This window comes from Mercenaria mercenaria, chromosome 10, assembly GCF_021730395.1.
Source record: "Mercenaria mercenaria strain notata chromosome 10, MADL_Memer_1, whole genome shotgun sequence".
NCBI classification, from domain to species: Eukaryota; Metazoa; Mollusca; class Bivalvia; order Venerida; family Veneridae; genus Mercenaria; species Mercenaria mercenaria.
In genome coordinates, this window is record NC_069370.1 from 53,335,175 (window position 1) to 53,396,122 (window position 60,948).

A 60,948-nucleotide genomic window follows, 5' to 3' on the forward strand; every position below is an offset into this window, starting at 1 on the left:
TGATGCATCCCGAGACATAGTCCTGCTTCGAATGTGAGTTATGGCCAGCTTATGTTTGTAACCTACACAAACGTCGCGAAAAAAGAGATAAAGCCAATATAGGAACCCCGTAGTTCGCGTCACGTGGGGTAACTAGACAAGACACAACATAACTGTTGGTTTTAAAATGTTATTTGTTTCTGTAAATTACACGACGCCACTTATTTGTAAAATAACAACATATATAGATCTTACGAGAGAAAATGACTAAGAACAATACATTACAGTCATCTTAAATGATGCAGACTGTATCAACTTTCACAGCAATTATGGAAATATCAAAGTTAAAGAGGCTTTTATTGACGTACTTCAGTATACAACGCATTATAACTAAGTTGCATTTACACATGGGCCATATTAAAAGAGCTGATAATGTTTGAAGTTCTCCCTAGAGCCTTAACAGCGACACAAGAATAACAGAGAACGTCAATAATGTATATAAGAGGTATAAATCAAACTCAACAAGCGAAACGTTTAGTTCCAAGTTATCGTAATAGAGGTCTTGTAATCGATAAATAGAGAATAATAGGTTAGTGCCGTAGATGAGAAAGTTTATCTGGCGAGGTGGAGGAGGTTATCGGGTGAGCCGAAGGCGAACCTGATAACGTTCGGAACCGAGCCAGATAAACTTTCTCCATCTTAGGCACTAACCTATTATTCTATTTATCTTGTCATTACTTCATTTTCCGATATCTGGCAATTTATTTTACAAAAATAAGTGTGGGACAACCGCTTTAATGACGTCATATTCGTAATGACGTCACTTATATAATGACGTGATTACCGACAAAATCGCAATAACTTCTTCGTTTTTGAATAAAAACTCATTATTTGACCACTCATTTTCTTAGTTCGGACATTTCCAACACAATGATGATGGTTTCGTTGCAAAATTTCTTATGACAACAATATCGATCATAAGGTCACATGATCAACTGACCGTATATCACTGGTCACATGATCAACTGACGGTATATCAAGAAAGATATACGGCACCCTGATATCGGGTCGAAAATACTGCAAGTGACAGGATAATAACAAAATAATATACTCTTTCTCATATAATAGAAAGGAAAATTCTTTCAAAAACAAAACATTTAGCTTTCCCTCATATCTTTCATACATTTATGATATATGTTTTATATCGACAGAAATTATGTCTTAAATAGATGTAAGGTTATCTACCTTTTCAACTCAGCTTTCATTTTAATACTAAGCTCATACAAAATGAACAGTAAGCATTATTGCAGCATTATATCAGGAAACTACGAAAGACCTACGAAAGACCCGTGGTGACATTTCAACTTCATTATTTCATGCTTACGCATATTTGTTTGAACGATAACATGTCAAAACATCATCGACATATAATGAACAATCTTTCCCTGTTAACAAACATTTCACTTTTTTTACAGATATTTGAAGACGACTTTTAAATCTAAGTCGTCATGGCCATACATAATATCATATTGCCATGTTGTATCATATTAAGCTTTTCCTAATTCGATAAGGACAGAAAAAATAGGTCTGTTTTTGACAAATGCATATCGAATGAATTTTCAGTTGCACAGATGATCAGTTGTACTACTTTGTTTGCGAAATCCACTTTGAATATTTGTAATTAGGTTGTTGATATAAATTATTCTAGTACGTTCTAGTGTTTTACATAAAATAGTTAGGGCAATCGGACTGCAATTACTGGAGTTCGTGTTATATTTCCCGGGTTTTGGTACGGGAATAACTATAGCTTCTCTCCAGGAATCTGGAAAATTTATTGTTGTTAATTTCAAAAAAGAAATCTACTGATTCTTGTGCAAGTCTTTCAAAACGTTGATAATGCATCTTGTCTGAACCAGATGCAGTATCATGACATGTCCCAAGAGAGTCAAGAACGGTTCTGAGAGCAAAAACGGTTTATGATGATTTTCTTTATTATTTTGAATAAATTTAAAGGCTTATTGTCTTTAGCTGATTTTACATTCTAGATAAAGATTATACTTGTTTAACGAAAAGGCTTTTGGAGAAAATGTCATTAAAATTGTTTCCAATATCATCTTGTTGGGGCAATGGACTGATCTAATTTAAATAAATGACGAAAGTTTATGTTTCCCTATACCACTTATTTGATAAGTCATATTTCAAACGTTTTTAACCGATGAACTGGAATTAAGTTTAGAAAAGTATGATTGCGAAAACATTTATTTCGCTTGTTCTACATGCTTTTTTTCTCTCAAAATGTTAATATATTATAAATTTTCTTTTATCAGTCGTATGTTTATCAAATAATCGGAACCTTTGAATGGTTTGTTGCCTGATTTATCAGAGTTACGAGTTCAGATACGCAGGAATTGAACCGGAAATGGGTCTTCTTGTAATTTATCGTCAAATTTACCACGTTTCATTGTTCAGATGGTTGGATATTTATCCACTCGGGCTAGCGCCCTCGAGGTTCAATTGTAGACATATTCCGCTTAAATGATTTTCAGTGGAGTTTTGGCCCTTGATTTATCGCAATTTACAGTGTTTATACTACTTGCTGTATACCATTAGGTTGAATTTCACGGAACCTCACGAGTAATTAGTGTGAAGCGTAGTTGTGCGTATCATCTGCATGTTCCAGTTTAATGATTCTCAGAGAAGTCATGACCATTGATTTGTCAAAGTCTATGACGTCATGAAGTGCTGCCTCATCACTGGACCAAACTTCACCGGAGTAATCAATGCCAAGCCTATATGTTATGGTTCACTGACTTCCCCCTATAGTCATGGCCCATGATTTGTGGCATTTTACAATGTCTGCGTGTTAAGTGGTGCGAGTCATACGTTTTCCGTGATGTTAAGCAATCTCTAGATGCATTTAAATTCAATCTGAGTATTAGATTATTTTGGTAAAACAACAAAGTTCCCGCTAAGATTGTGATATGAAATTTCGAAAAACGAAAAATAATTCATCGGCCTCTATCAGTTTGTTTTTCGCAATTCGTTTTGAAATGAACATAAACACATGACGTCATTACAAATAAGCTCCGTGGTTGTTGCCTTTTATACACCGCAACAGAAGGAAATATTTAACATAATACGCTTATCATGACATCAGACACTGGCGTTTGGTAAGGTTTGTCTGTTGCCTTCTATACACCGCCACAGTGATTATTAACTTATTTCAAGGCAGTTATAAATGTTTAATACACCCGTTTCTCCATATTAGCTAAATGCCGACAGTTAACAACTTTTCGTTTGTTACTTAGGCCTGGAAGTAAGAATTATCTGAATTCGATTGATTTTTGCAAAAATGGATTAGTCCGAGAGAAATTCTTGATTTGCGGTGGCCTAATGGATAAGGCACCAGCCCCGCAATCGAGAGGTCGAAGGTTCGAGCCCTGTCAGAGGCGGGACTTGTTACTGAAGAGAGACCGGTTGGTGAGCCGCCAGCTAGTTAATTAATAGTTACGATTGCCCACCTGCCTGGTGCCTGGCATTAAAAATTAGGAATCGGGAAGTAATGCTCAATGTTTGTAGGTGTCTCAAAAGCCAACTTTGCTGGCCATTTCAGTAGGGGTACTTTATACGTCTACTTATGATAATACTTAAACTGTTTTACAAAAGCTTTCGATTACATAATCAGTTTCCATGGGGGTGTGTAATTTTTCTTGACAACATCTTGTATCTATGAAACAAAAACTGATACCATTCAAACCCAAAAGCTGTACACTTTTTTGCTATCTTTTAGATAGTCTAAATACTTTCACATGGATTTATGACCAGATGTAAAAGTAATTTTGAATAATATATATTATGTTAATTTTTGTGTGTCATGTTCCAATAAAACAGGCATACAAAGTGATACTGGGCAGGGGTTTCAGCCGAGTTGCATAGACATGCAATGTTATTGATTTGCTGTTCTTTTTTGATTCAAATTAATGAATATTTAAATCTCGTATAACCATTTATCCTGTAAATGGATAACTTTAACATGACTTATAGCAAACTATTTGGTGAACAAACTTACTTACTGACAAATCTTTAAAAGGCGGTAAATGTCCTATGGTATGATTAATTAATTTTATATCACAGACAATTGCTTTTGGATATTACGCTCTCAGAATCAGTCCTTCTCTTCTTATTATTCGAGTAACAAGCGGACATATTTTGCAATGATGGTATGTTATATGTTTTTTATCTATCTCACAGGTTCCTCCGGAACAGAATAAGCGACCAGTTGTTGTACGTTAATCAAATAAGTTCACGACTGACTTTGCAAAATACGAGCCGCATTCTGAGTATAATCAGTGTTTCCAACTGTATATAGCCCGGCCACTACGTATTGGGCGTTCATAATAGTTGTCTTTTCAGTACGATATATTCTCTAGTACGTTTTAGTGGAAATAAAATATCACGTGAAATCATTCTTACAATGATATAATTGTAGCCTGATCTTCACACGGGTTTGTGGTGCATCTTAAGGCTGATAGAAAACCATTGAACAAATTGAATGCCAGACTGAGCTTCCAGAATATCTTTGCGCGTACACATTCAAAATTAAACCATACATATCTAAGGATATTGCCGACAGATGTAACTGTAATGCAATTTAAATTACCACAAAAGAGTTTTTCTTGAATCAACCCTTTTTTACACCCGAGTTTTAATGGTTTCATTCATTCACAGAATATACTATATTTTATGCTAGATATATATCATGCCATAAGCATAAATACTGTCATTAGTCTAAGTGATGTCTCGTTCAGTGAGAAAATATTAACTAAGTAATGAATAGCCGCAGCATTTAAAACCAAGTTGCTGTATAACTCAGTTTTCAATACACATGTGTATATTTCCAGCGCATTTGTTATTAATATGAATCAATACGTGCAATGTATAATTATGTTTACTACAACTTAACCCTAAACGAGATTTCATCAAAGCATATCGTGCTAACAGTTTGAGGTTAAACGTTTGAACCTCATTGTTAAATCTTTCTTACACTTAATTTCTTTAAATCAATATGACTAAAGATTCTTTTCAACAAATAGAGACAATCTATGACAAGATCAGTCTTTAAATACCGTTTGGTAGTCGTTATATGTATACATGCGCTTGGAGCCAGTGTTGTTGTTATATTAGGACCTTTTGAAAACATGGCTCCCATTCAATATTTCTGTATAATAGAGTGTAATAGAGTTCCGCTTTAGATTATGCCTGGGGGCATAGGGATTGTTGAACATTTCATTACCTCTCATGATACCGATTATGCATACTATGCTCCCATAACATCTTCTGATAGATGTTGTTCGGCGACGCCGTCTAAATTCGTTTTCGTTACCTATGCCACGTGACTTCAGTTTGCAAATCAAACTACTTGATAATGCATTATAGATAATTTATGAAAATGGAAGATTTATGCAACACTCTGCCTGATTGGACGAGAGTGTCAATTTCTTTCACTCTGTTGATTGTGCTACGCTGAGTGAAATGTAGACAAAGCGTTTATCCTAAACGACGCTGTTCACAGTCTTAAAGCTAACTTTGGCTCAGTATATTTAGCAAGAATATTGATATATCTCAAAATGAAAAGTAAGTTTAATAAATATGATGAAAACCTGTTCAAATACCAACATATATCAAATTAAGGGAAGAGCTGAATACGGTCTGCGTATCACATGAATAAGGGTGTGATAAGAGTCTTTTATGTAGAGAAGTGTTTTTTAAAAGATTTTCCTTGTTACAATTGTCGTCTTTATATGAAAAGGTGTCTTGCTTTTGTGACTTATTCAGACTGCATATTAAAATGAGTACTTGTTTGCTTTGATATATTTGTTATAAATTATTTAACTGATTTATTATATATGAATAGTTTTCTTTAGTATGGTATGCAAATATTGAACTCAGTTGAAATCTGTTTCATTATATATATGCTATATAATGACTGAATCTCATTACATTGAAATGTAGGTACGCTGCATACAGTTTATCAATGTGATATGACTACGGTCAAGCTTTGCTTATGAAACAGAAATATTGAAATAATTACAATTGTATGATTTGTTTGACCTTCACTTTTTTATAGGTGTGACGTCATTGTCCAAAGATTCATGAATAGCGAATATGCATTTGTTAAAGCGGGATCAGTTGGCCCATTTTAGAAATAAATAAAAATAATAAATAAAACAATCCTTTAATTGATTTTTTCTCATGTATTCTAATCAAACTTGATTTGTAGCATCTTTATTAGGCCCGCAGCCAACTTTGTTCAGCTGGGACATTTGACCCCTTTTAGGGGCTGCTAGAGCTAAAACTAGAAATGCCTTTATACAGCGTCTCATGAACAGCTTGGTGGATATTTGTCATACTTGGTCTGGAGCATCATTATAAGGTCCTCTTCCAAATCTATTTATATAAGAACTTCGGTCCTATTAGGGACCACTATAGCTAAAAGTAGATATGCCTTTCTTCGCATTAACCATTAAAATGTAATGGATTTTTATCAAACTCGATGTGTAACAATATCGTAAGGTCTCCTGCTATTTTCTTATAAATGGGGATAGTGACCAATTTAGCTAAAAATATAAACACGTTTAATGACCTCTTCTCATGAACCGCTTCATGAATCTTCATCAAACTACTGCTGTAATTATTCATCTAAGGATAAACGAAACAAAAATTGCAACCCTACGAAACCTTTGCGAAAAATTAAAAGAGAACCATTTAAATTGTTAAAGTGCGATGTTTAGTTTTGCAATTTGAAAAATGTTAGATGAAAGATGAATGTTAGATGAAAAAATCATAAACTTCTTTCCTTATTACAATTCGCCGACCATCATTTTTAAAGATATTTCTTGTTCAATATGAGCCTAAGATACCGGAAAGGTTGCTGAAATGAACATTGTTTTTCAACAGACCAAATTCCTGGATACCTTTCTAATCATTTTTGCGTTATACATACTAGAATTATTTGATCAAGTCAATCTTGAATTAGGATAATACTAGAGGAAAGGTTGATATGTAATTTGAGTTTCAATTTCAATTTTATTCAGGTTATAAGAGCATAAGAATATAATATCATATTAAAAATATCACACATCACATAAACATATACGTATTCAATATAAAAGACAATTATTCTAAGAATATGATACAAATGTATTAATAACTAATCATATGCAAATTTGATCTTATAGCCTGGGATGGCCCATTAAAGTAAACTTAATCACTTATTTCCAATGGGGTCCCTAAAATTATATATCCTGTAAAAATAGACAAACGCATAAAAATGAATTGTTATTATATAATAAGTAAGTAAATCGTCTTTTATATTCTCGTACGATGAATGGGAAAAAAGCAATCAGTAAAAATTCTAAACAAATAATGAATCTACAAACTAAAACTGAAACTGTATCTATAGACCTATACATATAAATATCTCTAAAAATTTACACTATATAATACCATTTTGTCTCTGCCTCGAACATTTATGCAGATGTTTCTTTATTTCTTGTTTGAAACAGTTTTTATATTCTATCTTTTTTATAGAATCAGGCAGATTATTCCAGTCATGTATAACGTTAAAAAAGAATGTACTATCTACAAAATTATGATTTTTTGGAATCATAAAATTTAGTTGGCTGAATCTTGTTTTGATATGTAAAGATGACACCCTCTGAAAGTTATGATTGAGATATTCTGGGGATTTGCCATGGAATATATTGAAAACATGATTTAGACGGAGTTGTCGGACCCTATCCTCAACTCTTAACATATTGACCATCTCAAGAGTATCACAAGTCACCGATGACCTTGGTGGCAAATTGAGAATAAACCGAACGACCTTATTTTGAGTAACCTGCAACCTATGTTGTAATGCCTTTGAAAGTCCCGAATACCAAGATGAACATGAATAGTCGAAATGACATTGAATCAGAGCATTAACCAGTGTTTTCTTAGTTTGAATGCTGAAATTGTTACAATGACGATATAATAACTTCACTCGACCATTGATCTTGTTCCAGATTGAACTATAACTATTTGATCATCAGAGAGAGACTGGTCAAGTACCACACCCAGATATTTGACACTGTTTTGAGAAGGAATAACACGACCTTTGCAGACTACCTGAACGAATTGGCCTTTTTAGTTTTTTAACTGATCCAAATAAGATACATTCTGTTTTGCCCAAGTGCAAAGATGCTTATTGTCAACAAGCCACGTCGAACAATTTTCCAGGGACCTTACCAAGTTTATCCGATTAAAACTTGGATCTTTATGTGAAAACAATATGATACTGTCTCTGCATACAAGATGAGCTTGCAGTCAGATTCAACACAAGAAGACATATCGTTGACATAGCATAAAACAACAGGGGCCAAGTATACTCCCCTGAGGCACACCACAAGTAACCTTTGCTGGAGCTGATTGAACCTTATTGATGTTGACCAACTGAGACCTATCAGTAAGATACGAACGAAACCATTCAATAGATTAAACTCCCATGTGTTTAAGTTTATCACATAGGATCCCATGATCCACAGTATCAAAAGCTTTTTGGAGATCCAGCATAACCATTCCAGCGTACAGTCCTTTTGCATTGTTTTCCTTAATATGATCCTGCAAATGAATGAGACAAGTATCCTTTTGCATTGTTTTCCTTAATATGATCCTGCAAATGAATGAGACAAGTATCCGTCGAGTATGATGACCTGAAACCTGATTGAAACTGATAGAGTAAGGAATGTTGACCTAAGTACTCAGAAAACGTTTAATACGTTAAATAAAACAGGTAAATTGGAAATTGCTTCCTTTTTATTTACATCTCCGTCAATGTAATTATGTTTCTCGGACGGAAATTTACGATAAGAGAGACAATTGTGATTTAAGTATTGTAAATTTACCTCAATTAACTGAGAATGAATTAACTGAGGATGTACTCCGGGCAATATCTTCTTTGATGAATATTTCTCATGGCAACATCTTCTTTGATGAATATTTCTCATGACGCTATCATTAAAATTACATTTTACTTATTTTTACATAATTCATAGATTACCTTCAGATTTGGTAGTAATCTCAAGAAACTTTTGCAACAAATTCTATCAAGACCTGCGTTTTATGGGGAGGTTTTTCAGACTTTCAAAGACTTTATCTCAGGAAAATTTTTCATTCTTTTCATCGAAAATGTAATGATCCGAATGTTGCGTTTGGTTCTCAACTCTTACACAGTTCGACTCTATTCTCTTCTGTTTGATCTTGCGGAACAGGTGAAAATGATAAACAGTTAATTAGAATTAGATGTTTTGATATGTGTCTACTAGCCCGTATTTTCACCTGAAAGTTCTGTCTCCAGCAAAGAAAATGAGCACATGCGTATATAATTCCCGGGACTTGCTTTTATTTAAGAGGAGCTTTTTGTGCTTTGCATGCCATATGTTTGTTGTTATTGCATAAGAAACGGATTCGCATGATTGGAGTAACTTTACATAGACGGTCTTTAGCTGAACATGGTGGGGATCAAGAGCTCTGACCAGTCCAGGGCGGTACCGCAGTGAGTTCTTCACTTGTCTGTTATGTCTTTGTTGTCTATGTATTTTACTTTGTCTATGTATTACGAGGGCTGTTCAAAAATAGCGTAGACTTTTGCTGTCAAATGTTGCATATTGTGTAAATAATAATGTGACATATATCGTTGTTATTCGGAATCTTTCTGTAATTTGGTCATACATTTTTTGTAACATTTTTGCAGATAGGCGAAGCTCGTCGAACGTTTTTATTACCATAGCTACGCATAACGGGCGCAGTCGCTTTTTGATCTGTATGATTTGAATTCGATCGCTTATGTTCGCACCAGTAATATACTTGTTTGCCCAAAAATACCCCAAAGTGCAGCAACACGTCAGGGCGACATGCATCTAGAGTATGGCGTCATTCCGATGTAAGGAGGCGGAGGAAAACAACGTTTAAACAAAGTGAGTGTTACTGTTTATAATGCATGTAATGTCGTCATCGACTCGCACGGATACTAAGACAATTGTTTAGTTATGGAGAATTTTGGCGAACAGCAACTGAAATTCATAAACTAATGAAGCAGTTGCCACAACAATGTTCAGTCATCTGTGTCTTTATCTTCAAGTGGTACAAACGATTCTCAAATGGTACAGAATTGCTTAAAGACAGCGAAGATGGGGGGGACGGAGAAAACTGCGAATGGATATTAATGCCAATGACGTACATTTATCTCACAACCTGAGGAACCAAGTAAAATACACATGAGGCGTTCCATGACAAAACCTGTATTAGTGACATGATATAGATTTTGCATAGTAAGTAATTTAAAATACTGGAAACTCGTTGATTTTTCTTATGTTCATGCAGAAACTAGAAACAAGTATATTGTAATTCAGTTATGTAAGGGAAATCTATGGTGGCTGATTTCTGCCATCTCGTTCTGGCGTGTTGGCGCGTTTGCAGGGCGCCAGAACGCCGCCAGGACGACAATTATACGCGCCAAGACGACAAACAAGGCATTTGTCGTTCTGGCGGGGGCGCCAACACGCTAAATTGGGAAGTTGTCGTCCTGGCGTTCTGGTGTCTTAGCGCGTTTGCAGGGCGCCAAGTCGCCAACACGCCTGGACGACAATTATACGCGTCAAGACGACAAAATCCATATTTGTCGTTTTGGCGCGTTCACTTGTCGTCTTGGCGTGTTGGCGCGTTGGCGGGGGTTAGGGTTATACCAGATTCTACCATATTTTAAAAATAAACGTTATTTGTGTTGTCATGGCAACGGAAATTCCAAAGCACCCATGCATCATGAAAATATAGAGGTGTGTAGATAAAAGACCTGTGATGAAACCAAAAATATACGGTTAAGTTATTTTTCAGTAAAATCATTTTAAACTGTTCCTAAATATTCAAATGTATGATGTTTAGTAAGTGATATACAAAATTTATTGCATTAATGACTTGACAAATACACGTTATGCCCGGCGACGTCATATTGCTTTCATGACGTTCTTAACGTCACGTCTGAAAATGCCCTATGTGACTTACTTAAAACCATTGTAACTTTTGAAATGGAGAAGATAATTACTTCAAATTTTCAGACTTGAAAGTTAATGTTCTTTATGAATATATTGTTATCTTAATTTTAATTTTTTGTCACTAATACAGGTTTTCTCTTAAGATATCCTAAGATGCTAGAGGGAAAACGATATCTTGCGAATTATTGGTAAATCGCTCAAATTATCATTTATTTAATGCTACTAGACCACACATATGTATCTGCATTCAACGACATGCGTGGTGTTATTATGTTTGTATAATTTATGAAGGTTTCCACTTTAATATTCTTTATACATAAGTAAGGAAGTAAGTAAGTAAATATATTTTATTATAGTGACATGTGTTAAGTGTTTCACGAACATATTAATAATAATCAATTAAACACAACATCCGGCCGAATAGACCTATAAGTCATCTAGTATACAAATATTAACAACATTATATCATATGCAATTATATCATATAAAAATTTAAATCTGCTCTAGTTTATACATCAATTTATAAATATAAGTCAAGAGGTGTATTTCATACAGTTTGAATGAGAACAAGTATTTTGTCAATGGTTATACATTAAATTTCTTCTTGATAAAAAAGGCATTCACAAGATATTTAACTACTTTTCTTGGAAAATTATTAATAATATATTTCAGATGAAACGACTGTGCAGCCCGTTGAAAACATGTGTGGACCACTTCAGTAAATATATCAGTTTTCTTCCTTTTATTTTGCAAAGAGCTAAGGTTTTCAAAAAAAAAATGCATCTGATCACAGGTAAATGTCAACAATTTCTGAAAAGTATTGTCTTAATGGTTTTAAGGAAACTGAATAGAATATCATATATATTTTATTATAAGTCTGGTATGAAAGAAAAATATTTGACTGTTTATAAGCCATGATGTAAAAGTTCTGTCTTTTATCTAAATATATATGTATTTATATTGTTCAGTTCTGTTCTGGAATAAAGATAAAATCTATAGTGATTGTGTGTGGATTCGTTATAACAGAAAAGATCTTACAGCATTTTTATAAGAATTAAAAGATATTTTTGTACGATTGACGGGTAAAAAAACACATATCCATGAAGCGCTCTACTGATTCTTTGATGATTCACAAGTAGTCATAATGTAGTCTCAATGTAGTTTTTACCTGTCTAAATGCAAAAAATAGCAATCAAACATTACATTTACATCTTAAAGTAGCTTCTGCAAAATTGTATCAGAGAGTAAAAATAAGTTTTAGAATACTGATCTTTTCGACATCTAAACCGAAAGCCAAAACGACCCACCTTAGCTATAAATGTAGAATATAAAGCGCCTTCCCATAAATAAACAATTCCTGATTTTTATTTAAAATATTGTTACATCCAGGAAAAAATCATTTAGTCGTGTTGAGTCAAGTTTGTTTTATTTTTACCGCCATAATTTTTTTAATGTAATCTTTCAAACTTTGGTGTCCAATTTCGAACGATTATTCAGAGCGACGCATTTTTTAATGTTTTTGTTAATGACGTCAGATCGCGGGTGCGTTATCGTGGAAAGGGTTATCTTTGTTGCTGTTGCTTTTACAAAAATAAACGATTCTTTTCTTTAATCAATGTACAAAAACGATGGTCGTTGTTTATGTATGAGCATGACAGTAAACAAACACAACAAAATATCCTGAATATATATTTAGAAATAAACGAAATGTGATAGTTTGAAAATGCCCATAATATATGTTGTCTGTCCTTGACAAGAGAAGATATGAAAAAGTCACTGATCCATATCTACATTCCTATTTTACATAACCTGCAGCCATTTATGTCAATGGTCTGTCTCTATCTAAAACTGCAAGACAGACGGGCATATAATGATAGCGGCCTCGGGATGACTGAGTCTGTACATGAGATATAATGTAGATCTAACATAACACACGAAGATTGAATTAACTATATGTTTTTGAATAACAAGGAAATATAACCAAACAGAACCCATCGTTTTATTCGCATCTTATTGTGGTACTTGGTGCCTCGTTTTCTTTGTTTATCTTAAAAAAGGTTTTCCGAAAACAATGCATCATTAAGTGTTCCGATTCACCCAAAATATTTATGAACACTGAATGTAGGGATAATACACGTTTTCTGTGTATTAACGTCTGCAGAAGCCCGCGGGATTGTTTGTGACCGAGACCGAAGTCGGTTACAAACAATCCCGCGGGCTTCTGCAGACGTTAATACACACACAAAAACGTGTATTGTCGCTATTCTTGCGTAAAAAACAAATACGACAACTTAATGCATTGTTTTCATATGTGATGACTTTACGATTCCGGTACATTTTTTAATTACCATTCTGTTGGAAACGGTAAACATGTTTCAAATATCCATAACCAGGGCCAAGAAATCAACAACACTTTCAGTAGCATGTAATGAAGGTTTTGAACAGGTTTTTTTTATCTGTCGTTATTACAAACATAAAATTACCCATATTTTTGCATACAACTTAAAAATTTGGTAAACAGGAACACAATTCTAGAAGTAATAACTTTACATTCGAATTATTTTGAGTACGAACACATTTAGAGTACGGATGAGTACGAACGTAGTGACAAGCTTTTAAATGTTTTATCCGAATTCTTCGCGAAATTAGATAAAAGCATTCCGACTGATACGTACAAAAAGCATTAAAATGATTCGTAAAGACAAACAATTGCACAAGTTACACACAGTTCTTATTCATTCACGGTTATCAACAAAAAATGAATCGACTCCGACTTCTAAATGTGGTGTAAACAAGGGGCGGAGCGAGTACCTATGTTTGGGTTTGGTAACTGATACAGCAAAACATACTATGGATTAGATTGCATCTTTTATGCTACAAGAAGAGTTTTTTATGAAAGAAACAAGACGCAGATACCAGATGTCAATCTGCGCAGAAATACATATACGTCCCTGGGAAAGCATTTCAAAAATAAATATCGGGTATTAACAGCACATGAATTGCCTTGTTTGCACACGATTTTTCTCCCGTTAATACATGGGCGGATCTAGTGAAAAAAAGTAGTTTTTATGTAAGAAGATGTGTTCCTATAAATGAGTGACTATAACTTCTATAGTGTCTTCTGTTGTTTCCTCTGATTGCTTTTTAGCATTATCAATTCGTCTGTAGACTAGAGCAAGGACAAAGAGAATCGCTGCAATCGCCTCTACGACACTGACGGTAAGAACAACGCTTTCATAAGTACCGGAATTGTCTCTCAGGCTACCTGAAATGTATACAAATTTAAACATTTAAATGTGTGTATTCGTGTTTGGCGTCTTTGTAAACTATTTTTTAGTTTTAGTAATGTAAACGACAGTGTCTACTTGAATGTCATGCCATATGCACGTGATACCACATGTGCATGTGTTTGATTTAGCGTCCTTTTAAAGGTCTTGACCTAAGCAGTTGTCCAATGCAGTTTTGTCGCAAGTTTTGGGGAGGGGGTTAGTGACTTTCACAGTAAGGTTCCAATAAAAAAGGGTTCATTGTTTATTGGGAAGTCAGTCAGCAACCCAAATGTAAGTGAAATGAGGAAACAATGGATTTTTAAGAAGAATGTGTCATTCTGACATCTTAATTTTTTATTTTCTGCTTTCCGAATATTGTAAAGAACATTGTCTATGATTAATAACCTCATGTGCATTTTAATGTTATAAAATAAGGCATGAAAAATGTACAATTTATGTAACTTATTATTGAAACTTAAAATTCAGTCTAGATTAAAAACAAATATATAATTTTATGCAAGCTCCGTAGCATTAGCTCCATATATCCAAGGTATATATCTTACACTCACTTTATGAGCTCTGTTTGATGATGTAGTAAATCAAATCAAAAACCAATACGTATCTTTGATTGAAATCTGTCATTTAATATCTAAATGACGAATTTGAAAACACAATTAACAATAAATGATTCTGTTACAGCATCATACATAATATGTGATAGGTGACTAATTTTATAAAGAAAAGACAAATATTAACAGTTGATATGCATCATCAAAGGTGGGGATCTAACCTTTATGCCAATAAGCAATGAATGAGAGTCTTACATGTTGGAAAATACTGAAATACATATCCATTAATTAACAATGATCAGTATAATATTATGTTGAATGTCAGTCTTATAGTCAAAAAGTAATGGCACAATGACTAGCATAATAATAATAGCACACTGAATGTCAGCCTTATTGTTAAAAGTAATGGTATCAATATATATATTAACATGTGAAGTATCAATACAGCATTTATAAATGTATGTTGAATGTCATTCTAACAATTAAGAAGTATGAGAAATATCTATTATAACAATGACTAGCATATGTTGAACATCATTTTTACAATGAAACTGTAATGACATATCTGCCAAGACAACAAAAATGACTGGCACATGTTGAACTATCTACAACTATAGGTATACTGAGCATACCAGTGATGGGAGGGACGGTTTGAAGTTCTTGATAATTTGCGCGTAAGCTTTTCGTGCTCCGCAGTTGAATAATATTAAAACCCGTACCGTCCCGTACTTGCATAAATATATTTATTTTTCAATAAATCTGTATTTATGCAAGCTCCGTAGCATTAGCTCCATATAACCAAGGTATATATCTTACACTCACTTTATGAGCTCTGTTTGATGATGTAGTAAATCAAATAAAACACCAACACGCATCTTTGATTGAAATCTGTCATTTAATATCTAAATGACGAATTTGAAAACACAATTAACAATAAATGATTCTGTTACAGCATCATACATATATGTGATAGGTGACTATATTTTTATAAGAAAAGACATATATTAACAGTTGATATGCATCATCAAGGTGGGGATCTAACCTTTATGCCACATATTGCTAAAACATGATAAATGGATTTCATTTATTAGTTATTGGCAATAACCCATCCGAAGAAAGTGAGTGTATCATTTATTTATCAACAGCTTACTCATGTGTTACACCCTCTAACATGCAGAAATTGTAGAAAATGGTATATTTAACATGACAAAATAGAGGTGAGCAACCCTTGGCACCATCACCCAAGCAAAATATCAGTAACTCATAAAAACATGCAAAATTGCCTACTAATAATCTTTATGTACATGTAACATGATAACTTAAGTGCGAGAGACCCATGACCCCATCGCACCATTAGCAATAAGAATTAAAAACATAAAAAAAAACTAGATATTTACTTGATAAAAATCATCCACCCCAAACAAAGGTGTATGATTTCTAAAATCCAATACTGATATTTGTCTTAAGAGGATAACAGAAGAATACTTGTTAAAGTGTTACACCCTCTAACATGCAGAAATTGTAGAAAATGGTACATGTATATTTGACATGAAAAAATAGAGGTAAGCATCCCTTGGCACCATCACACAAGCAAAATATCAGTAACTCATATAAACATGCAAAATTGCTTATTAATAAACTTTATATACATGTAACATGATAACTTAAGTGCGGGAGACCCATGACCCCATCGCACCATTAGCAATAAGAATTACAAACATAAGAAAACTAGATATTAACTTGACAAAAATCATCCACCCCAAACAAAGGTGTATAATTTCTAAAATCCAATACTGATATTTGTTTTAAGAGGATAACTGAAGAATACTTGTTAACATGATAACCACAAGGTGAGAGACCCTTGACCCCATCACATTTGTGACCATGATGTACCTATATTGTTGGAGCTTTGACCCCATCTGATTGTTCTACCATAGGAATGCGAATATACTTTTTATAAGCGTTTGAAAACCACCTGCCCAAAGGTCGATCTTTCTTCTGAAACTCCCCAGAAACCTCTTTGCGATGCCGCACCAATGCGGAAACTATGACCTTTGTAAAAGTCAGTACTATAACCTATCCGAGTGAGTGACATTTGAAGCTTGGTACAAAAGAAAGATCTTGTCACTGGATTATTATCAAAAATGAAAATAGTGGGCCAGGTGGAGCGTTACTTAATGTATAATACGAGTACAATGCATGCAATGGGCACATATTTAATTCATGGTGACAACATGATATATGCAGTTTATTGGGTCTTGCCTCGACTATATTTATAGCTTTTCAAAACCAAGTCAAAGCTATTTAGTTCGATTGAATGTTATATATACATGTTCTACTACTATAATATACGAGTCAGGAGAGGAAGAAGTAAATTCTCCAACTGGAAGGAAAACATGAAAGGTCAATAAATACATGGCTGTTAGCAGTATACGTAGGAATTGCGAATTGCAAACGACGTCCATTGACCGTATTACGTTATGCAATTGGCAAACGTGTGTCTGTTTTAGGAACTAAATTATGATAACCTTACAATGCTTTTAAGATGCTTGTCTTAAAACAAAAAGTTATATTTCAAACATTGTAGAACTAATCTTCTGACCAGGCATATAATACTTAGGTCCTGAGATGTTTGTTTATTTACCAAGCCTACAACTGAATTGAAATTATTTTAAATGCATTTTGGACATAAATTGTGACAGAAGGACACCAGGTCCAATAGTTTGCACAAGATCTACTGCATCATCAATATTTTGATATTGAACAGAGCACAATTCTGATGGGATTCTAGCCTTAACAGATTGACCTTCTGGAAATGATAAATGATGTATTCCACGAAATTCACTGGGTTCCTGATTGGGTACTAAACCCAGAGGTGAGGTCATAAAGTTGCTAAAAGGTGGTTCATTGAATGGACCCGGAACATTAACCCCATGACCAGTGCCTGCGTATACAACTGGGTATCGATTTCCCCATATAAAATCGAAGCCAATCTAGCTTCTTTTGAGACGAAATTGTCTATCGTAAAAAATGGCAGCGGAATGCCCCGATTGCTTTGCAAGTTTATGAACTGTGTCGCAATGTTTCATTAAAGTAGCAGCAGATGTTGGGTGTCTGTCTGTGTAAACACTTGTAAAAATATGAAATGTATTAAACCCTTGATCCAGCGTTTTTATACTGGTCGACGATTTAAAACTTTTTGAACGAGGATTCCGCACTGCCATTTTCGACTAATTGTTATTGATAATCACCTTTATCTTATATGGAATCTAACTCTACAAACTGATCGGATACAATCTTAGCTTTGATTTTTTCATCAATACCAAGAAAAAGTGGACGCAAAAATGTGGCAGAATTTTGATTCATATCTGAAGCTGCCAAAGTTGGTGTTGGAGCAGATGTTGAAGTGCTTTGTGTGGATTCCAAAGGTATCTGTTCTTTTCCGAAGTTTTGGTTCTGAGTATTGTCAGGCGGTAGTACCTTCAAGTCTTTTAAAACCTACAACATACCTTGTGTGACAGCAGGAACAACATTTGATATAATTGTGTTCAAGTCTTTTTCTGATAAATTGGATGTGTTAGCTTTTGAAACCTGCTCAATTTGGTTTGTTCTTCGTTTGGTTTTAGCAGCTTCCTCAGCTGCAGCAGCCTTCGCTGTCTTGGTGGCATATGAAATAGAAAACCATGTACGAGAGCATGTAAAGATCAACTTCCACGAGAAATACTGTATTTACAACAATCTCTTCTTGTAACATTTTTCAAGTGTATGACAGTCATCCTGTGTTTAACCATACAGTATAAATAATCCATCGACTAAATAAAGTAGTCCATATGACTACATATAGTCCATTTGACTATACAAAGAAGTCTATCTGACTATACAAAGTAGTCCATCTAACTACACTGTAGTCCATTTGACTACACCAATACGGACAAAATATCTGAGTAACATAGACTTAGTAGCCCATTTGACTCCATTAAGCCCATTTGACTACATAAATGTAGACAGCTGTCGAGTACAATCATTTTTTGTTGTCCATTTGACAGCTTGCGGTTTATTTGACTGCAGATTATTTGTATGTAACCATTATTTATATAGTGGAACAGAATATAAGAAAGTACAGACAATATGTCTAGATTTTATAATTCTAGTAGACCATTTTACTACATTTAAACTAATCGGCCACAAACGTATAAACAAATACAAACAATGTGTTTAGACTTTATAATTCTATTAGTCCATTTACTTACATTTAGTCTTTTACCACAAACGGGCAGAAAATTTGTGATATACAAGATCTGCCATGTTCATAAGCATGTTGAAAGTCTTATTTATCTAACTGAAATGGACCCCATATGGGTTTGGTTCTATCATATATGACAGGCTAATATACTTACTATATCTATACTTACTAAGAGAGCATGTAAAGATCAACTTCCACGAGATAATACTGTATTTACAATAATCTCTCCTTGTAACATTTTACAAGTGTATGACAGTCATCCTGTGTTTAACCATACGGTAAAAATAATCCATCGACTAAATAAAGTAGTCCATATGACTACATATAGTCCATTTGACTATACAAAGAAGTCCTTCTGACTATACAAAGTAGTCCATCTGACTACACTGTAGTCCATTTGACTACATCAATACGGACAAACTATCTGAGTAACAAAGACTTAGTAGCCCATTAGACTCCATGCAGCCCATTTGATTACATAAATGTAGACAGCTGTCAAAAACAATAATTTTTTATTGTCCATTTGACAACTTGCGGTGTATTTGACTGCAGATTACTTGTCTGTAACCATTATTTATATAGTGGAACAGAATATAAACAAATACAGACAATATGTCTAGATTTTATAATTCTAGTAGTCCATTTAACTACATTAAAACTATATAAACAAATACAGACAATGTGTTTAGACTTTATAATTCTATTAGTCCATTTAACTACATTTAGTCTTTTACCACAAACGGACAGAAAATTTGTGATATACAAGATCTGCCATGTTCATAAGCCTGCAGAAAGTCTTGTTTATCTAACTGAAATGGACCGCATATGGGTTTGGTTCTATCATATATGACGGCTAATATACTTACTATGTCTATACTTACTGTTATATGATAATATAGTTACAAATGTGCCACCACCAATTAGAATGCAGTATCTTCCAGCACATGTGTGAATTACATATCTGCAAAGCACTTCAAAATTATTCCTCTCACATTGCGGAAAAATTTCAAATCCAAGGTTGTTGAAATGAACACCATCTATCTGTAAAATGTTAGCATTAGAATGTTTCATTCCTTTCAAATTCCAGTACGTTAAATATTCCAAGTTCTTGCTTAAACACCCTGATTGCTTCTCTCAGTAATAATAAAATCATTGTATATGTACACTGGGATGTGGCGGGTGTGTTGCCTTGGAATTAGATTGGCAAATAAAGATATGTTTCGGATTGTAGCGACGTAAGAAAAGTTTGCAATTGAAACAATTCGTAATGCTTTGGTCTTGCATTTAATGCAGTAGAGCCTGGTTAATCAATGTCGTTACACCAATGAACATGACCCATAGTCAGGATGGTGCTTCACTAATCAATCTTGAAAGAACAGGACATGGTTCGAGTTTGTTAAACAACCGCCACTAATTCCATAGAACTTCACGTCAATTGCCGTTTCAATATCAAATAGATCATATCTTTGCAGTTTATAAATATACGCCTCAAATTGAGCTCTATGAGAATCTCCCATGAACAGCAAAGACATCTCTAACACCAAGTAAACTATATTACTGGGTCGAAAATGACCGAGTACGAATAAAGAAAATTAAAACCATACAAATACGATTGTCCCGTGTTGTACACTACGGCGATGTCTGCAGCATAACATTACATTGCGTTGGACATCAAACTGTAGTAAAACACCAGAACTGTACGTGCTAGAACCTCTTCTATTGACAATTTTGAAATTCTTGATAATTTGCGCGTAAGCTTAGTGCTCCGCAATTGAATAATATTAAAACCCGTACCGTCACGTACTTGCATAAATATATTTATTTTTCAATAAATCTGTATTTTTTTAATCATCATTTTATATTCCATTATCAGTGATTGTACGTTAAAAATATCAAGGTAAGATCACTTTCACCGATATGACCTTTTTCATTAATATCATGATGTTGGCACATAATGTTGTTAAAAAAATATCGATTTTTATTGCTTTTGTGATTTGTTATTATCATTAGTATTATTAGTATAAACTATTACTACTATTATTATCCTACTTTCAGAAGGAGAATATTTATTTCTTTCAACTTCATTACATACATCTTCACGGTCTAGTGGGGACATCTTGTATGCTAATTGGCCTTTAATTTGTTATTAATTAAGAGATAAGGTTGGACCTGTTTATTGGATTTTGGGGACACTTTTTATAGTCCTCGATCTAAGCCTTTAAACGATTTCATATAAAAGACGATGTCTACTTGTAGCAGTAAGCACAATGTCCTATATTATAGTGCTGCCTCACAGTAATATCATGCTGTAGACAGGTGGCATAATACCCCATTCAGCCACGTTATATTGACACGGGCTTACCAGTCCTAGAACCATCCTCTTAATGCTTAGCACTAAGCGGGGAAGCTACTAGAGCCACTTTTCACGTCTTTGGTATGACAGAGTCAGCGAGCAAAATCACAACCGCCCACACTCGAAGCAGGCTTTCTAGGGGGGTAAAACATTTTATTTAAAATTTAGTTTTTTTCATAGCCAAGAACCAGTTTTGGTGACATCATTTAGAATGTATTTGGTTTCAGTGTTAATCCATTACAAGTAATTTTGGCCATGTGGCGCTAAATAAGCGTCCGATTTGTCGTTGCTGTGCGCAATTTGGACTCAAATACTGGCTCTGGCTAAAATTTAATTTTTATTCACAACATCGTGCGTATAACTGTTGAACTAGATTACACTTTCTATAAAATTACAAGGAATACATGTTTAGAGTTATTTGCGAAATCATATTTGGGATAATTTTCGCAGTAGAATAATTGGTAGAGGGATAAGTATTGTTGTCGCTAGTGTCGGTGCAGATGTGGATCTTTGTCAAAAATATGGTAAGAAAATGTTTGATACAATAGAAACGTACGGAGGCGTAAAGCGTTCTTAAGTTACAAAAACTAATACACAGAAGCGATCACGTTTAAATGATTAAAATATGCTGTATGTATGATCTGGAATGTGTACAAGAATGCAAGGAGCTACAAAAGGAGTAATCCAGTTTGATCTAAATAACGCTCGTAATTTATAGTGAAACCTGACTTAACCGTTATCTTTCGGACCCGCTTTATCAAGCTGATTGTTAACGTCGGTTTTCGGTTAAATCAGGTTTCTATTTCTACATTGTTTTATTCAATAAATGAAGATCAATTTTACACATTTTGAAAACTAAATTCAATACAGTTTTGTAAATCGATATAACACGTACATGCGACATGTAACTGGTACGTTAAAATTGCACTGCTTAGAAGTCTGAAAACAATTTCTCGATGAATTAATAGGGAATGGATCCTACCGATTTTCGTCGCGAAGCGACGAAAATCGGGATCGAATCCCACTACGGTAACATACGAGGGTATCCAAACAACACATACTATCCAAATAAAAAAATATGGAGTTCCGGTTTAGACCATGGGCGTGCGACGACCCCGATGTAATTCGGGACATCACGGTCTTCGTTAATGTTAATAAGCGTCCGTCAGATCAGTAGGCGAAACGCAATATCCGCACAATAAGATGTCTGCGACCCGAAAGAATATTCAAAGTAAGCTGTTAATTTTGTTGCGTCAGAAGCTAATCAGCCGGTAACGTGACTACACTGATATAATTTGTGATACAAACATGCTTTATTCAATACTGAGTAGCATTTTTAAACGGCGACATTTTGAATATTTTTATATTTAGAGTAAGAGTGGATACAGTACTGTTACACTGGCGCCGACAATGGCGACATTTTGAAAATTTGAGAAAACAAAAACATTCTCCAACGAGTTCTTCAGCTCGGGGAATGAGAGCATAGATTCACCTTTGTGTCGCTTTTCAGATCGTATTTTAATTCCTTTCCGGTACTTTAGTTTCTTTGAACTTCTCTGTTACTCACTAAGCATACAGTATTAAGAAATCCGTGATTTGTCTTGCATGACTGATAAATGGAATTATTTTACTTTTATATAGAATATGGACGGCACTCCAGTACAGCATGTGCATGGCTGGACCTGTTGACATTTTTAGAAACGTGAGTAACTAACTTTCCATTGTATAATAATAATGTAAACAAACACCCCACCCATAAAAAGCATAGAAATTCCTTATTGCTCAGCCTTAGAAATATAGGGAATGGGGTCGCCTTATAGAAAAAATATAGATTTTAAACAGGCTGGTAACATTGCCCGATCGGACTTTCGACATAAAAACTAACATTTTTTGAAAAATAGTAAAGATATTTCTTGGTAATGCATTACATTATGCTATTTGCGTTTGTTTCGTATTGTTGAACCCACCAAGATATGCTAAAACTACCTAGGAAATTTAAAGGACTCACCAAAAGGATGGATGGCTGCTTTTAGCTATATAATACAACGGCTTTGGCTGTCGCTTCGGAATGACAACAAATATGGCTGCCTACGAACGAAGTGGCGACCCCACAACCCTTTTGGGCCCAGTGTTTTTATGCTGGAAACCCCGTGATCCGGAACTGTTCAAACACCCGCTCACTACCTCCTCCCCACCCTAAAAAGGAGAGCCTTGTGGTGTAGAATAGTGGGATCTAATCAATACTGGTTGTTTTTTCCAGCAAGGTGAGTTGGTACTTACTTTCTCAGCTGGTTTGGCGAGAGAATGCTGCCAAGGTGGCTGTGCTTGCCAACTGACTCTTGGAACTATCTTTTGAGCCCTTTTACATCCAAGGGGACTGGCCCTGGCATATAACCGGTCTGCATTCTGTGAAGGAAAACAAAACCAAAACAACTGACCTCCAATAGCCCTACCCATTTTCTACGGGTGGTGCCTTAAGATTCACATATCATTCTTGAGTTTTAATCAGGTCAGGAATGGAGAAACCAAAGCTACTAGGTTGATTCCCCGAGGTCCACAGTTACCATTACTTAAGGTATTGTCGTTTTGGTGGAACGGACCCCTGTTCAGGTTCTGGACAGGTTTATCTTGATTTACCGGATGACAGGTAGCTGAGGTTTGCAGCTGCCTGGTCCGCCTGTTTACTCTGTTTTGGGACAGGCTTCTTTTGGTTTACCTGACGGCCAGGTAACTCTGGTTTTTTGGGCTACATGGCACGTCTGGCCGTGCTGATCCCTGGGTCAGGAGCTCCACCTTTTGGTGACTGAACTGGAACTGGACCCTTTTCCCTGGCCCTCACCTTGTGGACCATATTCACACTGGTGCATCTGCTGGAATCCCTTTCAGCATTCCATGGGTTTAAAGGGCACTTTCTGCTTTCCAGCTCCCAACATCAGTTATTTTCCCCTGCACACTCTAGTCCGATTAGGTTGTTCACATTTCTCCACCCTAACACACCGACTCCAAAGGATTTCCTGTTCCTCACATTCTAATGTGAAGTAACCTTTTACCGCCCGCACCGGGCTTCTCACTGAGACAGCCCGCTGAAGATTCAATTTCACTCCCATGGACGAAGCGCCATTGTGCGTGGACCCCAAACCCGAAAGACACTAGGTTGGCCAAACCACTCTTGCCTTCACCCACTGGCTTGGACCCCAACAACACCTCATCGTCTATTTTCGGTGAGGAACAAGACCCAGCTCTCATGTCTTCTTGCCCAATTTCCGACTACCGCCACAGGGGAAGTTCACCAGTCGCACCCTAACACCAGTGCCCTACACTGCCCACCAACCGGCCCTCTGGCAGTGCATCTGCAAGTGTGGAAAAGGACCTACCGTGCTCGCACCTTTGAGCGTTCCCCAACACTCCCCAAACTCCCCCCATGCGGCCTTAACCCCTCATCCATCTCAAGCTCGAATTGTCGGTACGGATTTGAAGGTTTGTCTAAGGAAATATTTAAACCCTTTGTATCCCCTTTTTCAACCCCCTGTGCCCCAAAAAGAGTTCAAACGAATCGCCAATCAGTGCATCTGTTTTTGATTAATTGTCATTAACATTAGGAAATGACAACCCTGGGGTTATGTTTTAAAGCACCCTTTAGTGCTTTTAACCACTGTTGACTGCTCATCAGTCCACGGGGAAGGCTTTTTTACCGTTACCGATAATTTTGGTCAATCCTTTGCTCAACGATCTTAATTTCAAAGGCCCCCCAAAAATCATCCCTGCCGGTGGGTTTTTCGCCGACCCTGTTTAACCGTTGTGGTTGCCCAAGTTTTCCTTTTTCCAGTCGAGACTCCTTTGTAAAGAGCCCCTGAAAATCTCCCGGGGGTGGGTCAGTTCAGTTACTTGATGACAGAAGGGGGTCTCCATATCATCCACCCCCCTGCGTTTCAGGCTTCCGGGCCATACATGCCAGGTGGCTGCTGAAATTTAGGCCAATGGTTTGGTTTAGCACTGTGATGGGTTTTGCTGCACACTGATGACTGCCTCACGTTCAAGCACCCCCGCAGAAAGCGTTTTTAACTGTTTGCTCGTGCATACTCGCGGTAATTTCTTAAAGGCCGGGCGCTAAAGAAGCCCCCTTTTGCCCGTATAAACTTTCCCTCCCTGCTGGTGGTTTTTGAAATCAAATTTGAGCAATAGCGGGGATTTCTTGTTCTCCAAATCTGGTTTTCAAATTTTTCTTAAAACAAGTCTTAGAATGTTGGTCCTCTTCAGACCCAATTTCAAAATGTTGGGGCCCTTTTACCCTCGACTCCACACAGCAATCAAGTGTTTTTGTTTTGAACTCGAAAGCCCAAACATCCGCTGTGCTGCAACTTAAATGGTTCCTTTCCCCTTTCCCCTTCAAATGTCAAGTTTCTGGGTGGAAAAGCTACAAACCCCTTAACCCTTTTTGAGCACCAAAGTGGGCCCTTTGGAACTGTGTTTGCTCGGGAAATGTCGTAAGATTTAACGACTGCTACTAAAAACGGGAACACTCTGCAAAATACTACCTGTACTGCTGGTGACGGGGGGGAGCCGGTTTTTTTTGGGGGGGGGTCCCCCCACAGGACTATAGTGTAGTCGGGCTCGTTTTGTATTGCCATGGTTTAGCGGCATCACCACAGGTTCTGAAAGATTTTTTTTGCCTTCCCTTGCGTTTAGCTGCTGTTTTCTCGCTGCCCCGTACGCTTTTTCCATGCAAAAGTGGGCGGTTTTGGTCCAATTCCTTAGTTTCACCCGATCTCCGGCTTGAACTTTCCGCTTACGTTGGGGGGGGTAAAGTCGTTTTTGTGGAGTTTCATCAGAAAACCCCCGTCGGGACAAACAGAAAGAATTTGGGGACAAACTTCCACTACCCGCCTAACGCTAAAGGGCCTTTGGGCCAAAACCTTTTACCAACCCGGGTATTGCTGAAGTTCGTTCACCCTGTTTATTGGACAGCTGGCCCCTTTGTAGAATCGATCCCCCAGTTCCCTGAAGGTTTTGTGTCAAAGGGCCCAGTGCACTAAGGAAAAAATAGGTTTGGTTCTTTCTTTCAGGTACCTCGATTCCAGCTAGTGCAACTATAATTTGGTCCATCTCCTTAAGAAACTCTAAAATATCGGTCAAAATATTTTAGCAAAAAACCCGTTTGGGAATTTTTCCCAACACCGGGTTCCGGAAAAAGGTTTGTTTCCGAATGGCGCGACATGCGCAGTGAGCGTTATGAGTTTTTTAAAAGCTTTTTTTTTACTGCCTAAAAAAAGTAGCAACCCAAAATCAAGTTATTTCCCTTTTCCCCCCCCAAAAAGAATTAGGTGGCAAAAGCGTCCTATCTTGGGAATTAAAAGTAGACCTTTTTTTCCCCGGTCGGTAGCGATTTTTTCAGCGGTCTTTTTTTTTTTTTCGAATAAGGCGGCACCATTGTTAACCCACCAAGATATCTAAAACTACCCAGGAAATTTAAAGGACTCCCAAAGGTGGATGGCTGCTTTTAGCTATATAATCAAAGGTTTGGCTGTCGCTTCGGGAAAGACAACAAAAATTTGGTGCCTACGAACGAAGATGGCGATCCCACAACCTTTGGGCCCGGTTTTATGCTGGAAACCGTGTCCGGAAAATTTCCCAAAAAATCCGTCATTCAGTATTTCCCATCATTGACCCCGTGCTGTTGGCTTATGATTTGCAAAGCTGTGCTCGCCTAAAAAATGGAAAACGGATTGGCTTTAGAAAAAAAAAAGATTTTAAAAAAGGCTGGTAAATTTTCCGATCGGGTTTGAAATAAAAACTAACATTTTTTTGAAAAATGTTTTAAAAATATTCTTTAAAAAATTTGGGTTTATATGACAAAAATTTAAAAAAAAATTAAATTGGTTGCCTTCAGTTTTGGTAGAATTTTCCCCTTTTAGATTTTATGAGCATAATTTTTGAAGTCAAAAAATTATGTGTTAATGCTTTTAAATTTTCTTTCATTAGCTTTGGGTTTTTTTGGGTTTTATATATACCACCTCATTTGACAGTGAAATTGTAACAGTCGGGATTGGTTGATAAGGCACTTGGGGGGACATTTCAATTCAGTGTCTTTTTTTGGAAAATTTTTAAAACTTTTACGTTTTTACTGATCAACCCAATTTTTAAAAAAATCCGTATTGATATGGCCACATTTAAGATTTTGTCAATTTTTGATCCCCAACAAATTGTAAAAACAAAAATCAGCCCTTATTCTTGAAACTGTCGATTAGTTTGGTCGAATTAGAAGGAAATTTAATTCAAAAAATGTTCCTAAAGCAAAGGGTTTTAAAAGTTAGTCAGAACCCTAATCATGCAGAAGATGTAATTACTTTCAAAAATCACGGGGTCAATTTTTTGGCTCACTAAATGCAATCAGTTTTTGGATGCGGTTAAGTTAAAAATTTTACACAATTTATTTTGCAAATCAAACTGACAAATAATAGTCAAAATTGTTGGGTTTTGGTTAATGTTTGTACATTCGCTTTCTTTTTAGGATAACAGAAAAACAACTCTTTTTGGTTGCCATTTTTTTTTTGAATGGGTTATGATTTTATTAAAAGAAATGTAGAGGTCTGTCTTATAATTAAAATCTGAAAAGCGGCTATTTTCTAAATTTTTACTGTATACAGTTTAATCGGTATTTTAAATTTTTAAATACGAAAATTTGCCCTTTCCGTGTTCAGCCAGAGTTTAAGTTACGCCATCTTTATGCGTTCCCCAATTTTTTTTCCTTTTTTGAGTTTTTAACGCACAAAAATTTTCGCCAAAAGGAAAACGTGCAAACAATTTGTGTTTAGCTGATTTTTTAGGAATTCTAACATTTTAATTAAAGTCTAAATTTGCAAATTGATTTCAGATTTAGCAACAAGAAAAAAAAGCTACGTGAAATTTGCAGTCTTTTGGTAAAAAAATTAAAATTTTGGGTTGCAAAAGAAAAATGAAACGCTCACATTACTTGTTGTTTCCCATATTCAATTCCTGTTCTTTTGGGGAAACCCAAGTCGTCATGTCCCAAACTATGAGAAGTATTTTGAGGGTATGGCGAAAGTTGTTTTATGGGTTTAAAAATTCAGCTTAAGTTTGGCATGTGAAATATTTAATTTGGTGTCAGGCTTTGGAAAATTTTCTACTGGTTGCAGAAAGGGTTAGTTTAAAACTGAATTTTGTACACTGCACCAAAAACTCCAAAATGTTTTTAAATTTTATTTTACATTTTGAATTTATGACGCACTACCCTAAAATTTGTGCATTTTGTCGGTCCCGTGTTATACTAAAATTTGGGAAGGCCGAAAGATTCTTCTAGCTGCTTTACAAGTCTGTTTTTGCCTTTTAATGATATCGAGCAAAGTGAAGGTCATAGACCACCAAGTCAAAAAGGTACCTGGAATTCACTGGGTTAAAGTAATGTTTTGCTGTTCTGGCTGGTCAGTCGTGTAAACAAACCTATACTCATACAGTGACTTTTCTTTTTCAAAACTGAAATTTTTAACCGCATTTACTTTGTTTCATTGTACATTTTGACAAAATTTGCTACTGTTTTATTTTCATTAAAAAAGTTTTATTTCACAAATTTCTCCCGCCATGCCAATAATATAATTGGGGTCATTTTATTGGCATGAAAATTGAAAAACTGCAAAAAAGATGTTAGCCCTTAGACCTTTGAAATTTCAAAACTGCTGGTTGTCCATGTTTTCTTAATTTGCTCACTTTTTCACTATTTTCAGGCATCTTGGTCTATTATACAGAGTATTGTTGTACTGCTCCAAACCACTTGCTTGCAGCTCATAAGGTATTTCTATTTTTCTGTTTCTTTATTATATAGTTGCAGCTGTGGGCAGCAGTTTCAATCATTCAAAAAGCATGATAATTACTGTATACAAATTAGTATTTGTGTGGACAGATTTTTGCGCATGAGTCAGTGCACAGAATCAAATACCAAGGAACATTAGGCGTAAAAAAAATTGTCTGTTTCCTGTATCCTGACCTACCATAAATTTTTGGCCAGACCCTAAATGTTTTTATGGCCTTTCAGAACATTTTTTTATAGGATAACCCCTATTTGTATTTATTTTTTGACACAACAATAATTTCCAAAAAGTCTCCCTAAAAATGATTTTAAAAAATCCAAAGAAAAAGTTTTTCTGACCTACCTACCCTAATTTTTAACCAGGTTTTCAACGAAAACCTGAGTTATTAGATTGGGGTAGATGGCGGGCGGGCGGCGGCGGCGTTAAAATGGTGTTTCCGGTCAATAGCTTTTGTTTCGGTAAAGATATTTGAATAAAACTTGGTATGTATGTAGCTTATATCAAGACAAAGGCTGGGATTGATTTTGGGGTTTCTGGGGTCAAGGTCAAGGTCACTGTTACTTAAAATAGAAAAAGGGTTTCCAGTCAATAACTTACAATGTAACTTAGGAATGAGCTATCATGATGAAACTTGGTGTATAGAAAACTTATATAAAGTTGTAGCTTGGGATTGATTTTGGGGTTTCTGGGGTCAAATTCATTGTTACTAAAAATAGGGTTAGGGTTAGGTTAGGGTTAGGGTTAGCATATCTGGAGGGATTTTGATGAAAGTTGGCACAATTGTTCACCATCATGAGACGGAGTGTCATGCGCAAGAACCAGGTCCCTAGGTCTAAGGTCAAGGTCACACTTAGAGGTCAAAGGATACAAGAATGAAAACTTTGTCCGGAGCATATCTTCTTCATGCATAGAGAGATTTTGATGTAACTTGGCACAATTATACACCATCATGAGACGAAGTGTCTTGCGCAGTTCCCTTCTTTAGAATTACTTCCCTTTGTTGTTACTATAGATAGCTTATATTGTAACTTTTTCATTACTAGACGTAGGGAAAAATCGAGACCACTTTTCTGTAGTACAACATGCATGTTACATCCAATTTTGAGGTGTATTTTGACCAATCTCTACCTGGTAAGGATTTCTTTGTGGACTTACAATTTTTTTTTTTTTTTTTTTTTTTTAAGATTAACTTCCCTTAGTTGTTACTATAAATAACTTATATTGTAACTTTTTTATAATTGACCGTAGGGAAAAACCAAGACCACTTTTCTGTGGTACAACATAGTTGTTACTTTCTAATTTTAGGTGTATTTTAAGGTATCTCTACCTGGTAAGGAGTTTTTTTGTGGACTTAGAAAAACAAAAGAATTACAATGATTACTAAACAACCCAAAATTAAAATTACATCTGCAAATACAGGTGCTAGAGTAAAGAAATTTGCTGTGACGGGCGTATATTGTGACATTCTGGCACTCTTGTTTATTCTTATGAAAAGTGTTGAAAACCTGGTTTCGTGGCATTGCCGCGTTTCTTGTTTTTAGCATGTTACCGGAAACAAAGAATTTTTTTAGGCCTTAGTAAAGACTCCCATTTCATTTTCTTGATGAAAAAACATTTCTAGAGAAAACCATAAAAATTAATACATGTATGCAAATTTAAACAATTATTAGCTCGATCACATGTCACAGGGTGACAACATGAGTTGATGTTCGTCATGTGTCAACAATTTGTAAAAAATCTTCTTCAGAACCCTTGGGCAGATTTACACCAAACTTCACAGAATGATCATGGGGTGGTCCTCTTTCAAAATTACCCAAAGAATTTAATTCCATATAGAACTCACCGAAAAGAAAAACTTTGAAAATGATTTCTTGTCAGAAATTGTTAGCCGGCAGGGCTTTTCATCCTTGTATGACAGAGGCCTATATTCGGCCACTTCCCAATCCAAAAATATTGCATTTTTTTCCCAGCATCCCAAAATGCAAGGTAACATTTCCCAAAAATCACATCAACAAATGGTTTAATTTTGTTTACAGCTTTGTATTACCGGAGGAAGCGGTTCTCAGATATTGATTTTTTAGTGAGCTTTTGTGATCGCGCTGCGTCTGTCATCCGTGCGTGCGTCCGTAAACTTTTGCTTGTGACCACTGTAGCGGTCACATTTTTCATGGGATCTTTATGAAAGTTGGTTGGGGTCTCTTTTTATCAATTTACAATGTTTGATTTGTGTTTTACAGGTTTACTTCTTGAGAGAAGGCAGCTACAAAATGGAAGGTCAACAAATCCAGTATACTTGGAAAGCAAGAAAGAAACACCAGAAAATATGAAAAGACAGAAATACAAGGGAACTTGAATAAAAAAAAAACTTTTAAGGATAGGAATTCAGGATTTACTTGGAAACTAAATTTATTTTGAGAGCAGCAGTGATTGACTAAGCTCTGTTACTTTAAGAGATAATGTATTATCACATTGGTTTTGTTATTGTCGAGCCCGCTTGGGGAAGCGAAGACATAGTTGTCCATATGTCTGTTCGGTGTATGTGCGTGCGTGCGTCCGTCCGGATTTGTTTGTCCAGACCATAATTTGGACCTGCATGGAGCAATCTTGTTTATATTTGGTATGAATGTTAACCTCAGTGAGACGGAGTGTCATGCACAAACCCCAGGTTCCTATCTCAAAGGCCAAGGTCACACTTACAGGTCAAATTCAAAAATGACTGTCTGGAGCATTTCTTCTTCATGCATGGAGGGATTTTGATGTAACTTGGCACAATTGTTCACCATCATGAGATGGAGTGTGATGTGCAAGAACCAGGTCCCTAAGTCTAAGGTCAAGGTCACACTTAGAGGTCAAAGGATACAAGAATGACAACATTGTCCGCAGTATTTCTTCTTCATGTATGGAGGGATTTTGATGTAACTTGGCACAAATGTTCACCACCATGAGACGGAGTGTCATGCGGAAGAACCAGTTCCCTAAGATCAAGGCCACACTTAGAGGTCAAAAGTCAGATACAAGAATGACTTTGTCTGGAGCATTTCTTTTTGATGCATAGAGGGATTTTGATGTAACTTGGCACAATTGTTCATCATCATGTGACGGAGGGTCATGCATAAGATCCTAGAATTACTTCCCTTTGTTGTTACTATAAATAGCTTACATTTGTAACTTTTTTATTACTGGTCATAGGGAAAAATCAAGACCACTTTTCTGTAGTACAACATGCATGTTACATCCAATTTTCAGGTGTATTTTGACCTATCTCTGGTGGTGCGGATTTTTGTGTGGACTTAGAATTTTTTTATATATATTTTTTTTTTATTTTTTTTTTTTTAAATTTACGTTCCTTTGTTGTTACTGTAAATAATTTATATTGTTACTTTTTGCAGTCTCTTTTATTTGGCATAAATGTTTGCCTCAATGAGACAAGGAGTGTCGTGTACAACTCCCAGTCCTTTTGACAGCTGGCGGGCTCGACATATTGCCCATGGGCATCTAGTTTCATAAAAACATACTAAAGTTTCATTAATCTTATTTTAGATAATTGTTTTCTGGTTTATTTTGTAAAGAATGTCTACTACATTGTAATTAACATAGTTACAGTAAAGTAATATTTTCATGAGATTTTAAAGAGAATGTTCTGTTATACCCCCATGTAGTAAGCTTGTCTGTCTTTCAGTCAGTAGGTTTTCATGGCTTCCAGATGATAACTCCTGAAAAGCTTGACCAATTTAAATATTTTTTGGTACATGTACATAGGTACAGGTCAAGACGACTTTGGGGTCAGTAGGTCAAAGGTCAAGATAACTTGCAAACGCTTTGGCCTGGGATCATAGCTTTTGTAACACAGGTGTAACATGATAAAATACAGGTTGTTTGAATTTGAGGTCAATAAATCAAAGGTCAAGGTCACAGTGACCTTGAACAGTTGAACCGTTTCCGAATGATAACTTGAGACCTTGAGCCTAGGATGATAAAGTTTGGTACACAGGTGTCACATCATGAAATACAGGTCAAGTTTTAGTTTGAGGTCAGTAGGTCAAAGTCACAATAAGGCAAAACAGTGAAATGTTTTTCAGATTATAACTTGAGAATGCTTGAGCCTAGGATCATGAAAATTGTTAGGGAGGTTGATTATGACCAGCAGGTGACCCCTAATGATGTTGAGGTCAGTAGGTCACAGGTCAAGGTCACACTGACCCGGTTCTTTAAAATAATGCACGGAGGGGCACCTGGGGTCCTCCTCCACCATTAAAACTGGAAAGTCGCCATATGACCTATCTTGTGTCGGTGTGATGTTAAATTCAACAAAATAACGGTTCTTTAAAACAGTTTTTGGACAATAACTTCAGGATGCTTGGGATGAGAAACACAAAATTTAGTACAAGGTTGGTCTTGACCAGCAGATTACCTGTATTGATTTAGAGTTCCAAACGTCAGGATGACGGGGGAACATTTAAACCTTTTCCATACAACAAGGTGAGCTTTTGTGATCGCCCTGTGTCCGATGTCCGTTCAGTCCGTCGTCAACAATTTGACTGTTAACACTCTAGAGGTCACAATTTTGACCTAATCTTTATGAAACTTGGTCAGAATGTTAACCTTAATAAAATATTGGACACATTTGATATTGGGTCATCTGGAGTCAAAAACTAGGTCACAAAGTCAAATCAAAGGAAAAGCTGTGTTAAGCTGGTTAACACTGTAGAGGTCACAATTAAGACTATATTTTCATGAAACTTGGTCAGAATGATTACCTTGATGATCTCAAGGTCCAGTCTGAATCTGGGTTATGTAGGGTCAAAAACTAGGTCACTAGGTCAAATCAAAGAAAAAACTAGTTTACACTCTAGAAGCCACATTTATGACCATATCTTAATGAAACTTGGTCAAAATATTAATCTTAATGATCCATAGATCAGATTAAAATCTGGCTTAAGTGGGGTCAAAAACGAGGTCACCAGGTTAAATCAAGGGAAAAGCTTGTTAACACTCTGGAGGTCACAATTTTGGCCCAATCTTAATGAAACTTGGTCAGAATGTTACTCTCAATAAAATATTGGACGAGTTTGAAATTGGGTCATCTAGGATCAAAAACTAGGTCACCAGGCCAAATCAAAGGAAAAGCTTGTTAACACTGTATTGGCCACATTTATGACCATATCTTAATGAAACTTGGTCAGAATTTTAATCTTGATGATCTATAGGCCAAGTTAAATCTGGGTCAGGTGGGATTAAAAACTAGGTCACTAGGTCAAATCAAAGGAAAAGCTTGTTAACACATTAGAGGCCACATTTATGACTGCATCTTCATGAAACTTAAACAGAATGTTAATCTTGATGATCTTTAAGTCAAGTTTGAATCTGGGTCATGTGGGGTCAAAAACTAGGTCATCAAGTCAAATCAAAGGAAAAGCTAGTTAACTCTTTAGAGGCTACATTTATGATCATATCTTAATGTAACTTGGTCAGAATGTTATCTTGATGATCTTTAGGTCAATATGTCAGGTGAGCGATACAGGGCCATCATGGCCCTCTTGTTTATTTGTTCTTGTTGTAAGAGAAATTGTACATTTTAGAATACAGATTACAGCAAGTCACATTTTCTTTATTTTGACAATACTTATTTCAAAGCCTGACAAAAGTATACTGTTATTAAAAATGTTATTCACAGTTCAGCTCTATTTCTTGTATGGATAAAACAATTATGTGATCTGTGATCATTATAAATGTGTATACAGATAAACCTTAAACATGTGAACATTTTATTCAATAAATAAAGTGTAATGCAAGTCTTTGTAATGTGTATATAAAAGCAAAATTAGGATTTGTTTTACGAGTAATTTCAGAATTACACTTAACACAAATAGAAAAAAATCAAGCCTGCACAAGAAGGCTAATATGTCTCCCTAGACTGAGCTCTTAACCTGCGGTGGTGCAAATAGATTGTTGATGTGTGTCTGTCTGTTAAGTCTTGTTAACAGTGAGTTGCAATCTAGTAACTTTTCAGTTTGTATGGTTTTTAGCTCACCTGAGCACAGTGTGAGCTGATGTGATCACCTTAAGTCTGTCATTGTGCTTCTCAACAATTTGCCTGTTAACACCCTAGTAGACAGTTGTTTTTTAAATGTTAAAGGGATGAGTTGAAGTCTGATCGATTCCCGATTGAGGCAGTGCCTTATTTCATATTATTATATGTGAAAAGTATTCATTCATACATCCTGGGACAACTAAACAGGTAAGTCGAGTTCCGGTAAAAAATGTTGTTCTTAAATAAAGCACGTAGTCAATCTGTCGAGACTAGGTTATTGTGTCGGGTAAAGCAGGATTTCGATAAATACAGGTGCCAATAAAGTTTTATTGTTTATTTCAGAAAAGTGAATATTACTTAACCTTTAGCCTGCTGGCGGAAAGTGATTCTGCATTTACGACCAGTGCAGACCAAGATCAGCCTCCACATCCGTGCAGTCTGATTATGGTCTGCACTGTTCGCTATTCAGCCAGCAAATTTTCAGTGAACACCCCTTTGAATAATAAATGGTACTGCCCAGATTGAAAGCTGGACCAGTTCATTTTAGAAATATAGCAGGATAAAGGCTAAATGAAGAAAATTATCATTGTGATAGCAAACACATTTTATGCTTGTATGATAAAGGTATCTTGAACTTACCAAATGTCGGGCCTGTTGTAGCAGATATTACACCCGTCACTGTAAAAAGTAGTCCTGTTGCTACTGGAATAAACTCTGGACGTACTGCTTTTAATACAAGAATCAATTGTGCTGAAACAACTCCGCCAATTGCAACGCCAGTCAGAGAAGTTCCTAACACATACAAAACATAGCTTTGTCCTTTATAAAGAAATAACTGCCCGACACAACCAGATATAGTGGAAATAATCGGGTACATAAAAGAATTGAATCCATTCTTTTGTTTAAGCAAACCCGGTACAAGTCTTGATATTGTGTTAGCGATGTTGAAAATGACAAATGTAAACAGTCCCTGAGATTTACTTAAACCTTTCCATCTACTAATATCAAGAATTATCCCCGAATACCCATTTATGCCAGCAACTGAAATGGCGACAGCAAAAAGTAACAAGAGGTAGGTTATGTTCACCATTTCTCTCAATGTTTTAACACCGTTTATGATAAAATTTTCTTTATGCCTTATTGTGGGGACTTGTGTCTCATTTTCTGTATTTGTATTATCTTGAGAAACCGTCGAAGACAATGCAACATCTTTAAGTGTGCTCCGATTCATCCAACATAATATGAACAATGGGAACGTGTTACTATAAATAGCTCCAAGGATTAGAAACGTCTCATTAAGATCAAACAATGTCATCAACCAGTTTAGAAAATACGGGTAGACCAATCCAGCTAACGGAGAGGAAGCACTCAGCATAGCTAAAAACAGAACTCTCTTCTTTCTTGTAAAAATTCTACCAACTATCACAACAGCACTGACATATCCCATTGAAACTCCAACTCCTGAAATTAGATTTAATATTACTATTTCGAAATAAACGAAATAAAATTTATGAAAAAATCCTTTCGAAACATAGGTTGCAACTTAACAACACAATAGCAGACTCGGTTTGATTAAGTACGTTCATGGGAGGCAATAAAAGTGCAAACACCTCTCACGCACCCTAACATAGGCTTAGGTTGAATTCTATTAAAGTATAAATGATTGTTTTCATGAACCAGAAGGATCAGATGATATAACAATATCGACTCCAAGTATGGAAGACACTTTTACAGTTGCCTAGAGATAGTTAATAGAATTTGTGGAAATATCTGTTCGGCATAGAAAGCAACCAAGCAACATAATAGCAGTCTCGGTTGATTGAAGCCTTTCCTACACTGGTAAATATATGACTTATCTCTTTATTTACGTATATATTGACCATTTCCATTTTGGAGTTGTCTAACACGTGCGTTGATTTGAATAACTTCTAATTGTTAGCGCGGTCTTAAATTCACGCATCATTCCTACGATGCGAAAAGTCGTCCTACGCGAACAAAAATGATTCCTCAGTATTCTAACAATTGAACATTTGAATGAAAATATAAGTAAGGCAAGTGATAAACATATATTAAAAGTTAAAACTTTTCTAAATATCTAAGACAATTTGACCTAAACAATTAGTGTCTATTTTATATAATTTTACATTATTATCTTATATATACATGTACTGCATACTATGTTTTGAATTTGAGTTGTCTAGTTGAACCATTGTATATTGTATCAAGTTCTCTCAGGATTTTACTGAATATAAAAAATTGACTAAAGAACTGAATACGGATGTTCCCTCCTGGTACAACGCCTATCCGACATTAGCCAAATACCAGTGGTCCTTCAAGATTAGATTTACTCATTTCATACCTGATACAATGCCGATGCTTATGTATAGATGCTCTATTCTGGTAGCAAAGAAAGAGGCACCAAAACCAAGTGGAACGAGTATACAAGATAGAAGCGTAACCAATGGCAGTCCTGCTTTACTGATGAGTGCTCCGCCGACAACACCTAAAACGGTAAAACATGACGTCGTTAAAGCAAAAAGAGCAAATGCGGGAACTAATAAATAATTTCTTTGATAGTTTCCCTCTCTTTTGTCTGGTTATCACACAAAGCTGTTACTCGATAATGCATTGTTAGGTTACCAAATGGACTTGGAGTCTTATGAATTAAAAAGATGAAAGTAAAAGTTCAATATATTTGGAAGTATATAAGAATTCTAAAGGAAGAATATTTGAAAGCATATTAAAAATGTAAAGCAAACAAGTGACAAACTCAGTTTGCTGTGCCCTTTCTTTCATGTTTGTCTGTGGCTGTTTCTTACGTCTTTGTTTTATTATTGCATTCATTCTTGTGCGCAGCTGCTTTTCACGTGTAAATTTACACGTCCACCTGCTTTCATTTGGAGTGCTTTATTGGCGGCCGCATTTTTTTAATATGGTTTTCCTGTTTGATCGTTTCTGTTTCTTTCTTATTAAGACTGTTCATCAGAAGTAATGGAAAGTGCAAGACCTCCCACAAGCCCTAGAACTCGGGTATTAAAAATATATTGAATAGACACAATAATCCCAGACTACTACTTTGAATTACAACACTGAGTTTAAGAACGGGGTTATATTCTACAGCTGCCAAACGAAACTTAATGACTGATGTTATGAAAGATGGTAGATTTTTTTTACATAAAACAATAGGAAGATCCGTTCAACGCATAGGACTCGAGCAAACAAAATCATAGGGGCAATTGGGTTGTACATGATTCATATTTCTCATCAAATGTACTTGAGTGTGTAGCCATGTTGAAGACTTTAGTAAACGTAATCAGTATATTACAAAAACTTACTTCCATACAGCTATGCAGAATAAATAACTGAATTTTTCTACCCAAATTCAGATTTGGTTTTGAATATATTGATCTGTAGAGATTTCCGTATTGTATCAAAACCTGTCTTTAACTGGAATGCTATTCCCAAAACTGCAAAAGATTATGCGTCTTGGAAATCTTCTAATTGTTTTGGTTTTCTTTTATACGTGTTATTAAAAGAGGTTAAGAGACACGCCATATGTTTGGTAATCAGCCCACTTAAAACAGGATTTTACGCTTCCGTTTGTATTGTGTGTGGCGAAACAGCAAGGATCCATGACAGGAAGGTCTAGAGGCCAATTGGGATTTCGGAGCATTGCCATTTATCTTTTGGTCTGTTTCGTATTTTCCTTAATGGTAATTCTTTTGTTGCTCTACCTTCTGCTATAGCATTGAGTGCATGCGTATATAATTCTTTAAGTTTTGATATTTTCTAATATGTTTTACATAAAATGCATTTTGTAACCCAATGTGTTTCTGATGTCATCATTGTCTACATGTTTTACTGTGTACATTGTGCAAATTTCTTTATATGGAGACTGCGTTCCTTGAAGGTAGTTTTACCTATTGAATCTTTGTGCTTTTTACTTGGGTTTGTTCATAGTAAAAATAGGAAGTGCAAACTCTCACGCCTTTAAGCACCGGATTAAGCGCAACTCTGTTTTAAAAGTCTGTTGAACAGACTCCATGACCCCCAATGGAGCAGAAATTATAACTACACTGAGTTAAAGAACCTTTGACATTTAATGACTGTCACACATGACTTTCATGACTAATATAATCTTAGAATATCCGTTGGAAGCATTAAACACAACCATGCAAATTAACAGCTGAATCAGTTAGATTTACATGGATCATGCTTGAGTGCAATGCAAAGTTACTCAAACAATCATTTTAACATTAAAATGTCCATACAACGAATTTGCAAACAGTAATGAGACAATTATCATAGTTTGAACATATTAATTGGCAAAATAAAGAAAGATATTCTTTTGATAAGTTTTTATCACTGATGATTGCTGCCATTGGTGTCAATTTAAGCCATGTCATATGTTTCATATATCACTAATGTAATAACATTTTGACGTTGATGTCATTTCAAGTATAGAAGACTCTAGTAGAATTTAATGCTTTTTATAAAGATAGAGCAAATTTCGATCTTTCGGCAGAAAAAGCAAACTTGTGATGAAAAACTTTTACATATGTGTCTTTCGAAAGAAAGATCCTTTTAATTCATTATTCCATTCAACTCGTTTAATTGATTCAATATGAAAAGACATTCATGTAAGATCCACTAATTACCGAAGCATAAAGTTACTCCAACAAGAAGTGATTGCACAGTTGCAGTTGTTGCGCGATCTTTCTGGAATTTGTCAAGAAGCTCAACGAAGAAAGCTCCAAACGCAAATACCATACCGAATTCCAGGAAGGTCTTCAGAAGACAGAAGACGAACACCAGTCCTCTGTTAACCCTGAAAAAAAAATCAAATCTAGGGTTGAACTGGAAACTGTCGTTTTAAATATTAACATTAAATATAAGTTAAGGTTTAGGACAGTTTTCTATTCAAGCCTCGAAAATGTTAGAATTTTTAAAGGACTGCAGAGCACTACTGATGATTCATTTACCCTTACCCTGCTAAATTTCTAAAATGGACTGGTCCATCATTTAGTTTGGGCAGCATCACTTATTATTTAAAGGGGTGTTCACTGAAAATTTACTGACCGAATAGCGAACAGAGCAGACCATGATCAGACTGCACGGATGTGCAGGCTGATCTTGGTCTGCACTGGTCGCAAAGGCAGGATCACTTGCCGCCAGCAGGCTAAAGGTTAAGATAGGACACCATATCGTTGTTGTAATTGATATAATGTCAGACATGAATAGTTAAAAAGTCTTTTAATATATACTTCAAAGTGTAACCAAATACAAAAGACATGTACACAATTATAATAATTGTTTCTAAAAGAAATGTTATATCGCCGTGAAGCGTTAGTGAAAAGTTGTTAAATCTTTACAATGGGGGTGCGGTTTACACGTTAGCTCAGCATCTTCTTTATTTCACTCGTGAAACAAAATAGTTTACATCTGTACCACTCGTGATAAAATTATATCTTGTATTCAGTCAGTAAAAGAGAACTTATACCGTTTAAACTGAATCAAGCAAATACCTTCACCTATTGCTGGGGTTAAAAGAATTAAGACAAAGTTACAGTTACAACTTTTGTAAACACCTATCATTGGAAACTATTTTACCTGTAAATCATGTGTGAAATGACGCTTCGGTGAAGTTACAACGAAATTCTTTAAGTGCCAGCGTAATTTTAACCTAAATTTTCGGCAAAATGTGTTTATATGTAAACTTATTTTTGAACCGCCATCAACATATTCGTATTTAACAATCTGAATGAGTCAACGTTAACCCCGTAAAGGTTACATAAACTTAGCCAGTTAGGTGACGAGCTCGAACAAACACTGATTAGAGGTAAGTGATTGAAGTCAACGAAGGTTCGTAAAATAATTATTTCTCCGTAGCATTGTTATTGTTATAATTGTACAAATTTATTACCTGATAACCATGATAAAGTCGTATCTGTTTCCTGATAGTATTGCCTAACAGTGCTTACGTCTACCTTTTTTCTATAAAAAAAAAACCGCACTGATGAAATTCATTTCTGCCAAAAATAAATAATAATGCAGGGCTTACTTTTGTTCTGAAACATTCACAAAGATATGATGTTGAAGTTATGTGTTGCACTTAAAAGATAGATAAAGTTATTTGCCGTTTTAAGTTTTTTTTTACTGCTAGATAATCATGTTATGAATTGCATATTACCACTTTCTGTCTTTTTGTTTTCGTTTTTTATTCACATTTTCATAGTTTCATCACGGAGCTCTTTAGTCAGATGTTGCAACTTATCTTTAAAATCGGTTTGGTTCATTTACCGAAAAAAAGGTTAGACAAGTTTTAGTAGTGACGATATATTTATCTTACAGAATAGCTTATTTTTCATTGACTATAGTTTGCATTGAATATCATTTTGTAATGCATATGCCGATGACACTGATTTTATACCCACAGTACCAAGTAATTAAATCCCCCTAGCTTTGATAAATAAAGCTTAAAATATTCTGATAGCAGTTTTATATGACAATATTTCGTAGTGTTATACATATTATTTGCATAATATAATCCCATAAGGTTTTTATGCGATTCTGGCAGATAAAGCAGGTCAATATTGCAAGTGAACTTATCCGGCCAGAGTTTTAAAAAGGGGATGTGGTGGGGGGATGTCATCAAAAACAATATACTGAACAATTTATTCTACTATGTGAATCAATATTCCAACCTTTGACATATGTTCAGAAAAAGAGTATTGGAAATAGGATAACATTTAACAAGAATTTTTAATATTTAATGTTCATACTTAAAACGGTGGTAGGTACAATGCAAGCAACTCATTCTGGCCCTTTAAAATGCAGGTGCAACTGATTTCAGTTACTATCAACTTTAGCATGCAGTTTATTACCAGGTCGTCTGATGAATTTCTTCTGGACAAAATCATAAATAAGAAATTAAGTGTACAGAGAAACAGTATAAAAGCGCGTCTCCTTTCGGCCCAAATTGTAAACTATAGAAGAAATCGTTGGGACAAGCTTATATAGGGTTGAACACTAAATATGTGGTGTGTCTCAGAAAAATACAGTCATACCCTTTTTGAATAAAAATGGTAGTTTTGATAAAAGACATTCGGAGATAAAACTTTGTCAAAGAAGGTTTAAAAACATCAGTTAATGATATACCTCGCCACAATACAGCCTTTAGATTACTAATTCAGAATTATACTGATAAACGATTTCACGGCAAATTAAACTAATGGTCATTAATGTTTGTAATTTGCATGTTTTCCTTTCTCTATTTGTATACAAAAAATCTCAAGGTGCATTACATATAACGTCCAAGAATACAGACAAAACATCGGCATTTGCAATGGTAAATAATTTGTCACTAAAACCTAATGCTGAATTGTTCACAGGTGAAATACAAACTTATACAAAATCCTTCGGGTAGAGGTCGATATATTCAAGTTTAGTTTAATCATATTTTATTGCTTTCTTCAATACAAATTTACAAGACATGCATACAAAAGTCGAACTAAATTTAAGAATATTATAAATACATGGATATAAAGATTATATATAAAAGCAAAAGGGTTGGGCCACATTAAGACATTAAGCGAGCATTGTATTCAAACATGCTTCAAGATATTTTGCTGAATATATTCATGTTTTCTGTATTAGAACTACGATTTTGTCCATATTTTAATATAATATGTTGCAGAATTGAACTTATAACAACATATTCTTTTGAATCTTGAAAAGAGAACGTTGGTAAGAAAAACTAATGCAATACTATGTAGTCGAGGTTGGTAGCCATATAAGTGTATCGCAGCGAGAGTTACAACAGTATTACTTTTGTTTTGAGTGTTTATATGAAAAATGAAACATACAATTATTTAAGATATATATGTCCATATATTTTATCAGTTAATAAAATCTGGACAGGAGTTAGGATATGTGATAATTAAATTATTCGCATTCAAACGCCTGCTCATATTTTATTAATTGATAAAATTCGAACATATTCATTATTTCGATTCTAACCACGCAAATCCTTCGCATTTTACTGCACTACGTTTTAGCTCGAAACGTCATTCTGCAGGCTATAAGCGTTGCATAACGGAATTTTCCTATTATTCTAGAATTTTTAATTAAAGTATTATGTATTTACTAATGTGGAAACGTTATTTTTATAACGTCTAAGGTCTGATAAAGAAATCGGAGGTATATACTGTATTGAAAGTTTATGTAATCTATGCAGTTTCTAAAAATAGTACACTTAATATGATGACACCAGAACACTGTGACATATAGACTACGTAAACTCTGGAGTCTGGAAGACTGTCCAGAACATGGATTATAAGTTATTTACTGTAACAGTAGAATCTAGTTAATCTAGTTGACATTTGTGATGCCTACAATGGAGAAAATGTAAAATGCACGACCTGAGCCAGTTGTTCGAAACTTTAACAGTTGATTAACTTTTAGAGTAATATTTCGACACTTAAGTAAACGTAGAAAAACAAATGTATGGCTTAAGGATTATGAACACTAAAACGTCGTTACAGTAAAATTAAAACATCATACTAGTTATTCCCACCAAGACTAGTATTTTGAATCAAAATTTAACAAGCGATTAGTTTAACAGTCTGTTAAAGTTTCGAACCACTGGGCCCTGATATAGATGCTCTGATGCTGAATTGGAAACAACCGGCTGCAACAGTTTCTTACGGTAAAAATATACAACAAATAGATTTATTAGTTAGAAATTATTTGTTTCAGAAAATTTGATGTTCTTTTTATTGTTTCTACTTAGCATCGAAAAAGTTGAATATTTAGTCGGCATAAACAGAAGCAGAGTAGAATGTCACAGTCATGGGTAAAATGGAACACCTACATTGTATCGTAGATTCATGTATAAGCAATTTCGCTAAATGTTTATATAGCAGTTACAGCGGATCGTGTGAGAATAAACAGATAAAATATCATCTTGTACTTTATTTTAACTTATAGTTTCTTTAATTCGAAAAAAAACTTACTACATTTAATTTATTGCATCTATATAGACTGGATGACATTATTTTCATTACATCTCTAAACTCGTATTGCTACTAAAGTTCTATGAAATAACGTTTGTTTTCTGAACTTTAAAATCTAATCAAAAGGTATTTTTTGTATAGCATATATCACTGCGCATTTACTTTTGAGCTGTTATCTTGTATCTGTATCAATATTTTTCAAGAATGGCAGCAAGTACAGTACTTAAGGGAATAGCGGATTTTAGGGCAGAGATGATAGGTTGATAGCTTTTGTATTTAGACCTAAGTTATTGTAAACAAATCATATCATTCTTTTACTGGCATGCAGACGGACATTCTGACAGTTTTCTGGTTGTATTGCCTCACAATGCTTACGTCTGGCATTTATTTATGTTCACATATCCAATCCGCCATTTTTCTTTAAAATATAAACGCACTGATCAAGTTTATGTTCTGCAAAAAAGCATGGCTTACTTTTGTTCTGAAAAATTCACAAGAATTTAATGTTGAAGCTTTGTGTTGCACTTAAAAGATAAATAATGTTATTTGGCATTTTAAGATTACTTACTGCTAGATAAACATGTTATGATTTGCATATTACCAGTTTCAGTCGTTGTTTTCTTTTTTTTTGGTTCAGAATTTTATAGTTTCATCACGGAACTCTTTCGTCAGATGTTGATGTTACAAATTATCTTTAAAATCAGTTTATTGACACAAAAAAAGGTAAGACAAGTTTTATTAGTGTAAGTCGATATAATTGTGTTTGCTATGTCCTGAATATCTTACAGAATAGCTAAATTTTTTATTTTAATACTATAATTTACAGTGAATTACATTTTGTGATGCATACATGTATGTCCGATGACACTGAATATTACACCCACAGTACAAAGTAATTCAATCACCCTAGCACAAAAGTTTACTTTGATATATTAAGACTAAAATATTTTAGCAGTTTTATATGACCATTTTTCGTAGTGTTATACATATCATTAGCATTATAAAGTGTCCCAGATGGCTTTTAATGCTATGTTTATAAAAGCAGATAAAACAGTTCTTCAAACGGAGGGTGAGCATAATTACATAATTAGAAAAACAAAATTATCAATATTGCAAATGAACTTACACTACCAAAGTGTTAAAGGGAGGTAATCAAAAACAATACATGGATACTGAACAATACGTTTTACTGTGTGAATCAAATATTCCAACCTTTGACGACTTACGTTTTTACGAGACATTAAGAAAGCATTGTATTCAAACATGCTTCAACATATTTTGCAGAATATATTCATGTTCACCGCACTAGAACAACGATTTTATCCATATTTTGATATAATATACTGCAGAATTGAACTTACAATAACATATTCATTTAAATCTTAAAAAGAAAACGTTGGTAGGATAAACTAATACAATTATATCCAATCGAGGTTGGTAGCCATATTAAGTTATTCGCTGTGAAAGCAGAAACAGAAAAAGACCCATATAATTATTAAACAGATAAAATATCATCTTGTACTTTATTTTAATTCGGAATAAACTTAATACATTTTTTTTTTTTTTTTTTTTGCATAGACCGGTTGACTTTAATTCAATTACATCTCTTAATTCATAGTGGTACTAAAGTTCTACAAAATAACTTTTTTTTCTGACCTTTAATAATCCAAGGTATGTTGTATAGCATAAATCACTGCGCGTTTACTTCGGAGATTTTTTTCTTGTATCTGTAACGGTCAATATTTTTTTCTGGAATAGCAAATATATTAGCTTAGTGTAAAATGTGACCGTAAGTTGCATACTTTGCTTAGAAATAAAACACATAAGGAGATCCTTTGAATGCATATTACTTGTTTGAATGTTGAATAGTACATACATATTGTGCAAAATGATATAATGTTAGCACCTACACGGCTGGAATTGATATTTTAGTAAAGCCCTACTGTCATAGATGCTAACTCTTAACCATAGTGTAAAACATTGCTTAGTAAGAATGTAATTTACTATACCTTATTTATTTTATTAGACCTTATTTATCCATGTAAATATTTGAAATATCACAAATCTATAACCGAGACACATAAAATCTGTGTCCAATCAGCTTTCGTCCGATCAGAGCATACCAAACTAATTTGATATCTCATACTCTAAACTTTCTTAATTTGATACACATAAACATTAAGACTGCTTTTGTGCTTCTCATTGGGGTAATTTGTATATCAAAAGGCATACATTACTGCCGCAAACAAAATGCAGAAGTTTTTGTTACAATCCTCATGTTTATTCAAATGGTTCCGTTTAACTGCACTTACATACTGCTAGAGCTAAAAAAGAAAACAGTTTTCAAAACACATCTTCTGTTGAACCACTAAATGGGTCTTAGCACACTTGGGTAGACGTCACTTGACTTCAGTCATGGCGTGCTATAGCAATAATAATATTTTGCATACCCTTAAAATATCCGCTAGTGTTTGTTCACCGATATTTGTCAAAAGCTGTTAAGAGTATTTCTCCGTTTTAATCCATTGGTTTCGCTCCACTGCACTAAAGGGCCGCTTGGGCAAAAATAGAAAAAAACATATAAAAGACTTCTCCTTCTCAACCGTTTGGTGGATATCCATTGAGTGATAAACATCCTTACACGTCAGCTTGTTTACTTTTAGGGGCAATGAGAGCTTAAAGAAGAAATAAGAACATTTAAATTGTTCCTTCTTATGAACTATTTGAAGGACGTTAAGCAAACTTAGTCAGAACCATCTTTGCTGAACCTTTCTTAAACTTGTTAAAATGCTTGACTGTGTGTAGTGGCCACAGGGCTGAATTAAAACAAAAACTATATACGACTTCTTGTCATGAACGCTTAACGAATATTCACAAAATTTGGACCTTTCTAAAGTGTGTTGAACTGGTTGATCTTAGGGGTCATCAGCAATTAAAGTAGTAAATATGTTCTTCAATATATCTAATTAAATGTTTTACAACATTAGCTTCCTATTACTTAGTTATGTATATCTTGTTTTTATGTCTTAATTAATTGATAAAGTGGTTTTCGAACAACAAATTAGTATGCAAGTTTTAACACAATATTTTCGTGTTAAAAAACTAAAAAAAATGCTACTTTTTCTTCGTCAGAAATCAGACTTTTTTCTAACGACATCTGTGGTTTTCATTTTGTCTTCTTTTGACTTCGTTGTAGAAATATTTATCACTCACCTTCATTCGTCTGTCACACTGATAGATCTGTGTGTTTGATGTACATCTATATCTTTATCATCAGTTACCAGTCTAGAAACAGACACTTCATAGGAAAATGGTGCGAAAAATAATGGTAGTCGCATAATGGCGGATTCATATAGTTTCTATAGAGCTATTTTAGTTATTTTTTTCTTTGCATTTTTTTTCATGACCCACACTTTTCTTTTGATTTTTGTTCAGCACTGACAATATTCTTTAAGAAAATGTAAGTTACAAACATTTAAAAGGGGTCCTGATGTGTGCTGCAGCCATTGAAAATATGTCAATTTTAGATAGAATAAAGAAGAACAGCTAATAAGGGAACATTGGTAAAAATTGAAATCTAGCCAGATGAGGGTGGTAATGGGCTACTTTGATTAGAATTTGATAGGAAATGACAAATCTATTGCAATTTTGCTTTAAATATGGATAAAACACAAATATATCACATTTTCAATGTTTTGGGTATACTTTTTTCAAAAGCTGCATATTTGTAGCCTAAAGATTGCTAATTTCTAGCAGTCAGAGGTAAACTGCACATATTTAACAGTTTTAATGTGTACTTTGCATGCAAATCAGAGTAGAAAATGACAAAACAGGGCTAAAATAGGCTATAGTTAGAATAACTGATTGAAAATTATGTCGAGACAGCTATTTGTGGCAAAATTTGATGCGTTGTCTTACGTTTCTGACTATGCCTTAAAACATTAGAAACTGTTGGAATCAAGCTAAAACCTTGTATTTTTTCATGCATTTAGGTTGCTAATACATTTCAAATGAAGCTGGCAGAATTTTAGAAAAAAAAATCTTAATTGCATACAGACATTAAATAGGAAAATGGCGCGAAAACAAATGGTAGTCGCATAATGGCTGATTCAAATAGTCCTCAGTTATTTGCTCTGTAGCGCTTTTTTTCGTTATTTTCTTTGCATTTTTTGTTGCTGAAATCACATGACAGATCTATGTTTGATATGTAGGTAGCGTTTTCGTAATGAAATAATAACATGACAGAATTTGTCATGGATACTTACATCATACACCACCACTACAATTTGGGGTCTCATATTTTAGCATATTTTGCAGTTTGTTTGTTTGACAGAAAATATTTTTCTTGCACCAAACATGACCCCCACTTTTCTTTTGATCTTTATTCAGCACTGACAATATTCTTCAAGAAAATGTAACTTACAGATATTTAAGATGGGTCCTGATGTGTGCTGCAGTCATTGAAAATATGTCAATTTTATACAGAATAAAGAAGAACAGCTATTTAGTGTGTTGTAACCTTAAGAGATTTGTAGCTGCGAAATTTCGTCATTAGATTGCTCGCTACATAAAAAATTAAATGTAACGCTTGAAAAGGTTTAATAAAAAATCAAAATAGTCTTGTGTTTTACAGGGAATTTATGCTTTAATTTCTGATGATGTCTGCTTGTTTTCAAGAATGGCAAGTGTATACATCCGTCAGTAAGTCCTGAAACTAACACTAGTTGTGGATTAAGACAGAACACTTCAATCTCATGCCACTAAACTTTATTAACACTGATGACCATATCAGACCAATGTATAATATCACTACTTCTTGTTATTTCTTTCATAGAAAAAAATACTGATCTCTCGTACATTATTTTTGCCGCTAATACATTAAGGCTTTTATTGAATGGAAATGCTGAGTACTTGCTTTTCAAGTAGAGTTTAAGCTTTTCACAACTCTGCATTACCCGTGCAACACAAGTCAGAAGGAAGGGAGTGGGTGAGTGAGTTGGGTTTTACGGCGAATCGACAAAAAATGGTCATATATCGCTGAGAAGAAGCCACATTGCAAAGGCCAATTGTAAAGCATAAACATTTATGTAAACATGTAAACCATACCTAAAAACATCCATGTAAAAATGTAAAACACACTGCATAATGTAAAGCATATCTAAAAAGATCCATGTAAAAATGTAAAGCATATCTAAAATCAGCTATGTAAAAATGGCGTGTGCACTTATTACCACACATTCTTATTGTGTGTTCAACATAGCGGACAAAATCGTGGATTATGTCAGATAATAAAAGTGCACGAGGAAGACAATGAACCCAGACTGAAAAGTATCTTTCCCCACAAAGTTTCGCAGTTGTTACAAATGAGATTATATTACTGACAGGATAAAAACATACAGTGTACATTTCATAGTATATGCCTCTTATTTAACATAATACCATAGTTTCGTATAAAAGTTTGAACAACTTCTATTTAACATTTTTGTTTACGTTGGATTTAACGGCACGTCGACACAATAATAGGTCATATGGCAATTTTCCAGTTGTAGATGGTGGAAACAGACCCGAGGTGATCCTCGGATCATTACTGAGATATATTATTATCATATTATTCTGATATTGTCTATATTTGAACTCTAAGAACTTTTCATTGTACTACATCCTGTTTATGCCACTAAGGGTTAATATGTTCATAATATGTTATTTTAATTCATATCTTTTACTTCACTGTCTATGTTACATTTTTAATCCCCCGCCACGAGTGGTGGGGGGTTATAGGAATGGTCTCCGTTCGTCCTTCCGTCTTCCGTTCTTCCGTCTTTCCATCTGTCCGTAACATTTTGTGTCCTTTCTGTATCTCCTAAACCCCTTGAGGGATTTTCATGAAACTTGGATCAAATGATCACCTTATCTAAACATTGTGCAGAACCTATGGCTGCCGTGTCAACTCAAGGTCAAGGTCACACCTCAGGGTCAAAGTTTTGAGCTCTGTATCTCCTAAACCCCGTGAACGATTTTCATGAAACTTGGGTCAAATGATCACCACATCAAGACGATGTGCAAAACTCATGAGTCAGCCATGTTGACTCAAGGTCAAGGTCCCAACTCAAGGTCAAAGGTTTCCATTGTGTGCCTGCTCTGTATCTCCTAAACACCTTGAAGTATCTTCAAATTCATTGATTTCCTCATACATTGGCTATAAAATATACTTAACAAAGTCAATGCTTTCACCCAGTAGCATCAACCCTTTCACTATCGATAACAGCGGCGGGGGATATAGCTGTCTTCCAGACTGCCTTGTTAATTATTATTTTAGAGGCCCATAGTCGTAGCTATTGTTAAAAAGTAACATTTAAAACATTACAACGGCTAGTAAACTTATGACTTGCCAAATGTTAAACAAAACTATTTTATCCCCCTGACGATTTTTACAAACACGATACATGTCATTGATACATAACCAAATATTGCACTGTCTTTCGTTTCATTATCGGCATATGACTTTTATTTACACCTGTTACCATATCAGACCAATGTTGCTAAATACGAGTAATGTCAAAACATTACTTTTATGCTGTTTCTATCATGGTAAAAATCTCAGATCTCTCGTGCATATTTTGTACTGCTTTAGCAGGAACTCTAATGTTGACGAGTATTAAATCTGTGTTCCATTTCAATTTTTTTCCGTTTTTTGCGACTCTAAATAACCCATGGATCACGAGCAAGAAAGGTATGTGCACTTAATAACACACATTTGCACTGTGTGTTCAAGAAAGCGGACAAAATCGTGGATTAAGTAAGATAAAACTAGAACACATGAAATGTATCTTTCCATTCAAGGTTAGGACAGAAATAGATCTCAAATTAACACCTGTTGATAAATCTCAGGTTGACAGTCCGAAATTTTGTTTACAAATACTAACAATTGTAAGTTTGAAAAAAATCTGTGATTTTGATACAACTCAATGAAATTTCAAAGTGTACTTATTTTTTCTGAAAAGAAAGTGTGTAGATATATTGTCTGTTCTCGATAGATTTCTCGTCTTAAAGGGTAAACTCGTTGTTTTTCAAACGGAATGTTTCTTGTTGCAACTTTCATTGTTCCAATACATTGTGCAATAAGTTTTGCATCTTTGAATTCTTCACTGATTTCAAACAAAACTTTAATCTTTACATGCATACAAAAGGGAAAGTTTCAAATAGAAAATGCATGTATATCAACGTTAATATGCAAAATACAAATTGAAACACTAGAATATGTATTTCGGGTAGATCTACGTATTATTTACAGTCATTCACAAATACACGAACGGCAGTTTCACTTTTAAAACCGTTTTATTTTCACCAATGTCCTAGAATCAACCCGAGTTACCTCTATCTCTCACTCTCTCCCTCTGTGCGTGCGTACGTGCGTGCATGCGTGTGTGTGTGTGTGTGTGTGTGTGTGTGTGCCAAAATTTTGATTTGCATTCGGATAAAGATTTGTTATCGTTTTGCCCCGGCTATATTCAGAAAACAATTTTTACTACAGATTTTCAAATGTCAAATATCAACACAATTCTAGATTATACAACTTCATATTAAGTAATTTTCCAGCAATGTTGCGTTTATAACAGAATCCTAATCTTGTAGGCGTCGAGACTGATTGCTAATTTAGTTTATGGCCATTTACTAATACATAGATTTCTTGATAATTGCAATAATATAGTTACATTGGGAATGTGGGAATAAGACGCTTCCTATCGGGTAAAACGTTTCAAAGACGTAGATTGCGCATTATAGAAATTTTCTACCATATTATTTTGAGATATAAAGAACCTCTCATCATAGTTAAATTTTCCTGGTCAACGTTTACACAACAGCATGGCAGAGAAGCCATTTGTCATTACCCAATGATGGCCCTTTCAAAATTGTATTAGAATGCACAGACACGCTGATACCAGGAACTGATAAGTAGGTGCTAATTTTAAAAATGAATTGACTATTGTTTCGCAGTGTTTCCCATCTTGTTATATTAAGAACATTGAGGTAAAAAATTGAATTTTAAAACGCACTGAAATTGTAACAAAACATTTCTTATGCTTTCCACTTGTGCTCATTTTGTTATAGAATTGTAAAAGATTAAGGCTACAGGTAGACAGGGGTAGAGGAGAAGGGGAGATGGTACTGACCCCAAGCGTCTGTGTTAGAATGATGTGTAATGATATTGCTGCTGAAGTAGTAAATTTACATTTTTCTATGCTTATAAGCACGGCAAAAAAGCATTTATATTACAATAATGAGTTATAGAGATATCACGTTGAAAGTTTCTGTTGGCAACATATCACATACTACATGATGATTGGAATGGGCTTTTTGACTGCGAGTGACGTCAACTCAGTAGCAAGTTAGTGTTTTTTTACAGTGAATAACGGAAATGGTTTCCACAATTATCTTATTTGAATATTGAGTTATTTCTCACTGCTTTTGGATATCTTTACGCAATTCTAAAATGGTATAGCATGTAACAAACTAAAGATTATTTTTCGAACAGGTGTGTGCTTCATTTCAATGGCAAGATGAATTGATATGCAATACCTGGGCATAAAACAAAGACATTTAGGAGAAAGACAAACACAGATTTTATGCAGTACAATTCCTATGATACAGGTTAATTCTTGGGAAAAGTAGAAAGGGAAATTGTTTAAAAGAGATAGGATTTTGTATAAAGCCATAGCTTAAACAAAAGCCAAAACAAAAAGCCCACAGTGGTAATTAATTGCTTACCTGCGAAGCATTACTCAAGATTAAGTTTAAAAAAACGCATTACCTACGTAATATATAATAACATATCTTTAATAAATTCACCTACAAAGTTTGGTGCATGTATGTGCAGAAATAGAAGAGTTACACTACATGATTTTTTTCGTTATGTCAGATGTCAGATGTTGGCTGCATTAGATCTGAGCGTGAACTGCATGTAGTATACACTATACATGCATACATAAATGACGGGAACTTACCATAGAATTCATTGGTTAATACACGTAGTGTAACAGAAATTATTACTAAGTTAAGAAAACAGAACTCATCAATTAATAGTCTGACTATATCAGTACTCGGACTTGATTTTACAAGTGTAAACACGACAAGGCTTCGTTGAGAAATGAAGTTGCCAGAGACTGTAATGTGTAAAGTATGGCATTTATGATAATTTCAGGCTACCAATCTGATCCTGTCCTCTTTGAAATTGATATACAAATTCTTTGTAACTATGACTAGGACTGGTTATAAAAATGAAGTTTTGATAAATAAAGGACACTTAATAAATCTGGACTTACTACGCTACTATCTGGGCTATTACTTATCGTAAACAAGATTTTACAGTCATATACACAATCTATGTAACAATGAATATGATTGGTGAATAAATGATGGTGCTAAAGTATAAACGTAGTACACTATAGCTCCAGTAAAAATTAGTTAACCTATAAACCCCGTAGCTGATGTACAGATAGGCTTATTACTAGTAAATCCTACTTTTCTTTCGAATCCAGTTAGTATATTGAAGCAGTCTAGACCAAAAATGATCTTCAAGGTGCCATAACTCCTCCACAATCAACTAACCGGACAATACCGACGACAAGTAAAACCAGCCTTGGTACTAAATGCCCTAAGACGTTTGGTGGAAATCCCACAGTAGTTTCAGACAGATAGTCTGGACAAACTTCTGTTGTTCTCCTTAGCACCTTCCAACACATACCGCCCCCGTTACGTGTACGCCATGGAGAAATTTCATTAATTAAAGGGAAAGGCAATGTTGTTTTGGTGTTAATTTCATCAACTGGGATTTCTTTAATCATTTGAAGACGTGAAAGAATTTTCAAAACTGACTTAAAACTGAGAAAGTTATGAGCATTTACATATTTGATCAAAATGGCGGCCATTTTGTTTCCATGGCAACAAAAAACAAAACGATGGATTTATTAAATTTCTAGACACATATTTGAATTGTATTTACTTATTTCTGTAAAACAATTTCTCTATTTTTTCCAGCTATAATGAAAGAAATTACCATGTTTTACATCTTACACTCAAGAAACATATAAAATTAATCTATTTAAAAGAAAGAATTCAGCAGTGTGTAAATGACGTCATAAACACACAAAATGGCCGCCTTCATGATCAGCAATTTCTTAAATTTCAAACTGCCATATCGTTTATAATTGTGGTCCAATTTTAAAACTTCTTTCGGCGTTATGAAAGACTTGAGGATGGCTTTCATATGAAATAGCTTATTGTCAGGCTTTCCTTGTCTTCGTTTGATCTAGAAAGCCCAACACGACCAGAGCAAGGGGACCGACAGATAAAAGGGTACAAGCCATCCGGAGGTACATCTCGTCGGCGTTTACGATGTTGGACGTTTTTCCAGAGACAGGATGTTAACATCTCAATAATACCCTCCCGAATCAACAGCTAAGTAACATCCTGGAAACACGAAAGCAAACATACATTTTCTGTGTCTTCTGACATTTGCCTTATAAAGTAACGCTTTTGGAAATGACAGGCTAATTCTGTTACAAGCATCCTGACAAACATGGTCAATAATTTGACGTAACATACATTCGCCTTGCAAGATGCATAAAGACTTTAATATATTACAACAAAGACGTATCAGGAAATCGCATTTGAATCTTTTACCGTGGAATTGACATCTTAGCTGAGCTTGACGTCATCTCTGCGGCAAATTTAATTGTTTCCATAATTTTCGCTTTTTAATATGTAGCCATTTACCCCCTTTTTATACATGTGAATTCAGATCACTGAATTTTAGTTTACTAGTATATGTTAAATTGGCAATAAAACTAGATTAGGGGACGTTAAATGAACATTTAACTTTGACGAACGTTAATGTCTTTCACAACTTGTATCCTAGAAGTTTTGTGTGTGTGTTTGGTGTTTTGGAATTTTTGACTGCTTGTAGATAGATAGTGATTTTGGCATTTTCGACAGCTTATAGATGGATAGTGAGCCCTGTAGAGTTCCACTGATAATAGATTAGGTTCGGAGAGGAAAGATTCGTATAGGGTTGGTTCGTATACTGGGCAACACGGCTGTTCTCAGTGATAATCAATTGTAGATAATATGAAACTATAAGGACATCCATTTCTGATTCCTTTGTTGAATGTGTCAACTACTTATAGTTTAATACTGCCAAGGAACGTTCATTTAACTGAAACGGTCTTAAAAATATTAAATCAATAAAACAAACAGAGCAAATAGACGTGTCCGTTAATCACGTTCAGGGAAAGTCAAAATTCTTTGATTAAACAATATCAGAAAGGAAATTTACAACCAAGATTTTTTAAAATATCGATTATCCTCATTTATGCTTCTTATAGTATTAAAGCGAATTTAGATTTTCAAAGTTATTACGTGATTATATTCAAGTTTATTTTATAGTACGCGTGCAGACAGACAAAGTAAGTGATATTGTTTATTATTCGCAGACAGAATGACAAAATAATATCATTATGATGAATGTCCACACATTTACAAAAGCTGCGTTTATATAAGGAAAGAGCACGAGAAAATATTCAAAACTTGAAAACGCTATTTTGCAATCCTCCGTTAAAGCCATCCTTGTGCCGCCAGCTCGACGGAGCATGATAAAAGGATAACGTTGCAAAGACGTCAGAACGTGGGCAAGATGGGTGTGTACGCACTGGAAACGATGAGAAGATACTAGTATTTCGCGCACTTGTATCGTGTTCAAGTGCCATTGGATCAATTTCTCGTGCTATCAAATCGTGTTGTCATAATCTCGTAGTCTTCCCTTACAAATACAAAGCTCGGATGGCGAGGCTGTGTTGGTCCTAACGGAGAACTGTGCTTTTTAGACATTCCAACAAATACTTCAAGAAACTTTACAGGGCGATATTTTATATCAAAGATCTCTCTATCACCAAAACGCATAATGTAAAAAATAAATCATATCATTATTTATTTCTCTAACGCGTCACTTTCAGAGGTCTTAGAAATTTAACTATCTACCATGAGGTATCGGAACAGGTAACTATAAACTCCATTATATATCTTTTAAGTTTTATTGTTGTAAATTTTTGCTGAAGTAAGGACAACACCTGTCAGTTAAAATAGTAACAAGCAAGCAACAACAAGTAATATGACAGGTTTCAAAGAATGATACAATTTTTTACTCATATTTGCGCATGCAATGGGTTAAAATATGGTTTGCGATACAACATTACATGTATACCTCATTTCATACTATAAAACACAACATAACTTCTGTTTTTGGATATGTGCATTTACCTTTAATTTATGAAGCCAGTTACCTGGAGACATAACTAACACGAGATCCGCCGCGGAAAGATAGTAAATGACTAAGCAGACGACATAATAATCTGCCGTCAATGATGCAGACTATATGAATTTTCACGGCAATTTTGGAAATATCATAACTAAACAGAATTTTATCGTCGTACTTCAGTATACATCACACAATGACTGACTTGCACTGAAACATGGATCATATTAGAAGAAGAGCTGATAATGTTTGAAGTTCTCCCTAGAGCCTAAACAGTCACGCAAGAATAACAGAGAACGTCAATAATGTATATAAGTGGTATAAATCAAACTCAACAAGCGAAACGTTTAGTTCCAGGTCGTGTAATCAATAATAGCAAAACAATATACTCTTACTTTTATCGTAGAAAGGAACAAATGTCAGATAGAAAACATTTAGTTTACCCTCATATCTTTCATACACCTATAGTAAATAACAAAAATTCTGGGGGAAATCAAGTACTCGTATTGCTGTAAGGTTATCTGCCTTCAAACAGAACAATCATTTCTAGTATTGGAACTTACGCGTAGGCGTTTTGCTTACATAAGTATCGGAATCAATTCATATAGTGCTTATACCGCCAATGTCTATCAATAAAATATATTTGTCCACACAGCGGTTAATCACAAGACGCAGTCTGTGTCTAGAGCGAAATACGTCTTTAGATCTAGTACTAATGAAGCAATTTGATCCTAGCAAGTTTGGAATCAAATTTAAAATGTACCGTAGCTGCGATGGTTTTCTTAACTGTGTTCCTAGCCGTGCTTAATCTTCTAAATCCGGAATAATTGTACAAGTTGGTATGATGCAAACATCGAAAGTAACAAATATCAAAAGTATCTAAGTCCCAGTGAGATTCACGATCTCCCTATGATGGAGTCGTCGACGCAATTATAGAGGCCGCTGTACCAGAGTCGAACACCAAAGAAAACCCCGCCTGACCATAACTATTTTTATCAAAATGTTCAGTAAGTTTACAAAATATAAATGGAAATGACCATGAACCAAAACAACATTCAAACTCAATAAGTTTACAAAATATAAATGGAAATGACCATGAACCAAAACAACATTCAAACGAAAGTACTTTCTGATATTACTTGTCGAGAAAAAGTGTCATAGGACTAAACTTTAAGTAAAACCAATATACATTACAATTAAATAAAATTTAATGAAATATTAAGAAATACGATGAAATTAAGAAAAAATATTAACTAAATTCACAATAACGGTAGCCCTGTTGAAAAAAGTTTATAGGTACTACATTGATAACTTTCATTGAAATCCTCCTCGGCATGAGCAGACACTCTAACAAACCGTATTAACTGAAAAATATATATCTGAAAACTTTCTGTCTGGCAGACATGCCAGTCTAAATTAAGGAAATGTACATTGCTAACTCTTATCATTAATATGATAAAATGGAAAATATCATTATACAGGTTGTGATAGAAATTTAAACAAGACGCAGTGGTGTCATAATTGTTAGTTTTATTTACTTGAAGCTTCCAGGAATAAATGTAAATATAAATAGTATAATATAAGCCACGTAATTTTATGGAAGTTTCAGATAAATGTAACCATTGTATATATGTGCCCTATCCAATTGGGAGAATATATATTCTAGCGCATGTGGTTCTTACGGGAGCAAGACAAAAGAGTTCTATCTCCGTTTTTTTTGTGACAGTTAACAGAGAAAACCCAATTATTGCATCCGAATCTAGGAACTGTACACTTAAGATCTTCAAGGAAATACTTGAAGGGTTTATGGCAGCCAGGATTATCTTAAAGGTGTAAAGTCATGTATTCCAAAGGGACTGAGTATTCTAGTACAGGACAATTCAATCGTTCTTTGCAACAACGCTGGTTCCATAGTTACAAAACTGGCCGACTATGAGAAAGATTGTCTTATCTTCTCAAAATGCATTTCGTTTCCTGGCAGCTAACGACAGAACAAACCATTATTATAGAGTTTAGTGCATACAACTTTATATTTCTCACGCGTTATTACTTCATGTGTACGAAGGCCGTTCAATAAGTACGTATGCTGACGTCATAACTTCAAACCTATCTGATAGAGACGTCTTAAATTTGTATCATTTTGAAACGTAGTGTCTCTATAAACTTTAAATGTATCCTTTCAAATCCAAAGCGTATTTCCATCAATGTAAAGCTATTTTACACTTCATACACCAGGTCAACGTTGTTATCATATAAATTTTTTACGAAATGTATCAGTTATCTTAAATGTCGTACAGATGCACATATACATATTATATCTATAAGTAGATCCGTTGGAAGCATAGAATGCAACCAATCAAAATAACAGCAGACTGGGTTTGACTGAGTCTGTTCATGACAGATAATGAAATATGCAACACCTCTCACGACCTCTAGCAACGGCTTGTCCCGGAATTCTATTATATAGTTTCACGTTCTTTTTTTTTTAACAAAGGCGAAATGTCAGAATCTAGGAATTTTGTAATACCTATACACCGCCACAGATCTAATTATAATATTATTTCTCAATTTTGTTTCAATAAAGTGTAAAAGCTGTTGGTAAATCCGCATGCTTTACCATCTTTAACATCTTCTTTTCATGGTAACTTGCTTAATGCTTGTTTTATGTGGGGAAAATCCACAGACGATAAACTGTTTATGACGTTTGATCTATTTTAGTAAAAAGTATGCATTAACCTTTATCATGTTAGACACGATTGATTCTGCCTTTGCGACCAGTGTAGATCCTGACCGGCCTGCAAATCCGTGCAGTCTGATCAAAATTTGCACTGTTCGCCATACAGTTAGTATCTTTTTGGAAAGCACCCCTTTTAACAGTCGATGGTACTGTCCAAATTGGAAGATGGACAAGTTCATTACAAAAATTTAGCATGGTAAGGTTAATGAAATTAACAAAATAAACAAATAAAGCGTCACTACTGGTGGAAAAAAATACAATTTTTGTCGAGCAACAGCTATTACAACCTTGTCGCATCTTACAGTCAATGTTAAAGTTAATGTTACTTTTTACTTCTCTTTCTATCACTCTCCGTAGGCTTTTTATTTTAGAAGGAATGCACACTTGTTGATACGCGCTTTTCATTATAGAACTTTAAGTAAAACGTTCCCTCAACACATTTTCTTCGGCAAAATGATAACGCCTTTCCCTAGAACATTTGAAGAAATGCAGATTGGTCGGTAGGTTTACATGTTCCCTAAACCCATTTCCTTACGCCTTGAAATCCTAGGGCGCTTTTGAAACGTGGTTTTATTCATCCTTGCTTTGTATTTGTAGTATTCAGACCGATAGGTTTTATTTATGTAGTGCAATTACATAATTGAGCCGTGCCATGAGAAAACCAACATAGTGGGTTTGCGACCAGCATGGATCCAGACCAGCCTGCGCATCCGCGCAGTCTGGTCAGGATCCATGTTGTTCGCTAACAGTTTCTCCAATTCCAATAGGCTTTAAAAGCGAACAACATGGATCCTGACCAGACTGCAGGATGCGCAGGCTGGTCTGGATCCATGCTGGTCGCAAACCCACTATGTTGGTTTTCTCATGGCGCGGCTCATATATCGCATAGTAAACATTCACAGACCCTAATGCCAGCAAATGAACTTCGTCTAGTCACACACATAAACGTATGGCCATGGACACATAGCTTTTTCGTTATTAGTCAAAAACTTGCATTTGACATATTTGAATTTCATCCAAATGTCATGTCACAATATTGAAATGTAATAAATCTTAAAAACAAACTACCTGGCTGAACAATTGCACTCAAATATAAGTTAATTTGATACAAACCAATTGTCATTTCTTCAAATTAAAAGTTGGGCCGCCTTTAACACCTGTTTAAGCTAGAAAATCTCAAATTTACGTAATATCATCTAACATATTGGTAATGCGTCATTCTTAAAGCAGTAAAGCTATGGTATTGTGGATTGCATGGCGTGCACAGTAAATACTCATTTAGCAATAAAAATCATTTTCAAATTAGTAAATAGCCCGCCCGCTTAGCTCAGTAGGTAGAGCGTTGGTCTACGATTCGCGAGGTCGTGAGTTCGATCCTCGGGCGGGGCGTTTGTTCTCCGTGACTATTTGACAAACGACATTTTGTCTGAAATCATTATAGTCCTCCACCTCTGATTCATGTGGGGAAGTTGGCAGTTACTTGCGGAGAACAGGTTTGTACTGGTACAGAATCCAGGAACACTGGTTAGGTTA

At 34.9% G+C, this 60,948-nt stretch overlaps 1 protein-coding gene and 1 long non-coding RNA gene across 6 annotated transcripts; one reads left to right on the forward strand and one right to left on the reverse strand.

Annotated features, from left to right (window-relative positions):
• Positions 1-13,307: 13,307 nt before the first annotated feature.
• Positions 13,308-46,495, reverse strand: LOC123561545 (monocarboxylate transporter 12-like). Of its 5 annotated transcripts, none has more exons than XR_008372783.1 (8): positions 46,381-46,495; positions 46,028-46,120; positions 41,281-41,351; positions 40,016-40,185; positions 37,717-37,860; positions 35,997-36,818; positions 18,417-20,191; positions 14,196-14,334 (listed from the first exon to the last, which is right to left on the reverse strand). XR_008372783.1 is itself a non-coding variant. In XM_053553099.1 (7 exons), the coding sequence occupies exons 3-7, from the start codon at positions 41,289-41,291 to the stop codon at positions 14,156-14,158; spliced, it is 1,326 nt and encodes a 441-aa protein (XP_053409074.1). In that variant the 5' UTR covers positions 41,292-41,351; positions 46,028-46,120; positions 46,381-46,495; the 3' UTR covers positions 13,308-14,155. The 5 variants fall into 5 exon arrangements, 3 of the variants coding, with proteins under 3 accessions (XP_053409074.1, XP_053409075.1, XP_053409076.1); XR_008372782.1 differs by lacking the exon at positions 14,196-14,334 and having other exon boundaries at positions 16,025-18,564; positions 20,032-20,191; XM_053553099.1 differs by lacking the exon at positions 18,417-20,191 and having other exon boundaries at positions 13,308-14,334.
• Positions 22,524-35,272, forward strand: LOC128559937 (uncharacterized). The gene is made up of 3 exons (XR_008372784.1): positions 22,524-23,205; positions 29,243-29,307; positions 31,564-35,272. It is a non-coding gene; the product is annotated as an uncharacterized LOC128559937 (long non-coding RNA).
• Positions 46,496-60,948: the final 14,453 nt, after the last annotated feature.

Bases quoted from the DNA above. Each gene is read 5' to 3' on its own strand.
- LOC123561545 (XM_053553099.1), bottom strand. The intron at 37,861-40,015 runs GTAATTAGTGGA...TTACCGTTTTAG, and splicing joins TGGAGTAACTTTATGCTTCG to GTGTTGTCGGCGGAGCACTC. The intron at 36,819-37,716 runs GTATGAAATGAG...ATCTAATTTCAG, and splicing joins AAGCATCGGCATTGTATCAG to GAGTTGGAGTTTCAATGGGA.